At 32.5% G+C, this 72089-nt stretch overlaps 7 protein-coding genes and 1 long non-coding RNA gene across 20 annotated transcripts; 5 read left to right on the plus strand and 3 right to left on the minus strand.

Moving 5' to 3' along the window:
- The first annotated feature begins 6205 nt into the window (after positions 1 to 6205).
- On the plus strand, positions 6206 to 9310 carry LOC121117419 (uncharacterized). Of its 2 annotated transcripts, none has more exons than XM_071888833.1 (5): positions 6206 to 6501; positions 7439 to 7703; positions 7869 to 7972; positions 8190 to 8468; positions 8753 to 9310. In XM_071888833.1, the coding sequence occupies exons 1-5, from the start codon at positions 6425 to 6427 to the stop codon at positions 9060 to 9062; spliced, it is 1035 nt and encodes a 344-aa protein (XP_071744934.1). In that variant the 5' UTR covers positions 6206 to 6424; the 3' UTR covers positions 9063 to 9310. The 2 variants fall into 2 exon arrangements, with proteins under 2 accessions (XP_071744934.1, XP_071744933.1); XM_071888832.1 differs by having other exon boundaries at positions 6236 to 6540.
- LOC121117418 (uncharacterized) lies at positions 9004 to 11621 on the minus strand. Its single transcript, XM_040711841.2, has 4 exons — positions 11269 to 11621; positions 10891 to 11097; positions 10367 to 10835; positions 9004 to 10314 (listed from the first exon to the last, which is right to left on the minus strand). The coding sequence occupies exons 1-4, from the start codon at positions 11512 to 11514 to the stop codon at positions 9215 to 9217; spliced, it is 2022 nt and encodes a 673-aa protein (XP_040567775.1). The 5' UTR covers positions 11515 to 11621; the 3' UTR covers positions 9004 to 9214.
- Positions 11622 to 13142: 1521 nt separating this feature from the next.
- On the plus strand, positions 13143 to 17494 carry Sym (symplekin scaffold protein). Its single transcript, XM_040711464.2, has 2 exons — positions 13143 to 13709; positions 13768 to 17494. Exon 2 carries the CDS (start codon positions 13936 to 13938, stop codon positions 17305 to 17307), a length of 3372 nt encoding a protein of 1123 aa, XP_040567398.1. The 5' UTR covers positions 13143 to 13709; positions 13768 to 13935; the 3' UTR covers positions 17308 to 17494.
- Positions 17495 to 19366: 1872 nt separating this feature from the next.
- LOC121117139 (serine/threonine-protein kinase minibrain) lies at positions 19367 to 22251 on the minus strand. Its single transcript, XM_040711473.2, has one exon. It carries the CDS (start codon positions 21044 to 21046, stop codon positions 20189 to 20191), a length of 858 nt encoding a protein of 285 aa, XP_040567407.2. The 5' UTR covers positions 21047 to 22251; the 3' UTR covers positions 19367 to 20188.
- A 1478-nt stretch (positions 22252 to 23729) lies between these two features.
- hts (adducin 1-like protein hts) lies at positions 23730 to 39898 on the minus strand. Of its 12 annotated transcripts, none has more exons than XM_040711470.2 (13): positions 39543 to 39898; positions 39199 to 39403; positions 29230 to 29551; positions 28756 to 29135; positions 28453 to 28695; positions 28180 to 28392; positions 27989 to 28125; positions 27794 to 27932; positions 26912 to 27022; positions 26551 to 26845; positions 26396 to 26473; positions 25607 to 25672; positions 23730 to 25137 (listed from the first exon to the last, which is right to left on the minus strand). In XM_040711470.2, exons 3-13 carry the CDS (start codon positions 29507 to 29509, stop codon positions 24941 to 24943), a joined length of 2139 nt encoding a protein of 712 aa, XP_040567404.1. In that variant the 5' UTR covers positions 29510 to 29551; positions 39199 to 39403; positions 39543 to 39898; the 3' UTR covers positions 23730 to 24940. The 12 variants fall into 12 exon arrangements, with proteins under 12 accessions (XP_040567404.1, XP_071744927.1, XP_040567405.1 ...); XM_071888826.1 differs by having other exon boundaries at positions 26267 to 26473; XM_040711471.2 differs by lacking the exon at positions 25607 to 25672.
- A 1252-nt stretch (positions 39899 to 41150) lies between these two features.
- Positions 41151 to 42491, plus strand: LOC139905507 (uncharacterized). Its single transcript, XR_011780320.1, has 2 exons — positions 41151 to 41288; positions 41761 to 42491. It is a non-coding gene; the product is annotated as an uncharacterized lncRNA (long non-coding RNA).
- A 6377-nt stretch (positions 42492 to 48868) lies between these two features.
- On the plus strand, positions 48869 to 49856 carry LOC121117140 (uncharacterized). The gene has a single exon (XM_040711474.2). It carries the CDS (start codon positions 48869 to 48871, stop codon positions 49592 to 49594), a length of 726 nt encoding a protein of 241 aa, XP_040567408.1. The 3' UTR covers positions 49595 to 49856.
- c11.1 (maestro heat like repeat family protein c11.1) lies at positions 49856 to 55089 on the plus strand. Its single transcript, XM_071888113.1, has 3 exons — positions 49856 to 51624; positions 51669 to 51736; positions 51827 to 55089. The coding sequence occupies exons 1-3, from the start codon at positions 49856 to 49858 to the stop codon at positions 54715 to 54717; spliced, it is 4728 nt and encodes a 1575-aa protein (XP_071744214.1). The 3' UTR covers positions 54718 to 55089.
- Positions 55090 to 72089: the final 17000 nt, after the last annotated feature.

Genomic DNA, 72089 nt, shown 5'->3' on the forward strand with positions numbered 1-72089 from the left:
AAGTCACATCCTGGTTTGTAATACTCGTAGTTAAAGCTTTTTTCCTCTTTCGATATTACATAAGCTGGAATTTGTTGTAAACTAATTTACTTTCTCTCTACATAAATGGCAAGACTTGATCTACTACGTATGTTATTTACGATTCTTCCAGTTTTTTCCATACTTAATGACTGTAATTTACTATATAACAACAATCGTGAATTTTTATTGGAAGTCCAAAAACATTCATATCCTGTAGAACCTGATGATGCTAAATGTAGGTACTCTAAGAAGCAAATTGCAAAAACAATCAAATAAATCTACACACAAAATGAGAACAAATAACAAAAACGATGTGGGTATAAAATAGATTGCCACCCATATAATATATATAATGTACATGGATGAAGGATGCTTGAGGCTTTGATAAAATAGAAATAACTACGCTTTACTTTATAAAGAATAAATCATTGATTTCTACAATTTGAAGTTCCCTCGGGTTAAGAATATAACATAAACACAAATTGGACAAACAACCATGTAAATAATCATCATACTTCTATTAGCACTAATCGAGGGCGCTATTGTTGCACTTCACGTTGTCACCTTTATTGTAACTCGCAACCTCTTCATAAAAAAGAAACAGAAAAAAGGTTCCAAAATCAGAAATGATCTGTTTATTCAATAAATAGGGGAGCACTCGATATTGCCCGGAGTCATTAAGCGACGAAGAACATTCACATTTTGCTTTAATAATATAAAAGATAACTCCCCAAAATATATATATAAATAAAGTTGAGTGACATCATGAGGGACACAACTTTATAAGTTTTTAGGACTAAACTGAACCGGACAGCAGTCTTCAATCCTAGATAGGGACCGACACAATACTACCTGTGACTGTTTTCATACATTCATATTTCCGGATAAACTTTGCTTTGTTAATATAGATTTTTGAGAATTGATCACAGCTTAGCAAGAGCTAATTCAAACAATCACTGTTCAGGCCACTGATAAGGGAGGAAAAACAAGGGGAACAGCTGACAACAAAATAATGATTAAATTGATGTGACTATGAGGTATCACAGTGACTTATTTCACATATTAAATGAAATAAAAGCTGTTGTGTGTACGAGTATGAAAAAAGTGGGTTTAGTAACATATAATTTAAAAAACCATAAGTAAGCATTCTATTTAAGAATTTATTTATATTATTTTGTATCTAAATTCAATTATTTTCTACGTAATAATATCAAATTTTTGACAGTAATATGTAATGCCACCAAAGGCAGCTTACTAAAAATTCATTTTTTAGACGTGCTTTCACACCAATTGAGCATTATCAGCTATTTATGTTACACTGTTATCTATGGTTATGTAGAGTTGACATTTTTGTAAGGAAAAAAAGAGCAGGAGGAGAAGGCAAGAGCGAGGCATATGGCATTAGTGAATTACAGTTGTTCCACATTTTTGGTAGATAAGCTCCAAGACAACCATGTTCAGAAAACTCATAAAAGGCAAAAACAACTGCTTAAATAGTCACAACAACGGGGGTACTAGCTTTGGATGGTTCGCACCTAGTTTGTCTGACACTAGTTTCTTCACTTAAAGACTTGAGTATGATCATTAGGTTTTCCAATATTACATAGTCAATAAATATTACTTTTTTGTCATTTAAGTTCACTATGATTCATAAGCTCCAAGAAATGGTGTTCAGAAAACTCATAAAAGGCAAAAACAACTGCTTAAATGGTCACAACAACGGGGGTAGTTGCATTGGGTGTAGCATTATAATTAGTAATTGTGTGTATCCTTCATGATAATAGTATGTTGTTATACAAGCATAAATAACCGGGGGGAAATATATTTTTTATCCCCTTAATAAGGAGTCATATCGTCGGACATTACTACATAATTAGCTTTTACTCTAAATCTTTATGATGTCATGTTAGAAAACTACATTAAGTCAAGAATGGTTGCCTGAATTGTCTTATCAGTTATAAAGGAGTCTTATTTTTATATCTAAGATAAGTAATTAAGGTTTAAAATTTGACTGTATGGATTAACATTTCTTTTTTTTTTAGATAAACATGAAATAAATGAAAGTGGGATTCTAAAAGCTGTTCGTACTAAGATTGGAAGAAGATATGGATTTAAATCTGACATTATTTTATTATTTTGACATTTACTTTATTATTAATAATTATTAAGATCTCATCGGTAGAGATATATCTATCCTGTGCACAATTGTATATGCAACTTGCACATGAGGAAAAAAGGTTGATGATATTTTTGATTAAACTCCACGTCTGGCTTGTGTTTTGCACCCTAAAGTTATGACATATTGAACTGAATTCATATCAGAACAACAAAATATTATTTGGATCAATCTATTATTTCAATATTCTGTATTTATAATTTATTGTTATTATTAGTTATATGATTCTAATTGTTTAATTTTGTTTGATCGTTTATTTTTTATTTTTTAGTATGTAGATACTTTCGTTATACCTTAAAAATGATAATAAAGCAGGGAACTGATAAATACTGATGGGATTATCAGTAATAATCACATTTGTATTTTTAAACAATGATACCATATGTCTTTCTCCCCCCTCCCCTTCTCCTCGCACGCGTTTTTCTCTACAATATTATCAACTATAGTCATATCTAGAGTTGAGTTTATTATAAGTAAGGGTGATAATTTTGGTAAGAATAGAAAAGCGTGCGAGGAGAAAAGAAGAAATACTTATGGCATCATTGATTAAATAATATACATCTTCTTCTATCAATCATGAACGTTATCATTCCCGCCTTTATTATTCAATATTAATATAATAATATTAGATGGGGATAGTCGATAGAGAACTGAATAAAATGCAAAAAATAACGTCGCCTTCTGTCTGGATTTCTGAAAATGGAGGCCCAGGAATTTGGAAAATACTTACCGGATGAGAAACAGATGGTTTGTCGGATTTGTCGATATCAATGTGCCTTTAGTCCCCTGTCTAGAATTACACGCCACTCATTATCCTCATCTCATAATAAGAGTATCGATATTCATCTATAAAATCAATTTAACGATGAATACATCAAGTCAGACTTTAACTCTGATCTCACATCGATGCTTATTGCATGTAATATAACCTTATCCATTGCTAATCATCTACGTTCAAAAAATTTATGGAGAAATACAAGGGTAAACATATCCCTTCCCGAGAAACCATCATTATATTAATGGAGGATGTTGTTACTGATGTCATAAAAATGTTTTGAGTCATCCACAAGAATTATGATACACAACTCAGTAAAGGGCAAAAACAACTGCTTAAATGGTCACAACAACGGGGGTAGTAGCTTCGGATGGTTTGCAACTAGTTTGTCTGAGACTACTTACTTCGCTTTAAGACTTGGGTATGATAATTAGGTTTTCCAATATTACGTAGTCAATAAATATTACTTTTTTATCACTTAAGGCTTAGCTATGGTTGATGGGCTCCAAGAAGTGGTTTTCAGAAAACTCATAAAAGGCAAAAACAACTGTTTAAATGGTCACAACAACGAGGGTAGTTACATTGGGTGTTGCATTATAATTAACAATTGTGTATATCCTTCATGATAATAGTATGTTGTTATATAAGCATACCTAAATAACGGGGGGAAATCTTTTTGATGCTCTTAATAGAGAGTAATATCGCCGGACATTACTACATAATCAGCTTTGCTCTAAATCTTTACGATTAATTTATTTCTAACATTTTTTTATTAATATATTTATTGTCTAATTTTATGATTTTGACATTTACTTTATTATTAATAATTAGTTAGATCTCATCGGTAGAGATATATCTATCCTGTGCACAATTGTATATAGCAACTTCCACATGAAGAAGAGGGGTGATTATCTTTTTGATTAAAATCCACGTCTCGCTTGTGTATTGCAACCTAAAGTTAAGACATATTTAACTGAATTCCAATGTTAGAACAAGAAAAAATTATCAGGATCAATCTATTATTTCAATATTCTGTATTTATAATTTATTATTATTAATAGTTATATGATTTTAATTGTTTAATTTTGTATATTTAACTTAAATGTTTAATGGTTTATTTTTTAGTATGTAGATTATATTTAATTAAAGTCTTCTTTTTTAAACTTTGAGCTTCAAATATATTCCAAATACTCTACTTTGTCGTTTCATTAGCTATTATTCTGAGAATAAGGCTCATAATGAATTACAATTTCATGGAGTGTGACGTTTTCAAATCTACTGTAACGGATAAAAAACGTCTAAGTCAATTATACGTAGTATATCTTCATTAAAGATTTTGCTAATAAATACATTCATTATACCCTCAAAAATCATAATAAAGCAGGCAGATGATAATCACATCAGTATTTTAAACAATGATACCATATGTCTTTCCCCCCCCCCCTCCTCCTTGCACGCGTTTTTCTCTACAATATTATCAACTATGATTATAAGGAAAAAAAGAACACGAGAAGAAGGCGGGAGCGACACATACTACTGTTTGATTTCCATTTAAGACACAAGTGTCTTTAAAAAATCATAATGTATATTTAGCATTCGAAATAATGGCCAACTATCGGGCACAATGAATTCTGACAAATCAGTCGTATTTTCTATACGTACTAATGTAAATTTTAGTTGTCCAAAACCAGTTTTATGTATGTTTAACCATTTCAATAGGATTTATATTTCAAAATTTTGCTCGTAATGTTCATTGTTGTTGCTTCATCGATTGATTCACTTAACAATGCTACAGGAACCAATTTTTATGTCAAATACCATATACCTAACCCCATTCCTTTAATAGCGACTCCTGACAAAGTTATAATAAATCCTGCCGTTCTACATGTCATGGCCTATTAAAAAGAAGCAAACTAAAAAAGATATAGTTCCATCAATCATCGTACCCGAAACACACTCCTTAATCTTGCAAAAAGGTGAAATACAAATTGGGCAATTTCTGAACCAAGACGCAGTAAATAATCGGAATTATTAAATGAACATAGAGACATATTTCACTGGTCGAATCAACTCAACATTTTATCAGACATCCAATTAAGGTTGTTTTTAGAGCAAGAGCTTAGTTTTTATCCAAATCATAAGAAGCTTCCAGTGTCAAAGTTTATATATATTTTGAGGTCTAATAAAGTTAAGATTGCGGATACGATTCATAACGTCATAGCTTATTTGAACGTTATTCTTGGGTAGGAAGACTATAATGTGGAACTAAAAGAGAAGATTATGAAAATTGAGGAATTGATTTCTTTTTATTCAATAAGAGACAAATTTGCGAATTTTGCTCTCTTCACCATCAATAAGGATAGAGGTAAAGTAATATAGATATCGGACCTTGTTTTTAAGTACTATTTGCGTAGTAAAATAATATGATGATTTTTAAATTGATTTAATTAATAGCTTAGAAAATGTTTCACTTCATAATTAAAAGCTATGGTTTTTTGTTTTTTTTTAATCTGGAGTTTTGAAAGTAGTATTATTGGTTTTCATTGGGTTAGATAATAATAATAAATTATCCAAATCATCTCAAATATCAAAGATTATTTATTGAAGGTTTCACCAAAGCAAAAACGAAGTTGTGTGATTTCAATCTCCGTGTTTCATCCCTCTTTATTAAATCCCAGGCTAAGCCTACACATGCTCGTTGCTAATCCTCATTTAAAGTCACAATCTTTTTTATTATTTATTTTTTATATGCACTTCCTTTTATTTTTTAATATGACGAACTGAGCTTAAGCTACAAACGCTTGTTGTTAAAAATGAGTCCTCCCAGAGAAATAAACTTTGCTTCATTAATATATATGTAGATTGTAATGGGAATGTATAATATATCCACTAAAATGGAAGAAAAATAATATCATAATAGTTAGTATGAGTATGAAGTCATGCAAAATGATCTCTAGCTATGACTTATAAGAGTCCCTTTTGTATTTTTAGACCTTTAGTATTCTTCTACTCACATACTTTGGAGCATCATCATTAAAAAGCCATTATCAAAGGAGTCTTCTCTCAGTTCTCTCCTTTTATGCTATTAATAATAATCACTGGAGAGGTAAAGAGATAGACGATAATGATATAATATGTATTGTACATATATCACGAGTAACGAATAGAAAAAAATAACAAATTGATACGCTAATATAGGAAGTAAGCACATATGTGGAATTTGAAAAGCACCTGAGTTCTCTTTCCTCTCCTATGAGTGACTTAGTAGCATGTACAAAGTCTGCACTACATATATTCTAGTCAACTCAGGATCAAATTTTCCTATTTACTTATTGTAAAATGTGTCTATAAAAGTGATTTTTTACAATTCCAAGTGTGTGATTGAACTTTTGGTTTGAAGATACAAAATACATACTTACATCAAAATAGCTTCAATAATATTGTAAATCAAAATGGGGTTAGGAAAATGGACTGCTCTCTCAATTACATTAGTCATCTTATCTATATCCTCTACTCTGGCGGATTCTAGGTATGACGACAAGGAACAACAAGATTTTGATAACAATATGTAAATATCAGAGATTTTCAAGTTATGAAAATATGTCCTGGATACATCTCTTACAATTTAATTAGGGTCTAACATTTTAAATTAATTATAAATATACTAAGGTTCATCCCTATCAATAGTTCATATGACTCATTTAACCCATGTCTTTTGGAGAATAAAAGGCTCAGCCATTCCCATTTATTTGTAATAAGGAAGTCATCAATTTGAGTATGACGTGTGCCTTGTAATTTGGCCACATGAATTTATAAATGTAGAAAAGTACATAACAAAAATCAAAGAGTATGTTGCCTCATATTTTTATTTTTTTTCGAAAATTCATATTTGTTTTTTCTGAGTTAATTTACTACTGTATAAGATTTCATGTCAGTAAATAATTATAAGTGGTTTCTAGAAATTATTCATTTCTAGTGTAGGATTTACCAATCATGAAAGGAAGAAAAAAAGATTATAGCTCAAGTCAAACAATTGGATTGGAATATAAAAAAAAAAATAGATTCCACTCTATTGTGTTTGACTCAATAGAAATAAGAATTTGTACGTAGCTTCATTAGTTGGTTAATAATTTTATTCTTTGATCATGTAAGCAAAAAGAACAATGGATAGGAGTGGATTATTAGATATCATCTATTTAAAACTTCTTGTATAAAATTGCAAAAGTCCTACTTAAATATTTTTTAAATGGATAATAATTAGAACGGGTTTTGCTTAAGTAGGGCTTTTTTAAGGCTATTTCAATCAAATCTACCTATCATAATAGCAATGACAGTTTCAAACAGTCCAATATATTCGCAGAACCAATTTAGCCAAATTGTAAGCATCTCTATCTCTCTCTCTTCCCGTATATTCATTCAAAATTTTACCATAGACTAATCAAATAATGAGAAAAATTTCGTTTCAGAAAACAAGACAAAGTAACTTTAACCATTGCTGTCTATCGGGATCAAGCTTATGTTGATTACTTTAATAGTGTAAACAACTTAGACGACCTGGAGGCTTTAAAAATTCATTCGTCCGCCATGAAGTATTTTCTAGGTAGTGACTCTTTAGAACCACAAATTGATGTGCAATTCATAATTCGAGACACTCTTTTCACATTCGAAGAGTATGGAATATCCACAGACACATTTTTGACTATTTTTAATGATTTTCATAATACGGAAATGGTAAGCCACGTATCATAATTTCAAAGAATCTTCACATTTGGTCTAAATCTAATAAATATACCCTTTATATAAATCATTTAAATATTCTCTCATCGATATATTTTAAAATATGTTGTAGCTTTATTTAACCGGTCATAAAAGTATTTACATAACATTCCTTTTTAGAAGTCTAGCTCTGCAAAGTGGGATCATGCCATTTTACTGACTGGAAATGGATCCAAACCTGAAGGATTAACGAATTTTGGAGGTTTCTGCAATGTCAACACAAGGTAATTTTGTTTTATACATAACTATAAACACGTTGCTTCCAATTCAATGTATGCTTAAAAGTTGGTTGACTAACCAGAGTTGAAATTCTAAGATTAAGGCTTTACAAGGGGGGAATAGATATGTTAAGTAAAATATTTTACCTTTATTTTTACTAAAAATTTAAAGTATTTTAAATTTTAATACAATAAATAAGTCATTATTGTATCTGTTCCATAGTGGAACCGTAGTTAAAGCAGAAAGTCTTCATATAACGCCTCTCATGGGTGTTCGTTACATTGCAAGAAACATGGGAATGGAATGGGACGTCCAAAGCACAGATAATTACATTATGAAACAAGAACTCGGTCCTGGTATTAGTGGATGGTCAAAGAAGAGCCAAACGTTTTGGGATAAATTATCAAACAATAAAGAGTGCTTCAAAAGAGACTTAACAGTTGAATTTAACTTATTAAATTATCTACCGGGCTTTCGAACAGACCTTAATCAACAATGTCAAGGAAAGAGAAAATATCATTCGCAAATTATATTTGTTTTTATTCTAATGTTCATTTACAAAAAAAGAAAATATTATGCTATGTATGTATATATATTAATTGAAATTTATCAAAAACTTCCTTTCCTTTTTAGTTTAATTTTTAATTGTTAATGCCTTATATGTAAACAAAAAGATAACTATGGCTATTTTGAATTTAATAATATTGATCCTCATTTTTTACAATTTATAAAACGATGATAATATGTTTGACTCATATATAATTTGTGAAATGATTTATAAGTACAGCTGCTCTCGGGACTGCGTTCACCTACAGAACTAACGAATCAAGCTCACCATGCCAAGAATTAATATGTGGGAATTCTACGACGAAAGAGACAACGACAGTGGCATCCCTACCAGGAATTCGATGCGACAAATTTAAATATTGCTGGAGAGGAGACTGTCGTTCATTGACAAATATTTTGCACGAAATCAATGAAAAATTAGTCGACACAACTACTCAACCATTGCCAGGACCAACACTGATTCAAGCTATTTTAAAAATATTCATCAAGATCACAAGATTTATTAACTTTTTCTATAACAGATCATGACATTTATGAAATTAGAAAATCAGTATTTTGTATTTTTAATATACATCCTTTCTAAGTAACTAAATCAAAAAATTATAATCACTAATACCATGTTTTTATTTTTTTTTAAATAAAAAGACACTTATTGATAAAGGAACAAAATTGTTAAATTGTTAGTTAAATTTGGCTCTGATATTAACCAAGTGTTGAGCATGTTTTTTTGTAACATCGATAGCAAATATATTTTTACCTACTGTGGAATCGAAGAACTCTTGTAAAAACTTTTCTTTTTTCATAACTTCATATTCATGAGCCTGAATAATCATATCCAGTTTATCAATCTCTTTGGTCAATTTAGCTTCTGCATCTTTTTGAAACTCATATCTTTCGAAATTAGTGAAAATGTCCAATCCTAGGTCTCCACGAAGGGGTTTCGTAATGTCACCAATAGCTTTCATTTCACGAGCATGTTTATCTTCATTTGAAACACCATCAACAGGAGTAATGTCTCCAACAATACATTCAGCTACATCATGGAGTAACGAAACGATAACAGAAGATCCATTTCTGATGTCTTTAGATGTACAATCAGAAAATATAAGACTCATTAAACCCATTCTAAACATGTGACTGGCAACAGTTTCGGGGTTATTGACACCAAATCGAACCCAACCAGTTCTTTTTAATTTGGTGAGAGATGATACTTGCTGTATAAATTTTATAATAGATCGGAATTCCGAATCATCCCCAAACTTTTCGTATTTTTCATAGCCCATGAATTTCGCTTTGTCCATCCGATTGATAAGAATCCTCATTACTTCTTCATGGGAAAGCTCTTCCTCCTTAGCTAATTCTTCCGTTTGAAGTAAAGCCTCTTCCACCTCTAAGATGCCACGATATGCTGTACTAAGATTAGAATTACAGTTTTGCCCCATTCTCGTGGCAACATGGAAAGAGTACATATCATACAGCTCAACGGCCTTTGAAAAGGGTAAGAGTCGAAAAAGTTCTTTTTTCACTTCACTTAACTTGCTCGACCATTGTGAATTTTGATCTGTTTTGGTTCCAAAACAAGTGAAGGCTGAAGTCAAAGATATTTTGCATAATCGAACACGATCTACTGAGGAAGGAAGACACATTGACAGTATAGCCATACGCCAAGCAGATTCCCCAAATGTCATTAGCCAGTGCTCTCCACAAGGCTCATGTTTTGCTTGTCCAAGGTATTTAAAAAAAGTGAGTAGATTATCATGATTAGCTTCAGGATTCGGTGCTATAAAAAAAAAGAATGATTAAAAATATTACATAATTCCTATGCAACAAACCTAATTCAAAATTATATCCTGCATCCTTATAATACTGATACAGACGATCACTTTCCTTTAACCCAAAGGAAATGGAAGCTTCTTCATAAAAATTTGGATAATTTTCAATGTTGTCGATAATATCTTGCAATAGATGAGCTTTTTCTACATGTATCCCACCCTTTTGATTGAGCAGAGGAACAAAATGAACGTGGAGATGATAAAAGGAGGGTTGATAATGTAAGTACACTCTCATTTGGGATGGACGAATACCGTGCTTATCAAAAATGGCTTTTGTGCCATCCTTATAAATATTCTTCAGTATGGGTAAATGTTCAGAACGCAATGATCTTAATGATGATATGTTTCGACTATGAACGATGGCTAAGTAATGCATATCTTCAATATTTTTACCATCCCAATTATAATCTTTGGCCACGATATATCCCGACTCAGGATCCGAGTTTTCAAATAAAATGTGTTCTTGTTCCTTGGAATAAATAGATATTATGACATGTATCGAAACTCGAATAGAATTGCCTTACTTTTTTATGATCAAGTATATTATAGACCCAATCTAAAGAAAATGTATTTTCTTTCAAGTAATCTTGAGTCAAGGTGCAATAGAGTGCACTTGACTCTTGAATGATATGGAATGGGCTATGTGTGTACTTATTAATATGTTTTTGAGTGGCAGGATAAATGAGTTTAGCCAGTAAAGGATTTAATGTCGGACTCACGAGTGCATTGTACTACAAAGGGAAGAGTTTAAAATGCAATTTTCGATTCAATATGTATTTTATATATATATATGAGTGCGTGTTTAGCTCTGGAGAGAATGAAACTCCAAGGATTGTAACATTCCCCACAGAATAGTTAATAAAAATCTAATCGTCATGAACGAAAATTACATTTTAGCATTCCTGTCTATAAATGTCATTGTGCATGATATTTTTAAGCTCTGTCTCTTGGGAGTCCAAGATACTCTTGACGCTATCCATGGAAAGAATGGACTTTTCCAAGAGAAGGAGTGCAGGCCGATCCTTGTCCCAAGTAAAATAGCCCTCAATGGCCACTAATTTATGTTCAGGATCATGATTTAGCTTTCGCTTGATTTTGAAATCTCGCAAATGAGTCAAGGACATTTCTTCCGCCTCCTGTACGTCCATGGTTTCAAATTTGATGGATCTCTGACTAGTGATTGTTGAGAATGAGGGATTCGTTCTTGCTCCGTATGTAAATGTTTGTTGATTGAGGATTTGAACTTGAGAATCGGCATACTTTACTTGAATTTAGGCAAGACCAGATAAGTTTCGTATAAACAATAGAGCGTTTTCAATGACCTCATAAATTGTATTCTCCATCATCAGGGAAGAAAATTAATATTTTTACTACATTAAAGGGACAAATTTCCAATAAATATTGACTAAACTCCTACAAATGACTTTAAGAATATAAAAAGACTTAGCCTCTGCAAATCAAAGTAATATGCACTGAAAATTCCTATTTAGTATCAAAATTTGTACCATTTTTTGTTGTTGATAGATTAGGTAGAAGAAAAGTAGGTCAATTAGAGACAAACATCTCATTCTTTCCATTGTAATAGTTCATTTATATCTATACTATGGTACATTGATTGTATAACGATGTATTAAGATATTTGTAATACATTTTAGGGTCAGATAAATAATAAAACTAGGCATACATTTTTGATAGAAGTTAAAGTTTAAGTCCGTTTATTTGATCCCATTTTTACATCCAATAGTTGCAATGTACACAGATGTATTAAAGTAAAATCAAGAGTATATTATTAAAATCATAAAATGAATCTATTCTCAAAGTAATCTATCTAGTTGTTATAACTACTATAACTACTCCAGTCTTCCCTACTATATTCAAATAAATTCGATATTATATTCTAGATATGGAAGCACGCAATCTCGTTCAATACTCTCATTTGAATCCTTTCGAGAGCACAATAAGGCATACATATTGAGGAAGATTAAAAATATTTACATGTTTAATATATCATAAATGTGATCATTTATATTGAGCAACTCCAACAACATTAGCTACATTTGAATGTATGAGCTTTAGAAGTCTTGAGAATAGGTTGGGGATAATATGGGATTTTTTTTTGGAAATTTAAAGAAAAAATGACGTCATATCTTTAAAATTGGTACATGGCTTATCTGGCTCCCTTGTCTTATTAGTGTAGATTTGATTTTTCTGTTCCTCTATATTAAAGTTTTGAAACAAAGTAGCAAAACCCGCCGATTGAAGAGAGACATGGCTGTCGAGTTACATTTTTCCACACCAAGATGTCGCTTTTTATGATACCACAAATGACGTCATTTTTAGTGTTGAGACTCGCTCCAAGACCTGTTTCGGTTCGGAGCAGCGATTGCTAACATATGGGATGCAACCCCAGCTGGGTTCGCCTCACAGTTTGATTTGGCTCGTCTAAGGCCTTCTAAAAAGTTTTAGTACGATACCGAATGTCCGTGTGTTGTATTCTCATGTTAATTTCGATAGTCTCTAATTATAATAGTCAACTAAACTTAAATGCATTTTGTAAAATTTCGGATATTTAAAAGTCAAATTAAATGTATAGCCTAGTACCATTTAGATACAAAAATGCATTAATGGTGGATCGATCCACAAAAAAATTTATCCTTTGGGATATGGCAACTTGACAATTGCTACACAAGAAAAGTTGTGAATCGCTGATGTAAAAAATCTGTCTAAAACGAATTTTAAATGAGACCGATTTTTTTCTAAGACCGAATTTTTCTTTGACCCCCGATGCGTATACAGAACTTGTTTAAAGAACTGAATTACTTCGGTGCACTAAAAACCATAACCAGCCATGATTTTCAAACCGAAAACCAACACTAATCACTATATCATTTTCATCTAGCCTTAACGTCGACAATTTGTTCATCCCTTCGCAGAATTTGTCTTTCTATTTGGGCTAGTTTTAAGGGTCAATTCATGGAAGCTGCGTGGTTAGTTATTATCTTTTAATATTCAAGACTCCTAGCGTAGAAAAAAGTGTCGCTACGATCACTAGGTTGTGGAAATATGGATCACGTGATCTTCGTTACGCTACTTAGTTTAAAAGCCGCGAGATGTATTGCTAGCTGCGCGTGCGCAATTCCTATCTTGAATGAAGGAAATTGTTCACTCCATTCTTGGTTCTTCCTTTGATATCAAGTTGATCGATTTTGGGTTTTTGGTCTTGATTCCCTGATCAGTGGAGAAGAAGTGTCTAAAGTTGTGAAGTCTTGTGCATGGAATGATGTGTTTGTTGGAGTAGGGCGGAATGTGTAAGGGATGTGTAATTGAGGCCTATCCTGATCGTGTAAGTTCCCCGTGTCCGTCCTTTTCCCAAATGAATTAATTGTTTGCTTTAATTTCAGGAGAGTTTCTGCGCAGACTCTGGGGCGTACGTGTTGAACCTGAAGGAGTGTTGTGGGTGCCGTGAGTTAGAGTTGGGAGAGAGGAGCGAGGAAGAGGGGACGAGGGATCAAGAGGAAATCAGTCGTTTTGAACGTAAGTACATGACGGGCTTTTAATTGGCTTTAAGAATGGACTCTTGTTCGTCATCGTCATCGGGCGTGGACGCCAAACTTGTGGATCTCCTCAACGAAGCCTCCATTGAGACGAACGGAAATGTGAAACTGGAAAAGTTGATGTCCGTGCAAGAGCTACTTGTGCGCAAAGAGCCGAATCTCTTAGATAACTTCTTGGATGAAGTCATGGGCTTTCAAAATGATCGCTCCCAGGACATACGTCGATTTGTTGTGGGCTTCATTGAAGAGGCCTGTAAAGTGGATCCGGAACTCCTTCCCAAAGTGATCAAAAATGTACAAATCCTTATGATGGAGTCCGGGGTTGCCGTTCAAAAACGCGTGATCCAAGCCATGACTCATTTATATAAAATTTCACTCATGTGGATTGCAAGGGCTAAAACGGTATCTGAGGACATGGAAGCTGTCTGGAATGAAATCATAGCTATCAAAACCGTCATTTTGATGCTTTTGGATTCTGATAATGATGGGATTAGAACTCATACAGTCAAGTTTATGGAAATGCTGGTCATTACACAAACCCATGAAGAGCCGGAATCTGTTATTCCTAGTAGAGGAAATGATTTTAATCTTGATGATGTTCCCCTAACATTAAAGATTGCTCGGCCTCGTAAACTAGAGGATGAAGCCAGAGAAGTTCTTGAGAAGATGATCAATTATCATGGTTCAGCTCACATTAGTAGTGCTAATTTAATGACTTGTATGTCTGGCCTTTCAAACATTGCAAAACAAAGGCCCACATTTTTGCCCAAAGTTATAACTGCACTCGAAATGCTACAGGCAAACCTTCCTCCTACTCTTGCCAAATCACAAGTTAGCTCTGTTAGGAAACATTTGAAGAATCAATTATTGGGTTTGCTAAAACATCCTGTGGCTGCAGAAAAACATTTAACAAACATCACAACTCTCCTTACTGATTTAGGAGCATCTCGGGATGAAGTCAGTAGAGCAATGCCGAAATTAGAAGAAATGAAGAGAAAAGCCCATAAGCACAAAAGAGAACAAGAAGCTCTTGCGAAAGCAAAAGCTCATGCCTCAATGAAGGAAAAGAAGAGTTTATCTGAGCCTTCATCGAAAAGAAGTAAGTTCTCTGAGGAAAGTATTGAAGATGAGGATCCAGATGATGATGATGATGATGATGAAGATGATGACGATGAACCAGATTCGTCTAAAGATAAAGGAGGGAATAATAAGTTTATTTCAGCTGTTGACATCACGGAGAAGTTTATTCTTGAACGTCTGGATCCCATATTGGCAACTGAAATAGTGTTGAGATCCATGGCTCGACTTCCTAGAGAAATTCCTCCTCAATTTTATAACACTTATACTCCCATTGCTTCTGCTGGAACTGAAGGTCAAATTAAACATGTTGCTAGACTCCTAGCTACACAGTTTACGGCAAAAAACCTTGGACCTGGAGTTGAAGCTGAGGTTGTTAAGAATACCAAGAGGAGAATCGAGAGTGTGATTGAAGAAGAATATGTTAGTAAGATTAGTAAGCCTGGCAAGATAACTACTGTAATCGGAGGTAGAGAAACTTCTGTCAAACCCCCATCCAGTAAAATTGGGAAAACAAAAGTTACACTTCAACCCTCTGGTATGTCCAAGAAATCCTCCAGAACATTGAAACTCTATGAAATAACACAACCTCTTAAAGGACGCGATAAAGAAACAATGTTGATTTCAGCTTTAGTGCGAATGTTCAAGTCTGAGAGACATGCTGAATTAGGAGGTGCAGGTAGGGAAAGAATTAAGATTATCACTACAGTGGTCACGCATGGCTCTACAGATCTAAAGAATATTTTAGCTGATTACATTTTGCAAGATTTTGTTGTACTCTCAGAGATTGCATTTTCTTGGCTCTATGAGGAATATTGCCTTTTTCAAGGGTTTAATAGAAGTTCATCCTTGCTTTCACGCAGAATTGATAACTACAACTACGTCTTATGTTATTTAATTAAAGGAATTATCTCTAATGTACCCGAAGGGAAAGAGAAGAAAAGTTTATTCAGACGAATTTACCTTGAGAGTCCTCTCATCTCAGAAGAGGCAATCACTCTCTTAAAACAATATGTTCAACTAGAAGACAACGCATTGTCTGGAGTTGAGCTTATGAAAGACTTAGTGATGATCCGCCCTACGAAACAATTGAACTTCCTCTATTCACTTTTGGAATTTTGTTCCCACGATAATCCTCAAGTTATGAACACTGCTACTGAAACTGTTATACAGCTTCACTCAAAGCCCGATCTTGCCATTATTATCGAGGAGTATTCTGTTATGTATTTACAATTTTTGCAGGAATCAAGTCCTCCTTCTATGATATTCAGTGAAGAGAGGGGACGCCCAATTGTTCAAGAAACATGGGATGAACATTTGATTAAAGTGTGTCTACATTTATATTTATCTCTTCTTTCCATTAGTCTACAAATGTTTCATCATTTGGCAACAGTTTATGTGGAGACTTCAGGTGATGTTAAAAGAACGATTCTTCGAGTTTTGGATGCCCCATTACAAAATGTAGCCATGGATAGTCCTGAACTACTTGAATTAATTGATAAGTGTCCTCAAGGCTCCGAAACATTAGTCACTCGTATAATACATATTTTGACGGAAAAAGCTTCTCCACCGCCAGTTTTGGTTGATAAAGTTAGAAACCTGTATAATTCCCGTGTATCAGATGTTCGCTTTCTTATACCTATACTGAATGGCTTAGCCAAGAATGAAGTCATTGCTGCTTTACCAAAGCTAATCCGTTTAAATCAAATTGTTGTTAAAGAAGTATTTAGTCGCCTACTTTCTTCGAATGGCCCGTTATCTGCATCTGATCTGTTAATTGCCCTTCACACCATTGATTGTGATATGAAGATTGTTATTAAAGCCACTGCTCTTTGTTTCGCTGAAAAAAGTATTTACACCCAGGAAGTTCTAGTTATAGTGCTCCAACAATTGATGGAATTACCAACTATTCCCTTACTTCTAATGCGCACAGTAATCCAATCCTTGACTGCATATCCCAAGCTTATAGGGTTCGTGATGAATATTTTGCAACGCTTAATTGTAAAGCAAGTATGGAGACAAAAAACACTTTGGGATGGTTTCGTCAAATGCTGTGAGAGAACAGTTCCTCAATCATATACCGTACTTCTTCAATTACCTCCTACTAATTTAAAGGATTTCTTCAAAAATTCCCCTAATATGAGAGAACCTCTATTAGAACATGTTCAATCGTTTACAGAATCCCAAAGAGCACATGTATCGGCTGCCATAATGGAAGTTTTATACAAAGAAGATTTAGATTCAGTTATTAAAGTAGAGGCCAGCTCTGAAAATGATTCCCTTCTCGAACCTGCACCTCCTGGAGAATAATAGTGTCGCGACCATCAATGTATCTGTTTATGTTTTGTAATATAGATTTAGTGTATAACTACTTTTGTTTCTAAATAAAATAGTTCTCTGTGATTGAATATTTCTTTTTAATAATAAAAAAAGTTATTTTTGTTTTTTAAGTATCTACATTTTTAAGTTAAATATTTTAAAGAGATTCCTAATTTCAGATGTCTGTGTTTCCTGTGAACATGTTGTAGCCGAGCATATTCATCGATTCTGGATACAAAACGAATATCAGGAATATCGTATGGAATGCTTGTTGTGTGGAATAGGTGACGATAGTCGGTATTGCTTACCATACAATCCTCTCTGTAACTGATAATAAAATGACGCTTCTGACGAGAATACGTGTAGATTTATCTGATTTCTTAGAAGATATTTATAAATATCAATGGATTTCCCTTTCTAAGAATATCTTTAAGACCATTCAGAACTTAATTGACCACTTTGTACAAAAGTATGGTTTACCTAAAGAAATAGTATTTTATTTGAATGAAATTCCCTTTACACTACCTCCCTATGAGTTAATTGATATCATACAAAATGGAGATTTAATTATCATTAAGAGTAATAATTCTTGTTGTACTAAGCAAATCTTCAAACCCTTAGAGAAGCGACCTTCAATACCATCTATTTCTAATGATCCTAAAATTGTCAAAACGTTGAGTAAAAAAGAATCGTCAAGTGAGTCTTCTTCTTCTGATCGTTCAAGTGATTCTTCTGAGGAAAATAATGTTCCAACAATTAACAATGAGAAGAAAAGCATCCCTAATAAGAAGAATGTTGTTACTTCCTCTTCCAGTGAGGTGGATTCTTCAGATGAAAGTGATGTTGATTTGAAATCCAGACCAAAAGATTTGAAAAACAATCATTCCCATTCAGTTAGTGTAAAGTCAGAGGACCCTGTGACTATTAATGTCAATGAAGCATCTTCTAGTGATGACTCATCAAGTTCCGATGATAAAATTATCAAGAAGAAAAAGATGGATCATCATGACATCCAAGAAAAGGCGAATATTTCTTCTGTAACCAAGACAGTTGATATTCAAATAACTAACTTTCCAACTTACACCGCAAAACTTAATAAGAAGAAACGGAAAAGAGTTCGAAAAAATAGAAATAGAAATGCCCTTTCCAACTCTGAGAAGTCGCTGATAGTATTTTCTGAAAATAACTTGAGCGCATCGACTCCACAAACAAATTTAAGTAAAGTAAGTGGATCTCTTGGCAAAAATGGACCCAATGTTTCCTGTGAATCTGCTATGCTAGTGGAACATGAGGATGAAGAAGCTGTTTCGAAATTAGGACTCAGTCAACTTGTTAATGGTGGATATACTGTTGTAGGCAGGAGGAAAAACGGGATTAACTCTGATCCCCCAATCAACAACAACGATGAAAATGTTGAAGATCTTCAATCTTTAACAGTTCCTCCTAAGACTGGAGATATAATTGCTTTTAAAGTTCTTGAACTATCCGATTCATACAACCCGACTATCTCTAATTATAAGAAAGGGAAGGTAATACATTTTGATGGAGACCAAATTATACTGGATATAGAGAAGGGGAAAAATCATAATGGATCTAAGCTGGGAAAATTTGATCTCTGTGAGGAAGCAGTCGATTTCCAAGAGGATAAGCCCTCCAAGTATCTCTGGAAAGAATTAATTGATGTTAAAGCTTATTCTATTAAGTAAATACATAATAAAATGATTGAATATATTGTTGTTGTTTTTTCTCTTCTTTTCGACTTCAAAGTTAAATATTGTTTAAGAAATGTATGAATACGAATAGTTTTCTCTTTCTCTATGTGGTTAATTACAGGAAGTTATAGGTCATGGCAACTACTTTTTAGAAATAACAATCTTGAATTACTAAATTTAAGTCAATCCAGACGAAGAAAAAACAAAGAATATACTTGTGGAGAGAACATATTATTGCCAAAAAAGTAATGACGATTCTATTTTTAATTTATATTTGAGTGTGATCAAACTACCCTTGAATTTGGATGTCAACTGCATCTACAGAGGCGACTATTATGTATATGGTCATTTAGTATATTTTCAAATAAAACAATCCGGACAAGTAACATTTTACACAATTTGTATGTAATAAATGAGAATATGGGAAATTCGACGGAATAAACAAATTTTGAGTGGTGTAAAATATTATTATTTTTTTTTTTTTCATTAAAAACTGCATAATGACATAAAAAAACTATTGAGTGTAGTCGTCTTAGACGTGAAGTAATAACAAATTTAGCCAATACAAAAATATTTTTATCTTCCACAATTTAGTCAAAATCAGAATAACAAAAAATAAAGATGTTCTTTCTGATTAAGATCCGTGGGCTCAAAAAGTCTTCTTTAAAAATAAAACGTATGTAATGACAATAAAGTTGATTCCGTGCCTAGTAGAATATTTATTCAGCCGATATCTTTATACAGTAGTTGGATTGAATAATTATTTTTTCCTTTTTTTCGCACGTCTACACAATCATGGGAAAGAAAAGGATGATTTTTTTTCGATGTGGTAAAGAGTCAGTTCTCTTTTCGGGAGTTAATTGCTTAATTTTCTTTAAGATGGCGAAGAAAAAATTGGAGGACCATTATGAAACGAAGGCGAGCGTAGAAATGAAGGAAAACAGCAAGGGTTCTCTTCATCGAGGATTTTTTACAGTAATAAAATGTCTATAATGGTTTTTCTTCGATAAGTATATCACAACTGGTTATAGCGCGTTCCCTACAATTTTCTATATTTAGGTATATGTATATAAAATAGGTAATAATTCTAGTATAAAAAAGGAGTAATAATATTTGCGAGATTTGTAGATGCATACGAAGTCATTTTTATATCATTACTTTTACTGAGGAGGAAGCCAGGAACTCGTATTGCTTTCTTCAGGAGAGCGTTTGAAGAAATTATGTTGAAGAGCATAGTATGGCGTAATTCGAGTCTTGGGATCAAAGTCTAGCATTCGCAAAATTAAGTCCTTAAATTTAAGATAATCTGATACAGAATGTCCGGGTTCACAGGCTCGACGCCCTCCCGGGCCTCCTGTCTCCACTCCGATGATATCATGAATTTTTCTAGAATTGGATGATTTATACTTCCTCCCATCCTTGGGAGGATTCAAAGCGTAAGTTCCATCGGTAAGCTTGTGAAAGTACTTTTTAGCCTTAGGCGCTTGATCTAACAAGTGTTTGGGAGGCATACCTAGAACCTCCACGATTTTATTCATCTGATCCACTTCGTTAGCTCCTGAGAAAAGAGGTTCTCCTGTATGCATTTCCACAAGAATGCATCCTAGAGACCACATGTCAATAGCGAGATCGTAAGGAATTCCAAGTAAAACTTCAGGCGAGCGATAAAAACGAGACTGAATATATAAGTAGATACGTTGTCCGAGCTGACAAGAAGAACCAAAGTCAACAATTTTAATAGCTGATCTTTTGGGATTACAGAGGAGGATATTCTCTGGTTTTAAGTCACAGTGTATTATTCTGAGTTCTGACCAACTTAAAAATAAGAGGGCCGTGGCAATTTGCTGAGCGAATTTTCGAGTGAGATTAAGAGAAACGCCTCGGAAGTTGGTGTTGCGTAGGAGGTCATAGAGGTTATAGGAAAGTAATTCAAAGACTAAACAGAGATGATTTTTCCACGTGAAATGGTGTTTGAGTTTAACGACATGATATTTATCTCCTGAATCGGTTGAGTTCATGAGTTCAAGGAGTCGAACCTCAATCTGAGCCTGCAGAAGGAAAGGCTTTTTGTTTTTGATGATTTTAATAGCAACATAAGTGGATTCTTGAGTATCGTAGGCCTTGACCACTTGTCCAAAGGAACCTTTCCCTATTAAAGAGTCTATTTCATAGCGATCCAAAAACTTTTCTCCTCGTACAATGACGTAGTCGTAGTTTTCATCGTCGAAGCCTTCATTGTTGGCGTTGGCAACTGTAGTCGTAGTCGCGTGGCTGTTGCTGTTGGTGCCTTGGGTAGCGGGGGGGTTGCTGCTGTTGTTGGCAGTTGTGTTTGCGTTGCTGGAATTCGTGGTGATGGCGCTGGTGGTGGCGGTGGCGGCCGTGGAAGGGACACTCTTTCCGCACACAACGCCGCTCGTCCCACAATTACTGCTCACATTATTCGTGACAATGGGAGGCCCCGCGGGGTTACGTCCGTTATTCACTTTCCTCTCCTTCTTCCGTAGGCCCGAAGAGGAGGAAGAGGCGGAGGAGGCCTCTTCCAGAGCCGCTCGCCGCTTCTTCTTGGCGTAGTACACCTCATTGATCCGCTTATAAGTCTTTATCAAATCCACACTCAACTTGCGCAGAGGGCCGCCGTTGGGGTCCCGGAACTCCTGACTCTTCACTAGAGGCCCAGACAGACCCGTTGTCACACTACTCACACTTCCACTTAGCGCCTGCCCCACACAAGATCCCCCGCTCCTCCAGGAACATGAATGCCGGCTGACGAGGATAAGCTGGACCCAGACCACAGGTTAGGCACGAACCCAGAGGCAGGAGGAGGAGGAGGAGGCAACAAAACCCCGCTGCTGGATTTCTCCATTTAAAAATACATCTAGGGATACTAATATTATTATTCTTGATATCAACAGCCTTTATCCTCGAACCCACTCAAGTCTTTTTTTAAGTCTCTTTTTCTTCCTCTTTTTTTCTTTTCTTTTCTTTTCCACTTCTTCCTCCTCCTTCTCACTCCACTGCTGCTGCTGCTGCTGCTGCTACATAACATACTTCTTTTCTTTCTCTTACCTTTCTTTCTCCTCTATCCCTCTCTTTGATTGGATAGTACACTTCTTTGGCCCGGCTGAATCGGCAACTCTACCCTTTTTAACTATGTGTGACCCTCATGCTCAGAATTGTAGAAAATATCACACCAGACCAGCGCCAGGCTTTTTGTAGTTGCTACCCCAACAAGTTTTTTCCTTATAGAATTAAAGAGAATATATAGGTTGTAAGTCATTACAATTGCCTGTGCACAGGAATGATAAAGAAAGAGCAATACTGAGGGCTTGTTGCGAATATATCCGTGTAAGTCCTTGTTGGGCTCAAAGTAGAATTGAGGATCCACATCCGTCATTTCTGCCTAAGTACCTTGCTATATTTATGTTTATTTCCTTCATCTCATATTTGCTCGCATCCTATTTAATTAAATGTCCTGACGTCTAAGTTGCTTTCCTCCAAAACATTGTTCAAATTGTCGGGACCATCACATTCTTTTTTGGTTTCTTGCATTTTTAGATACAAGCATGTCACATTTTAAAAAACTCTACTCATCAAACCAAAATTCTTATTTTCGACTCACTGACCCTTCTAGTAATAACGCTCTCATATTCTGTCTATTACCTTCTACTTATGGACCTATGTCCTTCCTCGACAAAATAACAAAGTTACCTTCATCATACCCAGTATTATAATACATAAACTGAATTCAAATAAAAAAGATGGCGCAGCAAGATACTTTCATAAGTAATGTAAATAACAAGATAGGACAACAGCAACTACTGAATATTATTACTCTATGTCAAGGTTATTAATATAGTCTTCAAAGCAAATGCAGCTACTAAAAGTCCCAAAAAGCTTTATAAAACTAAAGAAAGTTGTGAAAGCTTCTTATACTATTTGGTCAAAGTAACTACACTGACCGGATTATTTATAAGTTATGAATCATACAATATAATTATTTATCTGAGGTCAACATTATATGCAAAATAATAAAGTAGAATTCTATCAGAGAAACGCGTAAATTAATGAACATCCGTTCGAGAATATGAACCGTATGTTAGGGAACCCCTAAATAAATGAAATGACAATCATCTTCCCTCCTTCCCAGGTAAGTCAATATAAAATTTGACCTTCTTCAACGATACATTAACTTGAAGTTAGTAGTACATAGAATGCAGCATTCGTCACAGTTTAAGGTTAAAAAGAGTTAGTTCATGAGGAATGTCAAACATTTAAAAAAAGAGAAGTAAAGATAACTATTGCAACACGAATAAAAAAAATCAAACTGAAGCGCGATCTATATATAAATATAAATCATGAGAAGTTTTTCATGCAGTTGAATAATAAATGATTAATTAACTTGAAAAAAGATTATATGACCCTTCCTCAAAAGATTATGTACATATAATTTCCTAATTATAATTATAAGTATATATATTAAAGTATCTTCCATTATCCTAAAAATATGTTAGACATAATATTATTTGAAGACCTTTTGAAAAATAAATAACTTAAGTATTTAAGGAATTTTACGGTGCTAAAAAATGGAAAAGTATTACAGTAGTAAATTCTTAGTTCTATACATATATTTAATGTACTTTCAAAGGGAAATCACTTTAAATTCAGGAAAATGAAAATAAATTCATAAGGCAAAGTGTATAATAGATTCAATTATTTTTGTATTATATATAATTTGACTATGCTAATAACGGCATTAGTAAATGTGATTTTAACTGCAATTAAATAAATAAAGAGGGGGGAGGGGGAAGAAAAATAGCATCAACCACAAAATATTTCATTTCAATAAAATAGTTGGTAAGAAAGAAAGAAAGAGTAACTTAAAAAAGCTGCTTTTTTTGGGTGGGGGCTAAAAGCTTAATTCTAAACAAACAAAAATGGCTAATAAGGATAATAATAGTAATATATTGCGTGACCATTGAATTTCTTTCTTTTTGTAGAAATATTTTTGAGGGAACAACATTACTGTATATATTTATGAGGTTGGTTGTATTACTAAGGAAGAATTTTGAGTTATATTGTTAGTAGTAGGGGCGCTATTGTTTTTTTATTATTATGATAGGCAGTTGATATTGATAGAGTAATAAAATAATAATAAAAAAAAGAAGGTAGATATAACGAAGGACACATCACTATTGTGTATTAGTACGCAAATTAACATAAAAAAACACCTTAAAATAAAGATGCAAAACTTCTAAGAAGGGTTGATGTTAAAATATATATATATATATGTATATGAAATGATAATTATGATACACTAGATAAATGTCATTAGAGCAACTTGGGTATGGGCGTGGCAGTGTAAAACAGAAACAACTAAAAGATGAATAGATGATTATGATATTCAGAAGAAGAAAAAAAAAGAGTTCATCTTCACTTAGTAACTAAATTTTTTGCGCACACAACATATGTTTTAAGTGGTTGAATTGCTTGAATAAACTTAAATCAAGAATTGTATAATTAAAAAAAAAAAATTAAATGAAAAACAAAAGAAAAAACTAAGATGTGTTGAAACATAATTTTTTAAGGGGTTTTAATTTGTATGTTAAAACCATTAAATACATAAAGCCAATATAATACATAGCGCAGCAGCTTCTTCACACATACTTAGTGTTTATAATAATGTTTGACTTTGAAAACTTCGGGGAAAATGAGTTTCTGTGCAACCAAGTGCTCACTTTAGAAGAAGTAAAGTAATTTTTCTCAATAAAAAAAAAATACTACCCACTTGTTCAAGACTCAATGGGCTTATAAATATAAATTTTATCTATATATATATATATAAATATTTATCTTGAATTTATTCGTTAGGTCATAATTATTTCTCCGAATGCAAAATGATGAGGGGGAATTAATTAGGCTTTTTCTTTGTCCTTCTTCTTGCCCTTGTTCTTCTTTTTTAAGAAAGATGGAGTCCTTAATCCGGATCTCTTTTTCTTTTCTTTCTTCGGTGATAGCACGGATTCAGGATCGGTTGCCCTAGATGTGTCGGCCTCTCCTTCAGAAAATGTTCGGTTACCATCAGTTTCATCACCGTTGAATGTGTGATCACCTTCATAAAAACATTTTTTTTAAATTAGTAAATGATTCAACAACATTACACAAATTTGAAATAGACGAATGACAAAAATTAATGATAAAACAACCCCGAAAATGGCAAAATATGGACTATAAAACTATGAAAAATAATATATTATTAAAGATCTAATTATGCTGAATTAAAATATGTATAAATAATGACTCAAATGATATTAGTGCAAACAAAGATACGATACAAAACTATCTGATAACTTAATGATGTATGCAAGTAGTTAGTACCAGACCACGCACTTATACCTTTTTATAATATTTTGTATAACCTTGTTCTATAACGATATTATGGAATTAAATAAAACACTAAAATACTTGAATTGATTATTGTTAAGTATTTGCACAAATTAAATTAAGTTAATGTACCACTCATACAAGTCAACTGTTAGACATTTCAACTAAAACTCTGGAAAAAAATTGTCTAATGTTACCCTTTTTCTGCGCTATAAGTTTCGCAGTATTGATGGTTGGCTTTGGTGGTAACGCTGGTTTTTCCCCTTAAAAAATAGGAATCAAATATTACTCTTTAAATATTTATAGACTACATTAGTTAAACAAAAAATATGTTATGATCTAGAAAAATGGTAAGTAAATTATTTTGGGATATTATCTGCATATATATATATGGAATTTAATTCCAGATAAAGCGAAATATATCATCGATAACGCCATGCAATTTCTTTTAAAACAAACATTAAAAGGATTTTTTTTTTAAAGCTCATAGTAATGTTAAAATATTTTAGCAAGTTGATCATAATGGACCTGATAATCAATATATCATCATCGTCATAATAATGATAATTATTTTAACGTATAAAACAACAAAATCAATATTTGGATTTAAAATTAGTTATTAAAATCGGGATTGTTATAAGATTAGGTAGGGGTTTTCGAACTCTGAAGCAGTATCCACTCAAATAGTAGGTATATAAGTTGCTATTAATTACTTTGGAAAGTTCTAAATAATTAATTTAAGGATATTAAGAAAACAGTAAATTATTGTGTCTTCCCTCCTACTGAACATGACACTTTAGTTTGAAAACCCCCGTTAGTAATGCATCGAAATTAATGTTAGTAATGTTAGTATATACCATCATGCTCGGTATCGGAAGGAGAAATTGGAGACAAAACTGGTGACAAAACACTAGGATCAGTAGCTTGCGAAGAAGCTACAGGTTGATCAGACGAGGAAGGATGAGCTGATGAACTCAAAATTTCACCTGCGTTAGCTGCGGCGGTAGAAGCTGCTGTAGAATCGATAGTTGAATATTCATTCATTGCAGGACTTGGAGAATAGGCTGGAAGGGTTTTAGAAAAATGAATTAATTTTAAATAAAATATCTATAAATATTAAGTGACTAAGAGGGGAACTTACGATTTTCTCCTCTACTTTTGCAATCAACAACACGTTGGTATTCGGCTAATTCTTCGTGCGTTACATTATCGAATGGATTTTTCGCATAAGCAGAACCATAGACTGTCGCATGATGTTGAAAGTCCCTTTGAATAATACCCTTAGAAGCAGCTCCAACTTTAAAATCGACATGTTCGCCCGAATGAACAGCATACGACTTATCCTGCATGTCTCTTGCCTCTTCCCATGTTTGACCTTCCAAAACCTTAGACTCAGGACCAGCAGTAATACCTCCCGCTCTTCTACCTTCTTTCATCTTAGGATGTAATTAATAAACTGTTAATAAAAGAAGAGTTCATCTATCTTTTGTTCAAATACTCACAGCTTTCTGGATTTTTTTGAATTCTCTTTTGGTGGTACCCAAAGGAACGAATTGATTAGGACTTTCTACTTTTATTGGAGTTGAATGAGATGGAGAAGCGTCTGCCACCCACTGGAACAAAAAAAGAGACAACAACAATTTAGTGTGAAGTCATTTAAAAATTAGCGATTAAAGACAGTAAAATGAATAATTCTAGCAAATCTAAGAGATATAAACGTAAAGACTATTAATTTCATATAAATTGAAGCTGTCTCTTTTGATGTGGGCTCAACAGGGAGGATAATAGGTAAATAAACACTTTAAAAAGAGGAAATCGCGAAGATTTGCACAAGAATTAATCATTTTACAAAGATATATTACTATTATACTTTTTATTGGTAATTAATTTATAATCGGAAAGCGATTTACACACATAAATAAACAAATATTTAATAAAAATAAATTTATATTCTAATGAGCTCTAAATATGGATTTTATATCATTCAATATAAAGGTGATCAAAATAGTAAGAAAATAAAATAATTATTCATCTAATTAAATTCATTCTCAATCGAATATCATTTTTGGATTTCGTTTGTGCAAGATTTTAATTCACGTGAATGCCCAAGCTAAATGTTACAAATAAAAACTGCAGAACTTGTAAGCTTCTAATGAAAAAAAACGAAAAAAAGTCAAATGAGAAATAATTTTAGAAATTATTCTCTAGCAAGAATATATGTAGAGTATTCCTTAAAAAAATTATGAAAACACCTAACTAATTACACTTTAATGAAAATAATTATGAATACATTATTCCAATACAATATAAACTGAGTTCACACATTCACAACAAATTACTGTGAGGCAGTGTTAATATTTGTCTTGAATAACAGCAACTTCTACCTTTGTAATTTTCTTAGGATCTGGAGTACCAGTTTCAATTACTTCGACTCTTTGGTAAACATTAGGAGAATTCATCCATTTTGATCTCTCTGCTCCTTTCTGCGCCTTGGTCAATGTTCCTAATATAGCTCTTAAAGGTCTAAAAAGCATATGTTAGGCTATGAAGAAAAAGCAAAGAAGCAAATGACAGCTTACCCATCTTTATATAGATTTTCTTCTTCTAAAAGATAGCCAAGAGATGAAACAGCCGGTGGAACTTCGACATCACTTTTCGGTCTAGATGGTTCTTCTTTAATTAATGGATATCGGTATAGGTATCCGGTGCGATACCCCTAAAATAAATTAACAAATTAATAAGTTTCAACTCTTGATAGAAATACACATACAGCGTTATCTAGCATCCTCATCAAAGCCTCGAATTCCATTTCACCGACACCCCACTTCCTACTTTCGATTGTTTTTTCTCTATTTCCATCAGGGTCAGTTTCAGACTTGCTATCTACTCCTCCACCGCCCCTTTGACTCACTTCAAAAGCTGCTGTACGTGACTCTTCGTCAATAACTACCAGATTATCAAGACCATAAGGCATCATTTTAACCTAATGAACACATTAATGCATTGTGCCCTTAAACTTTATAAATGTATGTATTAATATTACCTGGGTGTCACAGGCAAGAACTAGATTTTGAAGATAGAAGAAAGCTTCTTCTACTGTTTTTCCACAGCAAACTGCACCGTGATTCCTCAAGAGCATAACCTTATTATGAATTCCGAGATCCTTGGCAATGGAATCTTTTACACTGGCGTCAACCATGATACCCGTGTAATTATGATAAGAAACATCACCCAGTAGACAAGCTTCCTGACATAGAGGTAGCAATCCACATTTCAAAGCAGATATCTATTTTTTTTTAAAGTAAGTATGTAAAATAATATTTCAAAAAATGAACAAAAAACTTACAGCAATAATGTTAGGCATATGAACGTGAATTATGCATTTTATGTCTGGCCGCGCAGCATGAATGGCAGAGTGTAAAACAAATCCTGCTATACTGACTCCAAAATTTGTAGTTCCCGGCTCAACTACATTTCCCTGCATGTCAACTTTCACCAATGAAGATGCTGTTACTTCATTGTAAAGCATTCCATAGGGCTGAAGCAAAAAATGTTCCGTATCCTGACTGATTCGAACCGTAATGTGATTATAGATCCCTTGTGCCCAGCCTTGGAGATCAATGAGGCGATAAACAGCTGCTAATTTACATCTAAGTAATTTCTCTTGTTTAGTATAGACCATGCCTTCCAGGCCCCGAATATCATTAACAGGCAGTGCAGAATACGCTATAAATAAGTTAGTGTAGAATAAATTATGATGTATAATAATTAAAACAACGACAAAACTGCAAGTACAAAAATGATTTAAAAAATTTATTACATCGAAGTCCTGAGGAACATCCGCGAACGTTCATGACGTTTGAAAGAATACTGGAGAGTCCTTCACCTCCATTATCTCTCAGTGAGTCTGTTACAACACGTTCCAACTCTTCTCGAAATAGTTTAGAATGCATGATGGCTTCAACACGCTTTCGCCGCTCCATTTCACGAACATCCTGTTCGATATCAACCGGTCTCAAATTTGACATGTCCTCTTCTTCATCATCGCTTTCATGATGGCCATTTGTAGTGACCACACGATCCGCTTCCGTGTCTGTCATCTTGGAATGTGTTGCTTAGATTTAGTCTTTATAACGGACCTCCTAAACAAGGAAACAAAAAAAAAGACATTACGAACATTGTTAAATTAATCTACTTTTTTTATTGATATGTATGTTAAGAATATAATATGTGGAGGGTAATGGGATTTAAGTATCACCACGACTCGAAAGTGGAAAATGATCCAATATTAGATGAGAAAAAGCTAAATATACGTAGGCTTTTAAGGAACTTACTCCACCCTAAATACTTAGATATACAATTTCTTTTTCATAGTTACTATAAAGGGAATCTATAGTAAACAGAAAGCACGAAAAAGCGTATTTTTGAAATATTTTAGAAAGGGACTCCTCTTCTACCGTTCATTCCTCTCTTCTCCTAACCCTACCCTTCTTCCCTCTCTACAAGAGCAGCTGTGCTTCTTTTTCTGAACGCTAACCTTAAACAGGAGAAGAGAGAAATTTTATAATAAAAGTATGTCAAGCAAAATGTTAATAGTCATTATTATGACTATTGGGCGTACTGACAAAAACTTATCAATTCAATTAGACTTGCAAATATATGAAGGATCAAAGTATAGCTTACAAATATGATTACAATTTCATTACAACATTCAATGACGAAAAGAAGGAGGAAGAATTAGGGATAAAGAAATGACATGAAATTTAATACTCTTATAATCAGTTTATAGTTTGAGAATGATTTTATACATAAACGTACTACACTAAACGAAGGAAATATTATTTCAAGAATTTAATGAAAACTGATCCTCACTAAGAATCAAATAAACATGTTTTAATCAGAGCAACGGAATACACTTAAAATGTCGTGAATTTAATGCTTATATGTATTCGGCGAATGATTGCTTTGTACTATGTATGCACATAGTACAGAAATAAATCCCCTCCACAGTTCAGAAACTATAAATCATACGAGGGAAAATGAATGAATGAAAATTCAGGAACGCATATTAGCACTTAAGTCTACCATACTTTTTAAAGATATGTTAAGCTTCTGTCAATAAAGAAGAGTTAAGGCTTCTAAATGATTCTCATGATGATGATAAATGTGTCCTTGAGTGAGACACGAGGACAAAGAAGTAGTAGTACTCTTGATTCATTCATATAAATTGTGGAAATTGAAGATGACTACTCAAATGCATATATACATGATACAAATATTTAAAATGACTCATTCACAAGAAAACGGCATTGTAGTAGTTTAGGTTGGACTACACTCACAACGCTGTTATTGATTGATTAATCTTTCAAGATGGCGAGAGGAAGTGATGGAAGCAGAGGGGATGAATGAAACTAGTTTGCAAATATTAATCTACATACTTATCATCGAAACTTGAAAGATTTATTGATTTTCAAGATCAATATCACTCGTATTATATTATCATGTCATATTATATCCTACTCAACCCAACCTAGTATGTATTATTAGGGGAAATACTATTAACTATAATTGTAAAAAGTATAAAATGCTTTAATTCTACGTAATTTACAGTCATCATTTTTTCATGTATCTATATACAATACCTACATACATAATAAACTAAAAGGAGGGAAATAATGACACAGGTGGAGGAAAAATGTTCAATAGAAACAACTAAAATATACACACACAGTCATTATATCTATAGATATAATACTACTACTAAGGACAATAACGAATGTTTAGAAAAATATAATAATATAAAAGAATGAGCACGCAATAATATTAGAGGGTTTTTAGAATCAGCAATTTGTTTATTATTGATTTGAAGTACATCACCACTACTCATGACTTGATTCCCTCACCAAACCACCTTCCGAAGTTATGGGGTTGCTGCTTTATATAGGTATCTACTATATATTATCATGTACCTACACTAATAACTGAGAGGGTTCAACACCCGGAGAGCGTATTATTTTATGGAGGTGAGCATATAGAATATATATATACTTCAAGGATATAATGATACACAAGTAAGAAATGATGAATCATCCCTACTTATGAATATTACTACAACCAACGATAAACCAACCAAGGTTATTATTGACGAAAACAATTGACTGATGAATAAAAAAAAAAAGAGGAGGAAACCTCCTTAAAAAGAGCAGGTATGGGAAGAATCTCTATAAATACCATGTTAAAGGCAAATGGGCTTTCCTTTTCGTTACTACTTACTACCTGAAAATGTATGTGTGTCATGAACACATTACCGGGTGGTCCATAGAAATCATAACACTTACTAATTCTATAATTAATGAAGGCTGAGTGATAGAAATTAATTCATATTTCGATTGATTAAAACAAACAATTAGTTACAAAAATAAACAAACCCGAGCTCTCTAACTTACGTAAAAGTCGAGAGAATGACACTTGAACGTGATCGACGAATTTCCATTTGGTCACTCCAAGCAGTTGGGCGTCCTCTGCAAGTCTGAAACGTAGGAGAAGAAGAAAGGCTCTGTCAAAAGAGCCAAACTGGACCAGAAAATAAAGAATAATAAAGAAAACAGCTCATGGAAATCCCCTATAGTCCATAAGGGTCATGAAAGAGAACACTGGGTTCCACACCAGACTGTCCAGAAAGCTATCAAAAAGTGGGTTGAAAGAGCCTTGTAAGGGTGGAGAGGCCACTTTTGACACCAGCAATGAAAGAACCCCATATCCTGCATTGTAAGAATCTCATGAATTCTTTTTTTACACTTTTGGCCTCCCTATAGCCCTGATCCCAAACCACTTTACTACACCTTTTGGGTTTATGTCGAGGGGAAGGCCTACAGTATCAGTCATCCAAACACAGAGACCCAAATCAATTTAATAATTATTGAAGTAATAATTAACTTAGTTGTGTAGAAAATTATAAAATGTAACAACTATTGCTGGAGAAAAAATAAAAGTGACCTTCATCTCTCTTCAATACAAGTAAGTATATTTCCCATATAGGACGACTCTTCAGACAATACATAAACCTTCTAATTAGGATGGTCTACTTAATAGAACAATTAATCCTTTGTACAAATGGAATATTATTTGCAGATAACACATGCTAATTGTGAAATAATAAAACATGTATTATTGTTATAATATTATTGCAGTCATGAAAAACCACAGCGTATAACACACAGATAAAATAGTTAGGAAGTTACAAAAAAAAAAAAAAAAAAAAAAAAAAAAAAATACATAACTTCTAATTTGAAATTGGATGTAATTAAATTAATATCCTTACATCAAAGCTACATCTCATATTTAAATGAAATTATCACGAATGGTGGGGATCTACCTATAACAGCTGTAGTATTTTAAATTACTCAATTATGTATGTGTCAACTACCGACCTATTTAAAAGCTATTATATAAGTCGGTGGTAAAGACAATCTTTAACAAAAATCAAGAAAAGTAGAAAATCCAAATTTATTTTTTTACTTCATATATTGATACAGCCCAATATTTCATAGACATATTTGAGTCGATTATAGAGTTTGTCTTCAAATTTGTGGAATGAGTTAGGATAACCAAGAATTTTAGCTATAGTTAAGAACCTTCGTTTTAAGATTTAGTATGGCCCCGATATGGCAGCTTCCAAATGACATCAGTCAATTATTTTTTTTTGTGACTTAATATTGGCTACTTTATTTGCAATTTAGGGCACTTTTAAAGAATCAATAAGAACGATTTGTTGATAGAAATTGAGGATAATTCGCTGAAGAGTACAAATATTATCCAACCTCAATTTTGAGAAAAATCATTCTAGTTTGACTTTTTGACTGTTGACGCGCTACATGTACAGATTCAAAAATTTGTAAATAATCAATACAAGACCTTAATAACTGGAGAAACACTTATATGTATACATAACAAATCTAAAGTTTCTCACTCTTCCCTTTGAATAAATTGCTCCGTGTAAAAAAAACACGAAAACATTTTATATTATTTTTCCTAGTAGTAGATGATTATATTATTATGATTGATTGGGAGCACAAGTATTGAGGACAATGAGTGTATATAAATCAAAAGCGATGACGAATGAATTGCATATAATATTGTACACTCAGATAATATTGAAATATACAATCAACTATCTTGCAGCTTTCCTCATTCACTATAAAGGGGTATAATCGACTGATAAATCAAGTCATTTATGGTTAAAATAGAGGTAAATGATGTTCTTATATGAATTTAAACCTTAAAACCTCAAATAGCGATATTCTTTCAAATTAAATTGTTTATTCTTATTATTTCTAATAAGGGAGCTGAGTTATGAAGTAATATGATGAGTCATATAAATATAACTTAGGATATTTAAAAGATATAATATGTATGACTCTTTAGTAGTGTCGACGAAAAGCATTCATCAAAATAAACAATTTTTTCAAAAATACATTATGTGTTTAGTGTATAAACAAATTTATGTGTGCTCTCACTGAATACATCTTATTGTTATTATTAGAAAGATCGTTTTAAATCGCTTATTCATGAAGTCATAGGCACTTCATTCCATCTACTCAGAGTGTAAATGACATTATTTGATTATTAAAATAGGCTATTAATACATATTATATAGATATAATTTCTCAAAATATTTTCAACTTTAGAACTTTTACCACAATTTTTAAATGCCAATCATATATGCAGTATTTTTATACATAAAATGAAGTTATGTATACAATATATATATATATATCCCACAACGCTTAGCATAACATAATAAACCCTAGCCTTCTCGAAGAAGAAAAATATCCCAGATAAGAGATTTTCTCCCCATGTTAACATGTGCTGTAGTGCGTGTTACATACAAACAATCTAGTTAGTCGTTCTCATTAAATAAAATAACTTGTTCAGTAACAGTTAGTTATTAATATTGTCATATATTAATCATATGTATATGATTTAAAACTAAGAAAACCAGTTTATTTATAGTGTTTATAGTATTTTTTTTTTTGAAATAGAACTTCACCCCCTCACCCTCTACTAAATGAGGTATTCATAAACGTGAAGTTGTTTTTTTTTAAAAGAAATATGACAAAGAAAATACTCTAATAACGACTTGGGTTGTAAATTGCAAGCATTTGTAGTATGTAAATTTTTTTCAAAAAAAAACAAAAAGACATTGTGATGCAGACAATATTTTAGAAATGTTTGAGAGGAGACCTGCTTAGCTGGCATGGCGATTCATTAAATTACCTGCTAGCAGCTGTGAGATGATGGGAAATTAACCCAATTCCCGCTTTGTATCTAACAAGGGAAAATGCAGAAATTACTCCTTTATCGATCCTCAATTATACTCTCAGTCCAATACCGACTAATACTTGAAAATGGTGTAAATCCTCATAAGTATAAAATGAAAAGAAAATTATATGTTGGCTACTTTAATAGACAACATATCCACTGACAGATAACACACAAGTGCTCCTGGCTCGCTAATCTATATATCTCTAAAGCTTATCATCTCTTTTAAAAGAAGTATGTGAAGATACAAGCCAACATGCAGTGAGAATAATTCTGATTATTTTAAGGTCTTTATTTTTTGTTTTATATAAAGAAGAAGAGAAATTAATATTAATTTCTTTATGTCCCGGGCAACGCCGGTAAAACTCTATTATGTTTTAATTTTTAAAATAGAAAGATATACTTGATAAGAGCAATTTTATCTTGCAGGTTACCAGCATATACTTTATTTAAATGTATGCTCATGAATATCAACAATTTTCACATCCCTACCTTAAACTCTCAGCGTTACTCTCGGCTATTCATGAGCACACACATACTCGTGGTGTCATGAAGAATAAGACAAATGATAATAGCTTTAGAAAATAAGAAACACTCTTCAGGTTACCAACAACCAAAAAAAAACTCGTACGAACAAATAACTTCATTATTCCAAGATGCCATCTTAAGGTCGCACACATCGATTAAAGTTAGAAAAGGAGAAAAAAATCTATGTTTAGTCAATAAAGATTAAAAATTTTAAAGCACAAAATCATTATTTTTAACCTATAAATAATATTAATAGTTATTTTTCAATAGTTGCGCTATGGAGCAAAAAGGGAGACTACCAAATTTGAATTTTTATTTTGATCCTTCATTTTCGAAAATGTAAAAAAATGAAGCACACAATACGCAAAACCAAGGTTTTTTTCAAACTTTGACGGATATGTCAGACCTATAGATGACATTGTAGAACAATCACATTTTACAGTAGTTATTTTCTTACTACATGCCTACTTTCTCGAACCATCCGTAATCAAAATTCATTTAAGTTGACAAACAACCCGCCTTAATGATTAAATCTAATATATTAAAATAATTTCTAGATGAAATATTTCAATAGATTCAATTAAGCAGTTGTTAACCATATCTCTATTGTTATTGACAAAAAAACTATACTTTGTGAAGCGCATACGAGAGAATCGTTAAGCAGGTTTTTATTGCATTTTTTAATACTAAATACTTAGTAAAAGTAGTATAACTCGTTTTCACAAGTATTTTGGTTACAAGGGAAAATATTAATATGTACATAGGTATATCAATGTATCTGACCAAAATACATCCAAATACTTTCTATCAATATTAAAAGAAAATTTCAAGTATTTGAATTGAGTGTTCGTCATTATTTGATATGAACAGATGAAAAGCTTTATATACCTATGCAAAAAGAAAAAAAAGATGGAAACCTTTCTACTTGTATGATAATAATGTAATATCCTGTGCCAATTTTCTTACAAATGGGCGTGCTCAATTTCTTGTAAACAGGCAACATTCAAATGAATGTATAAATCGTCAAAGTAAGTTGTAGTGAATTGGGCCACGTTTTGTTTATTTGAGGGAGGGGGGGGGAGGGTATAATAAGAATCTCACCTTTCTAGGTGTAAAACTCTTTATTAACTATTTTTAAATAGTTAGCCGGTGAAAAAATAAATACCAGACTCCATAGGAAAAACATCAACTCACTTGATCTTTAAATATTACTTAAAATGTGTAATAACAATCCAGTTGCACCTCTAATTTGAATTCATATCTTTTATAAAGAATAGAATTCATTTTTTTTAAATGAGTGTTTGGAGTGAGTTTGCCTCAAATAATTGATGTACAATAATGCTTTAGTAGTTACATGCTTATATAGTACATATACACACACATCCCTCTCCATACAAATCAAGTAATACATAATTTTAAGTGAATTAAGCAACAAATTGCGCTACAAGTCTCTTTTTTTTTTCAATTGATTATTAAAATGTTATCTCTATGCTCTTCTAACGCAGCAATGTGAATGATAGCTACAGTACATATATGTCTATGCAATCGCCTATTTTTAACTTTAAAAAATGGGAATTGATGAGGTCATCATGTAGATAAGTGCAAGACCAAAGTCCTGATTAGAGAAGAAGAATGATCCAACTTCTTCGAATCTGGATTTCGTAGTACTGAAACTTTAAGACTGCTCACGTCGTAACCTTTGATAAGAAAATAAACCCCAAAAAGGACCCAAAATCAGTTAGTGGTTAGGCAATTCTTCGGTTAAACAAGAGTTAGTTCTACTTCAACCAATCAACGTTCAGAACACTGATTAAAAAAAAAAGAAGCAGAAGCTGACAACGAATTACACTGTTCTGTAATTTATGTGTTCTGATGTGCTGGATACGGACCCCAAATGACAATTAAGAAATGAATCACCTCAAGTAAGCTGGGGAGAAGAATGAGCGACTATCCAAGGATCTTTGATGTAGGTGATGATGATGTAAAGCTGGTCATTCAAACATGAAACACTACTTAGGCAGTCACTGATCACTTAACGTAATGACTTATTATTTTAACTGTGGAAGGCGGAAGCTATGAACAATAAAAAACAATACTGGAATGACTCAAGTCTTCACAACACAATTTGAAGAAGCCGATACGGTGACAGAAGTAACGAACTCACTCCACAAACTAAAAACTTAGAACTCTCAACTAAGTCTCTTACAAGCTTTTCTGGGAGCGGCTCAAAGGGAGCACATTCAATATACAAACAGCCACTAGAGAGGGAGGGAGGGAGGTAAAGAGAGAGGGAGGGAGAGAGAGAGAGAGAGAGAAAGAAATACATTCAGCTGCTGTAAAAGGAATGGAAAAGAGGAAGAAAACGACGCTCGCCCTCAAATACCGAGTGTTATCAGAAATTAAAATCCTTTTCTTTACCCTACAACAAAACTTCATTCCAACCCCGTCCACTCCTTCACCATCTGGTCAAACCAGGCATTTCATGTCCCTAATATATCACTACTTTACAAAGGAATACAGTGGACCTCATATCATCATAGATCAATGTAATCTAGTAGAACAAAGATAATTTACTACCTTAAATATGAAAGATGGGCTCTTCCGAGCTGATAACTCCATTGTTTAAGAGCACTGGTTCCCAAAATAGTCTATAATGACCCTTAAAGATGCGATAGAGAGTTATTAAAGGTCTCAAAGAAAGATAATAATTTGGGGGTAATAAATGAATTTTGATGTACGCCCTTAATACAGTTTTTAAAACCCGGTTTGGTGATGTTTTGACTATGGATATACTATCATACGATGAAATTGAAGAATCAAGTGACGCTACAATAAGAACTGATCGGAATACGCTGTAACGAAGAACTTAAGGTGCAGTTCAGTAAGAGGTATCAACATTTTAGGCTTCAAAAAGAAATCCCTTTCTCTTATCCTACTTTATGGTCTATTGCAAGAAAGTTATTGATAGTTTTTCCATCTTCATACCTCGGTGAAAGGGGATTTGGTGCGGTTGCCAATCTTCTTATGAAAAACTAAATCGATTACAAATTTGTTATTTGTAACATAAAGAGACTTGAGATTAAAATCTACTAATTTAAAGCCAAATTGTTATCAAATCAACCTTCCAATTAGTGATTAATTCATTATCTTCTTGTAATGTTATGTTTCGAATTTTTATCATTCTTCCTTAATATGTACTGGATTTTATGTTTTTTAAATGACTTGTATTTTTTTTTTAATGGAATTGTCCAATTTAAAAAGACCTCTATCAAAGTGTGAGCAGTCAAAAACATTTGAAGTTATAAGGGTATTCGTAAAATAAACGGATTAGTGGTCTATGTGCTTAAAAAAATCGGAAGCTCTCTCTAAACAATCACTATTTTATCAAAGTAACGCAATGGGCCTCATGTCATCTAGTAGAATATCGAGAACTCACTGCCTTAGAAATGAAGGATGGGCCATTCTGAGCCGGTAACTCACTTTTGAGAGAAATAAACAATTTCGTCCCTTCTTCCCCTTCCTATTTCTGACAAGAGCGATATGCTTCAAGATTGTACCTGAATGAGCAATTAGAATGAATGAGGTAACGTGAAGAAGGACAAAAGAGGGATTGTGTTGAGCGAGAGGAAGTGGATTTAAAGGAGAATTAAGAGCGAGTCCGGACTCACTCAGGGACAGAAACGAGCAGGGGGAGAGAGAGAGAGAGAGAGAGAGAGGGAGAAAAAAGAATGAGAAGAAAAGAAGCGACTCACTGATCTCATAACGAGTAGTAAAAAAAGTGGAAAAGAAGAAGAGCAGAAGAAAAAGAAGGAAAAAAGAAGAACCGCGCCCCAAAAATAGATTTCATCACCAAGTGATTCTATGTAATTCTAAGAATGAACCACTTCTAATACCATTCCATAAATCAAGGGAAATGACTAACAACAAAACTATTTCTTACCTTGTATCGAGAAACTTCTTTCCCTCCTCGTTGGAAGTGACTTCGGAGACCGGAGTTTAGATTTGCACCAAGGGAATCTTAGCAGCTCCAGCAAAACATAAAAAAATAAATAAATATAGAGGGGAAGTGTAAAAAAAGTATAAATGTAATGTAACGAGTCTCTTCTTTTTTTTTTTTTTTTTCTTGTTTCCTTCTCTCAGCAATCCTGGAAAGAAGAAAGAGGAAGACAAATATAAGACCCGATAGTACAGCCTAAATAGCCTTGCTCCGCTTTCTCGATAAGAAAACAAAAATCAAAATGGCGTACGCGTTACAAAAAAGCTCTATTTCTCTTACTAACTTACTGTAAGGCTTTAAAACAAAGTTGCTTGGGGATACATGGTAGTGGAGTTATCTTTTTTTCCACCAAGATGTCGCTCTTTATGATGCCACATATGACGTTACTATATCATTCTTTGTAATTTTCTCTTATGCCGAGTGTAACTTTTTCTTTCCTTCGAAAAGTTTATCTTGCTAGTTCACTTAATAAAAAGGGTAAATTCATGGAGGTTGTAAGTTATATACAGTCATATTCGCGCTCCTAGCGGAATAAATAGTATCGCTACGACCACTTTCTTGTACAAATATTGATCACGTTATGTTCGTTTCGCTACTTTATTTTAAAGTATTAGTGAACTCACTCTCTCTTTCCTTTTCATTTATTTTTTTATTTTTCTTCCACTCTCTTTCCTGTTTCGTGTTTTTTTTCTCAATGTGTAACACCGGCCTTTAGGTTGTATGTGTTTTACGCACTGACAATAACGTAGGGAATTGTATTTTATAATAGGCCTAGCTTTGCACGATTTTAAATAAACTCAGCTATTGACTTGAAACTAGTATGTTCCAAAATTTGCAATTCATCATTATACACTCTTTTTAATGTAGAGTCCTAAATTAAAATAGGATAATAAAATTAAAAGCAGTCATTTCAACTATTTTGCTACATTTGACTCGAAACAAGAATCCGATTTAAGAAGTTATTCTGTTGTATCATCATCATATTGAGTAAAGTCTTTAAGACCTGACCTTCAAATATGGTCTTTATATTTTTTTATAGTAGTAACTTTTAAGATGTGGGCTGTGTAGTGTTAGCTGAAAAAATACATGATGTAAAATTGAGTAATTTTAATAAAGACAAAAAGTAAAGTAGAAAATAGACAACAAAGCCAACACGTGATTTAAAATATTTTACATTGACAAGTGGGAGGTTAGAACACATGAAAAGTGAGTAATTTTGTGGGGAATGGTCGGCATTTCGAGGTGTGTACAACCATAAATAGTTACAGAATTTATATTCTAAGACATATAATGTGTAAACTATAATGTATGTTTGCAAAAGACATACTGTTCATTTCAGGGGCGTCTGCAGTGGGTAGGCTAGAGGGGCTCTTGCCCCCCCCCCACTGATGAAGGATTTTTTGCCTTTTACTAGAAAATTTAATATTTGAAATTTAATTTAATTTTTCTACTTTTTTCCCAAAAATTTAATTTTTGAGAAAAGCTACGGATTTTTTCAATTTTTTCCCCAAAATTTAATGTTTAATTTTTTTTTCAAAAAATTTGAAATTTAACTTAATTTTTTTTTAAAAGTTTGAAGAAATGTAATATTTGAATTTGAATTTTTTAAATTTTTTGTCAACTAATGTGGTTTTTTATTTTTTTGATAATAGTTATGAAGTTTTTAATTTTTTTCTAAAAAATTTAATATTTAAACTTTTATTTTGTCCAAAAAAATTAACTTTTTGTCGGTTTTTTTATATTTTTCCAAAAACAATTATTTTTTGGGAATAAGTAAGGATTTTTGAATTTAAAAAAAAAATGAATATCTGATTTTTTTTCTCCTTCATAACAAAGTATATTAGAGGATTTAAACGTTACCTACGTATCATCATATAAGTTATAATATACAGTTTGGATCTAGAACTATTTTAGAGAGTCGTGTGTCAACAGCTTTCCTACAAATGTATAACACATCCTACTCCTAAAGTGACTAGAATTGTTTGATACCTCATGGGTTTATTAGCTTATGCTTTCTGTTTTATAAGTTACAGGTAAGAAAATATATATATATATATATTTTTTTTTTTGGGGGGGGTGTCATGGGTTTTAAACTTTTTAAAAATAAAATTTCAAATATTTTTTTTTTGAAAAAAATCCACAAATTTATAATTTTTTTTTTTTTTTTTAATTTCAAAAATCCATTGATGCTTACATAAAATCAATTTAAAAAAATGAATTTCAAATATTTAATCTTTTGTAAAAAAATAAATCTAGTATAAATTTTCTATTAAAAAGAAAACGTTCCTTAATTAACATAAGTAAATGCTATTAATAACTTGGAAACGAAAATGGATTTTATTTCAGCTGCCAGTCTATCTATTAGTTAGATATTAAATATACAAAAATCTTAATTTAGCTTTTTAAAAAGTCCACATTTAGTTTGCAATCATTTCGGGATATATTACATTCTTATCTGTCACCCAAAATATTTTAATGACACTAAATAATATAATTTGGTTAAAGTTTTTAAAGAAGCCGGAACAAATAATTGAAGGACAAAATTGGCTTCTTTTTTTGGTGAAGAGAATCATGAGGAAGTCTTACAAGCTAAGCCTGGTATCCATGGGCTTAAGTGACTGGGATTAATTATATTTTTTATGTTCTATTAAATATATCTTTAATGTATTCCCATTAAATCTTCTATCCTATTTTTTTCTTAGTTAAGAAAATGAGATAAATTAATTCCTTTCATTTTTAATAACATTTGAATCAAACTCATTTTTATTCAAACAAAATTCAATAATTCCATGATGTATAATTATGAAGCTAATTTAAAGTATGTTAAATATGTGGCCCGTCAATTTAAAAGCAAGTTAGAATAATTTTTCTCAATATTGAGTGTAGATATAACATTTGTATTCTTCGGCGAATTACCGTCAATTTCTATCAAAAACGTATTTTTATAAATATTAACCATTTGGATACATTGCAAATTGCACTTAAAGTAGCCACAATTGATCGTTACAATAAAAGAATGAGAAAGTGATATATTTTATCTGAAAAGCCATATCGGAGTCAATATAAATCTCATAAATCAAATAAAGATTTTGAACTATAGCTAAAGTTTTTGGGTATATAAACTAATTTCACAAATTTTAATAAAACCATATTATTGGTTCATATATGTCTATAAAACATTGGATGTATGTATATATTATGTAAAAAAATAAAATCGGATTTTCCCCTTTAATTTATTTTTTGTTGAAAGTTGTTTTTATGGTAACGCATCAAATATGTAGAAATAAATATTAAAAAATTATCTGTGAAATTGTTTTTCCACATAAATGTATTAGGAAAATAATAATGTCAGTCATTATTTATGCCTAAAAAAATCCATATTCGCGTTTTTATATTTATAATCACTCAAAATATTTAAAGAAGAAATAATTGCAAAATTATTCCTGAAATAGAACATTCTCATGTTTAATTGAATTATTACCAGTGTAAACAATATACTCGTATATATTAAATATAGATTATAAAAATTGACCGCGAATTTATGTTAGTTCACTAATTATGATCAATTATCATGAGGACCTCATCTTATGAGTAAAATTTATTTTTATTAATACAGGCACTCCCTACATAACAACTAAAATTTATGTGAAAAAAGTTTTTGACTAGAAAAAAGCAACTACGAGCAAAATTCATTTAATTTGGTTGTTGTAAAATGGATAAACTAATAAAAAAGTGAAAATTGATAAATATCACTTATCTTTGTTGCTCCTCAACACATCTGGCATTGCTGGTTCTAGGAGACACTTGTCCAAGCCACGTGTTCAAATATAAAAAATATGAACCTTTAAGATATGGGACCCATCAACACAAAAGCAAGCTGGTATGATTGTTCTCAAAATGGAGTCTGGACTACATTTGTATTCTTCAACAAATTATCGTTAATTTATCTCTACAAACTATTCTGATTAATACATTGTAGGTGCCGCAAATTGTACTTAAATAGCAAAAATGCACAGTGACATAGTCTCAATTAAATATTTATAAATTTTATATATTTGAAAGGCCATATTGAGACTAAATTAAACCAGATGTTTGTAAACTTTTTTAGCCCATAGACTACTTGTCCATTATTTTGTTTTTCGTAGACTCCTATTGAATTGTCTTAAACTTGATAATTTCAAATGTTTTTGACACCTTGCACAGCGATTTTCACTTTGCTGAGGTTCTTTTTACATTGAACATCTGTTTTAAAAAAAGGAAGGATACATTTTTATAACGAAAAAACATAAAATCAATGCACATATTAAGATTGGAAGGAAACAAATTAAAAAATGGAAATGTAATTATTTACATAAAATTAAAATAGAACAATGATTTAATCATAAATGGAAACGATGAGTTTGACGCTTTGACAGCAATTTGTCAACATTAGGCTTCAAATGAGTCAGATTTAATCTCAAATCTCCAAATCAATGATTTGTATTTGATTTTGTTTTTCCAAAGAAAATTTTAATGTCGTCGTATGGGTTGATCATACATAGACAAGACATCACCGTGGTTTTAAAATCTGTATGTAGGACATTTAAATGTTGGACGTTGACCAATACGTCGTCAGCCTGGAAGTTTATCCACATGTTGGGAAACTGGAAAAATTTACGCCATCCCATTTTCTGATTTCCACGTAATACATCACAAATAAGATAGACATTTAAATTATTTTATTAAACGTTGTTAATATATATTCATATATATATACAGAAATTAATGTATAGTTAGAATTATGTACGAAACAAAATTGCGTTTTGTTTAATTTCGTGACCTCTTAAAAAATATTTAAAACCCTAAATTTTAAAATACACTCCTTACTAAAGCTTTATATCAGCCCTAGAGATCCATATAATATATCACTTGGGAATCGGTGATATAAACAATAGTTAACATCTTTTGAAGATCAAATTCATCCCAGAAATTTGAATACAATGCCTATAATTGACCGAAAATATCTATGACATATTGTCATTGGTATATAGTGTTGTGGCAGTCTTTATTAAGGACTGAAGACTACTTTCCCGTCCAGTTCAGTCCTGTATACCAGTCCTAAAACGTATAAAATTTGGTTCTTTATCACGTCACTCAACTTTATTTCTTTCTTTTTTTGATCATTTCTAGTACTGACAGTCCGAAGGATTATTAAGATAATTTCTAATACATTCTTGAAATTGATTTTTACAAGTCTCTTAATAAATTTAAATTTTTATGTCACAATTAAATTTTTTTAAAGTATTATACCATCATAAATCCTATCATTGGATACAACTCAAACAAAAAAATTTACTGATATCAATTTCAAAACTGAAGTTACAGGCTACGTTCCATTTTTTTTGATTATATTAATTGACATTGTTTATTAAAATGGTAAAAATAACTGCATATTTAAAATGTATTCAAATTATAACATTTAATCATTTAATTTGTCTCTTAAGTAAGTTGTACATCACTCCGAATAAACATATTATCCACGAAAAAACATCTTTAATCCTACATGATTAAATTTATGTTTTCTTTCTTCATATAATGACCCTACTGACATGAAGGAGAGCTTTTTATCATATAATTAATTAAATGTAGTGGAAGTGTCATACTCTATCTAATTCAATTTACCAAGAGGGATTACATATTATCAGTGTTGGGTAGTAACACGTTAGTAATTAATATATTTAATAATATTACTTTTCTATTAACTAGTGTTATAGAAGTCATTAACGAAATTAATTTTTAATTGAGTAATATGTAATACCTTATTTGTATATTATTCTATTAAATCTGGTATTACTGAAGTTATTAATAAAATGCCTTAATTCGTCGATCCGAAGGCGAGCAACAAAATACTCACAGTAAATCATCGTTTGATTGTAAGTACGCAAGAATATTAGAGAACATCTATAAATGATGTAGTAGAAATTAGTTTTTGAACGACATAACTATATTAATTTACAGAATATTCACCTGATCAATATTCAATCTAAGAAATTCAACTAATTGATTGTAGAATTGTTTATCTCTTAAGGGGATATCGGAGAAATAGTAATATAAAGTGAAATTACTTTTGATTCCAAGTAATAAGTAATATAACTAAAATACTTTTTCTGGGAGTAATATATAGCAAATAGCTTATTATTCAACTAAGTAATATTACCTAACATTGCATATTTATTATTCAATTGAAGTAACCAGAAAAATAGGGTATCTAGTACCTTCACCTTAAACGATTTTGCTTCAAGGATATTTCACCTTAATATATAAATAAATTAGATTTATACGTCGTTATGGTTAATTTTAAAATGAAACTGATGTTTCTTTTGGTTTTTTTAAATTAAAATATGTCATGTTTATTACTTTAAAAAATAGTAAATGGTTATTTTCTGTTAGAATAATTATGGTAACTATTGTCCCCTAAAATTTAAAAATAACACATAATTTTGATAGTATAATATAAAAATTTCACTATTTAATGAGTTTGAATCATAGACAAAATAGGTAATATAATTAATAATACAAATCAAATTTAACAAACACGACAGCGATTCGAATGGAAAAAGTGTTAATCCTTTCTACAGTCTCCTTTATCAATTATCATTCGATATTGTTGATTATTATTACGAAGAAGCATAATATGAGGCAAGAACAGTAATTTACACTTCGTTATGATCCAGGATGTGTCATAAGAAAATCCTGTTAGTCATGACCAAACATTTGGGTATATCGCCGAATTCAGTGATTTAACTCACTTCAGCCACCCGCCTCCTCTTCTGACACATTCTGGATCATAAAGAATTGATAATCACTGCTCTTTCCTCATCACAACAATTCAATGTTTTTTTAAATTAATAAATATTATATACTTTGATTTAAAAATTCAAAGGGAACATCAATTCCAACCAAAAATAAAAATAACGACGTATAAATCTAATTTATTTGTATATTATGGCGAAATTTCCTTGACGCCAAATGTCCTGAGGCAAAATATTGTAAGGCGAAAGAAGCTAGCACCAAAAAATAGAGCCTGAGTTTTTTTTAGATTTACGGTGATTTGTGTGGATAGCATCGATGTAGTTTTAAATATTCATTACTACGTCTTGGTATATTCTGGCAATGTTTTAAGTAATTTTTACAAAAAAAATAATGTCCTTTTTTTTATTATTTGTCATCAATAAAAATATTTATTTTTAAAATAAAGATCCTCAAGAAAATATTTTGTGAAAAAAGGTCATCAAGAAATATCTTCGCTAAAAAAGAAACGCCCTCCCTCTGAAATGTTGTCAAAAATATTTGCAAAAAAAATGTGGAAAAAAAAAACTACTGACAGATACCTATAGTGGATAGTAAATACATAATTGATATTTCTATTTGCTCAAAATCCAGGATTATTAAGAAACCAATTAATATCAATAATTCATAAATAATAAATGAATAATGTAAATTTAATTAGAATAGTCATTTCATTTACATCTTTCTTAAATTATGATTAACATATAAAATCAAAAATCTTTGTCCCTATTACCTAAAATATTTTGTTGACTGGAAAACATTCATCATAAAAAAGGATGACAATCGACTTAATATGGATAATAACTTAAAGATAAACAATTTTAAATAAACTATATAATTCAATGGTCTAATACATTTTTTAATGGACGTTCGGACATGATAAAATGAATAAAAATAAAATATCCTATTCCATAGATATTAGAGATGAACATTCATAATTATAATTCATGAACGATCTCAGGAAATCTGACTCACTCGAATTTAAAGTGAGTTACTTCTTTACTCTTCATTGTACAAAAATAATGAACCATACATAGTAATTAAATGCTTAATCTCTACTTATAATTAAAGTTAATATTTCATTGGAGTAGATAAAGATTTAGTAGATAAAGTGTTGTTCCTTTTTTTAAATCTTGATTTGTTGCACAAGCGAGCTTGAGTTTGAAATATAATAACCAGAAGTGATTGAAGTAATATCCTGAATGGTTGCTTATACCCATAGAATTCTAAACACAATTAAGGAAACACCGTGGGGGGAAAAGTAAATAAAAAGGAGCAGGAGGCTTAACAATAAATATGGTATGTTTTAAAGAACCTCTATAAATACTAGAGGTGGAAATAAGTGCTTATACTGCAAGTCCAAGTTGAGTCTCAAGTCTTTGCTCTCAAGTCAAAAGTCCTTGAATATTTTCATCTAGTCCAGTTTCATTTGAGTTCATTTTAAATTAAAAAAATATATCTCTTGAATTGATTTTTTCCCCTATAAAAGATACTTTAAAGATTATCTACTTTATATCCAATGAAAAAGTTGAAATAAGAGAAAATGAAAAATTTACTAAAACATATTCAAAATAGAGTCTTAGCTTCCGAGTCTAAGTCAAGTTTCAATTAAGTTTCGAGCCCAAGTCCCCACATCTGATAAGTGATGATACAAAAAAATACAAATGTTACCAATTGAAGGGTTACCAAAGAATAAAACTATGGCAAAGTACCCAATACAATATAGTAACGCATTAAGACCGGGTGGAGTATGACTGTATGACTGATGAGTAATGATCATTGAACAATTAATGAAACAGTAATAATAAAATACTCGTTAAGAGAGTTTTGACTGTTATACTCCAACGATGATCTAGTTAATAATTTAAATGATATGTAGATCTGGAATGGACTATTGATTATTTCTTTTTCATATAATATTGTATATGCAATACCACAAGTGTATGTAGTCTTTTTTTATAATCCTGAGGGCTTTTTGTTTCTATTAATAAAAACTACAACAATAATATATTCTTTTTTACTTGCATGAGCTAAGTTTTGTTCTATGCGGAAATGGTTATTTAATGATAATATTAAAAACGGGAATATCTAGAATAGAATAGCCATTCAGTGTTGCATGTTACACTCATGACATCAACACATTATAGTTCTTAATTAAGCTGATTTTGTGTATAATCATCAATGTATAAAATGGGAGTATATACCTAAATAGTAAACTACAAAAGGTTACAAATATATGATGAACGACGCATTAGTGTTATTTAGCGACCCCCATCATTTTAGAGAAAGAGAAGTGACGTCAAATAGAGATAATTTTTTTAAAGTTCAACTCATGGCTAGAGCTAGAAATAAATATATCGAGATGACAAGATATGGAAAAAACTGTTCTATTGCTTTCTGCTGTTAACTTTGGTATGCTTAACGGATAGTATTTAGCCGAAACAGCCATCAATTTTTCCGCTCCTGAGTTTAATAAAATATTATCACCAAGAAGACAACACACAACAGCTCCATTAAACTTCTCAAGATCAGAATATTTATTCTCTGTCTGTCTAGATAAGCCAAGCAGCCAACTCAAAATCCTTGTCAGCTCTATATTATTCATTCACTAGCTATGTAATGTTTCTCTACTCAATTATCTTGCAATCAAATGATAGAAATAAGAACTAAAGAAATATGAAATACGTGCACGATACACTACGTAGTAGCGTTTAAGTAGCAGTAGGCTACTTATTCGCAAGTTTGACAGGAGGAGTTGATATCGGGTTTGCCATTAGGGATTCCGATGAATTCTCGGGTGAATATGAGTGTGCCCTGGAAGGATGGGACTAAAAATGATTTTGAAGAGATGAAAGAAGCAGCAAGACAAGGTTTACTTGAAAAGAATGAAGCTGGAGATTCTGATGATGATTTCGATTCGGACTCTCCCACTCCTGATGTACGGGAGGGTCCCAATCCCTTTGATTCATCGGACGGGATCGAAGAGAAAGACGAAGAACCTCCTGAAAAGTTGGGAGAACGCTTCCTTTGGTTTGCTCAACGTGGAAATATGGATGAAGTGTCCCAGATCCTGGATGATGAGCCTCACCTGATCTCCTTCAAGGATGAGGACGGATACACGGCCCTCCACCGCTCAGCATACACGAACCATTCAAAGCTGGCTAAGTACCTTCTCCTCAAAGAAGGGGATCTCAGCGCTGTGACAGTGGATGGATGGACACCGCTTCATTCTGCTTGTCGATGGAATGCTTTCGAATGCGTTGAACTATTTTTGGCTTGGGGTGCGGACCCTAATTTGACCACGCCCGGAGGTCAAACTCCTCTTCATCTTGCAGCCACACATGGAGAAGCTTTAGAACTCCTTCTTCTCCTTAGACCTAAATGTAATACTCAAATGAAGAATGGTCAAGGGGACACGCCCAAAGATATTGCATTTCGTAAATCTGTTGATGTTTTTCAAACTCTTAATGTTTTCGGATGTAAAGCATTATTTGATCTGAGCGATGATTAATTTTCCTTTGTTTTCTTGCCTCCAAACTTCAGCTATGAATGAACTCTATCCCTAATCATCTAAAATGTACATATCTACAATCTTCATTCTCAAAGTATTCTAAATAAAGGAAGATCGGATAGATATTTCTCTCTGCTAGTGTTCATATATACTCTAACTACTAACATGAATAAATACACACTTGAACAATAATGATTACATTATGCTATTATGTGATATTCGTCTATAATTATTTTGTAACTTATTTTGTTTATTTTTCAGATGGATGAAAAAACTATAACTATAAACAATAACGGAGATAAAGATGCCCTATCCATGGTATTTTATTCTCTCATCACAAATGTATCTTCAAATTCAGTACTTGAAACTGTGAAAAAGGCTTCAATCACGTCACTTTCCACCATGGGACATATTTATCCTGTTCGGGTAATTTCTGCTTTACTTGATGCCTTTGAACGCTGTGGGTCTGGACAAAATTTTTCCATTAAGGAATATATCTACCCGAATCGTGTTAATATATTGAAGGCCATTGACTCTCTTATGAAAGATGGACATGTTTCTTTAATGTCGGACGAAATATCTCATAGACCTCTTATTGGACGTTTAATTTCTTTAATGATATTAGAAATTACACGATGTAGTGATATTGTTCACGAGGTTCAGGGTCCATGCTCTTCCATTCTGACGGCTCTGTCAAAAAGTGAAAAAAATGTTGATAGAGTAATTGATAATCTAACGACCAAACTCGAACAATCTCCTCATTATTATATCATTTATACTGTTGGATCAGTGGCCTCTACAAATCCGAATGGAATCGTTCCATATCTTACTAATATTCTTCCTATCTTCGTTTCTAATTTGAAAAATAAATTGAAGGACCATTATAAATATTCATATTCTGTTGCGCTTTTAAAATGTTGTGAAGCAATCCAGGACGTTATGGCCAATTCTACCATTGATATCGGTAATAAAAGAATTGACAAAAAAGATTATGTGAAGGATATGGATGCGGCACATGATGTACTGTTTTTTAATTGGTTGACTGCTGGTAGTCTATCTCGAGATTTGAAGATGCGTTATTCAATCCTTGAGGCTATCTCCTCAATGTATCCTCTTCTCTCTGATGATCGTGTGGAAAAGGGCTCAATCTCCATACTCACCGTTTTATTAACGTTGTACAAAAAACTTCCTGAACCATATTATGTATCATTATGTATTTCACAACTACTTATAGTTATTGAAGGAAAAGAAACGGATTTGCTCGAAAATACTATTGACACCTTACTTAGTTCTTTATTTCAACAAGTCATTCAAAATATAGATCACTCCAAACCCACGAGTACCAAAAATCAAAACGAGGTATTCAGATGCTATGACGTTCTTGCTACATCTCCAAACTATAATGGAAAACTTATTGACATGCTTCTAATTCGTCTAAATGCAAAGGAAGAAAGCTCTTGCATAAAAGCGATGCTCATTTTAAAGCATTTACTGAATTCTAACATTAATAAGTTATTAGATAGACTGGATGACATTATATCTGCATTGTATTTGAAGTTGCATGATCCTTCTATTCAAATTCGAAAAGTATTAGCACAATTAACTGTTCTACTTGGCAATTCGGGATACTTGAGGAATGAAATTGGCAAGGAGTTTATTCAGTTTATTGTACATCAAACTGCAATCAATGGAGAAGAAACAGAATTGGTGGATATGTGTGATAGTATTCTAAAACTTCTTGTGAATGGACAAAGTAATTCTCTTTTATGGCCATATCTTTTAGATTATTTATTTATTCCCGAATATTTAAATTCTGTTCCATCGCTCATAAGAGCCTTATCCTTGGTTGTTGAATTGAAGCTTAAGAACGAGGCTTCTAATTTAAAAATTGAATATGATAAATTGGCTCACATCGATGGCTCGTATACCCTATTTTCTAGGTTGATAGTTTTATCTGCGTTTCCATTTGATAAATCTGGGGGGATTTGCATCATTAGAACTTACCAAAAACTTGGTTCCTTTGATTCATAGCAAATTACCTGCTATTTGGGACAAAAAAGTACCTCTCCTTCAGCATTATGCTGAAGCTATTAACTCTAAAAAAGACTGTATTGTCTGGGATCAAACACAATGGGAAAATTGGCTCTTGGGTCTACTTGAAGACAGTGTTACAGAAATTGATCATGATGATTGGACAACACCATTGATTGAAGCATTTTTGCATCAACTGAGCTTTTTTTTACAATCAGTCTGAAGTACAACGAAGCTTTATTATTAAATGTTTAGGAATTTCCATTAAAATGTCTAAAGTGAGGTTGATTATTTTGGAAAATTTGTCTGAAATTTTTATGTTAACTAATCACTTAAACTTAGATGAATCATGTTCCTGTGCCCAGGCATTTGGCCAAGTATCAATGAGTCATCCCGATCTAGCCCTGAACAAACTTGAAAATCTCGTTAAAAATATTCTACCTAAAAGTCGAAGTGGAGGTATACTGAATTATTTTCTTCGTGGAGAAAGTAGGGTTGTAGATGAAAATCGATTTACAAAATGTACTATTTACTCCTGTTTAACAGAAATTGCTTCAGTTGGGGGCATTCAAACTGATAAATCAAACTTTGTTGTTGATAAATTTATTGTACCTGCAATTAAGTCAAATGATTATTCCATAAAACTTGAAGGGATTCGTGCGCTATCATCATTAGCCAGCTCCCCAGATATTGTTGAGCTTCAACAATCAACAGTACTTCTTAATGCATCTATTTGTTGTATAAAAGACAAGGATTTTCCAGACCGCCGTGTTGCTCTCAAATGTGCTTTCTGTATGCTACAAATCTCTAAGGAACTTCCCGATAATTATAAGAAAGAGTTATTAGATGCTTGTTTCAAGTATGCCATGCCTATGTTGTTCAAGTATTTATCAGAAAAAAAGGACGAATTTGAGGAGTACACTAATTTGTTCAAAGATATTATTATTATTACAATGAAATTTGATATGGAGCAATCAACTTTGGATGAACTATTTACCCGGCTTGAGGATTACCTAAAAAGAGAAAATGATTTGGCACGCGATTTAGGATCTTCCCTTTTATATTCAGCTGTCAATACATATCTGGACAATGTAACATTTAGAATAGGCGCCCCATCAACTTTTGCACCAGGCCCTTATATGATTGGAAGCCTCGTACCAAGGTGCTTTGATTTGTCATCATTTACTCGAAAAAATTCAATTTCTTCCTTAGACGTGGTCTTGAAAATACTGTGTCTGTATGAAGGAAGAAAATTACCAAACAAAGAAGAATGTTTTTTGAAAACATCCCTTGTTCATGATGCCAAACAATGTGGTTCGGATATTATTTCTGTTTTATCTAGTAAGATATCGTATGATCATATGTTTCCATTTTGTCATTCAATTATCGAGGGTGTTTTGGATAAGATTGAACCATCTGCACAAGGAACTTCTTGTGTCTTACTTGGGTTAATGGAGGAAAGGGGAAGGGAAATGTTTAATCACGCACCTTCTCTGGCTCTCAAAATACTTGAGAAGTTAGTCGACGTACATAGCCATGAGGTTCGAAACAGACTTATAACATCAATACTTGTACTTATGAAGTACAACACGCGAGGAGTAATTGAGGCTTTGCTTACTGTCAGACGCCAAGATGATGAAATGCTGTCCATGATTTGGAAACAATTGCCAATATTTGATTCAGTATTAACAACGACCGTTATTGATTATTTGATTGACGCTATAAATGTGGATGAAATGGTGAAGGAAAATATAAATCCTTTAACAGAAGTGAAAGTCAAAAATGTTGATATACTGGCATTAGCAGCGATAAATTCTCTTGCACAAATGTTCAAGGTTTCTGCCACTGAAAATTCGCTCGGAAATTATTTTGCAGAAATACTTGTGCCTCTTACACTTGCATTAGGATCCACTGTGGGGTCAATTATTCCGAAAAATGCAATAACTTTCTCGGATTTACCCTATAATATAACTCAGTCAGCAATAACGTTATTTCTTTCGTGTAAAAATCACAATGTAATTGATTCTATTATATCAACTTGCCAAAATATGACAGACATTGATCCTGATCTAAGTTTTAATGATATGTCCTTTATCACTTTTTTGAGTCAGTTTACATCTGTTCTAGTTGAGGATTTCGCTCATCAAATCTCAAAATTAATTACTATGTTCGAGCCCTTTTTAAATCACAAAGATCTAGGAAAAAGTCTTACTGCAGTTATATTTTATTCAACATTACTCTCTGAAAATGGCATTGAAACAGTTCCATTAGCTGAAAAACTAATGCTACGTCTTACATCGAACAAAGAAGATAAAAACGACAATCCAATCAAAATTGTGATTATGAAGGGATTTTCAAATTATAAATGCCCTGATAGCTTAGTCCTTAAATTAATCGGAATTCTTTTGGATTTGATTGATCATGATGAATCCCCAGTTGTTTTTTATGCATTAAATACCGTAAGAGATGTAATTAATAATTGCAAAATTCTTGTTCCGCTTCATGTCCTCTCCACTCTTGGTTTGAAAGTGAGACCATTTTTTGATAGCGGAGGGATTCGTTTAGGTGAGGCTGCAATCAGACTATTCGGAAGCATTGTCGACTTTTATCATAAAGAAGGAAACGAAGACTACAAAAGTGAGGTGATTGATCAAATTCGTGGTGTATTAATATCTGTTTTATTGCATACTAATGATACAGCGGAAGGTGTCAAATCAGCTAGTACAGACGTTGCTTCAAGAATTGAGCGTATTATTAATCCCAAAGTCAGTTTTGATCAGTCTGAATACGCAAATTATTTAAATAGTTTTATTAAAGTATTATCTACCCATGAAGACTTCAAAGACATTCTGCCTATATTTGCTTCCAATTGCTTGAGTTACTTTTCTTCTCCTCATCCTCAACTAAGGCAAAATGCCGTTTTACTTTTATTGCCTTTGGCTGAACACTCCGCAAGACTTGCAGAACTGGCTGATCCTATCTGTAAGAGTTTGGATAAGTTATTAAATGATAAGGATGATGATGTTCGAATTACAGCCTCTCATCACCTGGGTTCTATCTGTCTAAATATTTTTAAGAACCAAGAACTGTGATAGTTGATAATTATATTTCATTTAAAAAAGAAAGATGGAAATTTAGATATATACATAAATATTATATTATTGACTATACAAAAAACCAAATAATTGACAAAAGATTTATTGCTAATAATTTTATATGAATACGTGATTATACAAAAGTTTTTTTTTTAAAATGATTTTGTCTGTTGCCTCTTCATCTTTTCATTTTTCTTTATTTACTAATTCTTCAAAAAATTTATTTCAGTTTATATTTTTTAATAGTTTATAGTAAAAACAACTGTATTTAATATTTATGTAAAGTCTACTTCTTGTTAAATTCATAAGGTGTTTGCATTTGATTTATATTGTTTCAAAAGTTCAAATAAAATGAGTTAATTAAATCAACAATGACACAATAATGGGCATGGAAGCCTGTCATGGTTGGTAGGGGATGTGCAACCAAAGAATGTGGAGTTAAAGAAGGTACAGATAAGGGGGGTATCATGCTCCTCTAGTGATCAGACACCCGACTTGTACAGAAAGGCACTTTATTCAAAAGTAGACATAAAGGGGCTAGAGTCAAGTCAACAAGGACATCCAAACTTCTCTTTCTTGCTGACACGACATATGAATGTTTCAGACAAAGAATTTGCCCCTGCTGTTCAAATAGTGACCGGGTCCGTCAGCACTAAAGCAAAGCAGTCCGGATTCAGGACACTGGAAGGGGGGGGGGGCAATAAATGCAACTTATGACCGGAAAAAGTTAAAGACCTGGCTCCTCTAGATATGTCCAAAATTAAAAAAATGCGCGGACAGAAAGACACAATCTGATTCAGAGAATAACTATGAGCGCCCTGAGCCAGATGGGAATAAAAGCCTAGGAAGTTAACGTTGTGCCGCATGAGGGATCGTGCTTGAAGCCAGATATTATAATTTTGAAGGGTGACTAGGCTTACGTGGCGGATCCGACCATTGTATTGGATGCGTGTGAACTTGCGGATCGAGAAAAAGAGATAAGTACGGGACGGACGAGTTTAAAAAATCAATAATTGCGCACCTTGAACTTGGTGACAAGTATGAAATAAATGATATAATTGTAATACCTGAAGTAATAAATTGGAGAGGGGTAATGTCTAAGCAGGCCTATACTAACCTAAATAAGGCTCTGGGCATCCCTCCAATGATCATTAAATGGATCAAACTAAAAGTCCTAACAACCTCGCATGCTCTAAATAGAGACCAGGGTTTTAGAATAACTGATTTACCTACATTTAGTTCCCCTCCCTTTTCCCCCAATTTACAAACGGGTAAAGAAGGGAGTTAGGTGAACAAGTAACAAATATTTCAAATTAAGTTATATTAAAGTTACAAAATATTTCTTTCCTTCTTTTTCAATTTTATTTCTTTATGTTCTGTTTTTAAAATGAAGTTATGTATTCCCAAGCGTGGGTTTTATTCATTTTAGCTCTCAGCCAGCACACTAGTGTAGATGTGATGGGGGGGAAGAGAAATAACAGTAAATTTTAGCACAGTTTTGTAAATCAAATTTTATAGCTAGGGGCGAGAGCCAATTATCTATACATATTTTAACACACACGTGCCATAGCCAAACGTGGGATTTTATATTATTTTAGCCTCCTTATGACCGAATCAGTGTGAATTCTCATTAACGGTCATAGGGTGAATGGTTAAGTTTAATTAATTCATTTCACAAAAAAAAAAAAAAATACTTGTTCTAAATTTTATATTTAATAAATAATTACCCAATATCTTTAACCTCTAATTAAATACTGGGTGGCAATTGGTTTATGGAATTGCAATATGGACAAGTTTTTAAAAACTTTAAACAATATAGAAATTATACGTTTTCAAACATTCTCCAAGGGTTTTAATCGGATGGCCATCTGACGCTTAAGAACATGATGGACATGTCGGAGCCAATGCCGTTTTAAACTATTATTTTCAATATTAAACTATTTTTAAAAAAATTTCTGATTATTCCTTTGATATATTTTACTTTAATGTACATTGTTTTTATTTTATTTTACATGTACAGGGGTTTTCAGTAACAGCGCTCACATTTTTTTAAGTTAATTTATGAATAAAATTCGATATTGTTTGAATGACCACCACGTGCACGTTTTTTGAAGTCCAATCGTTGAACCCAATTTTCGACTACTTTTCCGCATAAATTGGCTGAAACTGCAGCAATTTCGCGTTGAATATTTGTTCTGATCTCTTCTAACGTCGACGAATTATTGGTGTACAGCAAGGCTTTCAAGTGACCCCAAAGAAAATAGTCTAGAGGCATTAAATCGCACGAACGGGGCAGCCAATTGACTGGTCCATTTCTGGAGATAAGACACTCACCAAACTTACTCTTCAATAAATCGATTGTAACATTTGCTGTGTGTGAAGTGGCACCGTCTTGTTGAAACCACATATCGTCCAAGTCCATATCTTCCAATTCAAGGCAAAAAAAAAAAAAAAAATCGGTTATTATGGCGTGGTAACGATTTCCATTCACAGTAACGTGGTGATTGTCATCGTCGACGAAAAAGTACGACCCAATGACACCGCCAGCATGCAATCCACACCAAACCGTAATTTTTTTGGGGATGTAATGGCGCCTCATGAATCACGTGTGGGGTTTTTCCGGCCCAATAGCGCGTATTTTGCTTTTTAACAAACACATTGAGCCAAAAATGTGCCTCATCGATGAAGATGATTTTACGTTGAAAATCAGGATCATTTTTGAATTTTCCTTTAGCCCATTTTACGAATTCCCGACGTTTGAAGTGGTCAAGCGGCTTCGGGTCTTGTGTCAACTTGATCTTATACGGGTGTAGGCCAAGATTTTTTTCGCAAAACTCGCCACAACGATGTCACAGAGATGCCCAACGATTGAGAACAGCGCATAAGAGACAAATTTGGGTAATCTTGAATTGATGCGCTTGCGGCAGCAATATTTGTTACACTTCGTGCATTTCTTTGTCTCACTGGCACAGGAACATTATATAGCATGTATGTGGACTCAAATTTTTTCACCAAACGTTGAATTGTTTATTTTGCAGGTCGATTACGTTGACCATAAATTGATGTTAACGCTCTTAAAGTTTGGATCAAAGACTCACCACTTTCGTAATAAATTTTAATAATTTGCAAGCGTTGCTCGATTGTGTACTGTTCCATTATGAAACTACAATTATTTTTGAGCACAACTGTCAAAGAAACAATAACAAATATGACGTCGTTTTCAAAACCTATCAACGTAAAATGTGAGTGTCCCTATTGAAAAACCCTTTATATGTCTCAACTTTTTAAATTTTCATATATGAATGTAAATATTTTTACTGGAATAGAATATACAAAGGGAAGCAGAGAGCAAATAACTGAGAAAAATGGTCCACAAAGGATCCCTGTTTAGGGAACCAAAAAATGGTTAAAATACCAATATAAGTCTCCGTCCCGAAAAGGACAAAAAACTCCAAAGCAGAAACCCCCTAGCAGGCCAGGGTGGCTCATTCTCAATAGTCTAATAGAACAGAGGGCCGTGTTTCTGCAAGTTTCAAGTCTCTGCCTTCCACTTCTGACTTTCTAATTCAATAATAAGGTTTTATAGCCTTTATATATACACAAATGGAATATGCACTTATCAATGAATGATCATTTTTCCGATAAGTCAAACAAAATAGCTTTCTAATCCTGAGTAAAAGTTTTTTAGAGAGTATTATGATTTAGATGAAGTGAAGTGATGGAAAGGTTTTGTGAATATATAGTAATGAATGTTTCGTATTTTCTTATTCCTGGGATATAATGAAGAGGGATGAAGCACGGAGATTGAAATCACACAGCCTCGTTTTTGCTGAAGTTGATATACATGGAGATTATGTCTTTAAAACAAGAATAGACTTCAATATAACAACATCTATAATGTAGAAAATAATTTATTAGCATTATACAAACCAATGAAAACCAATAATAATACATTCACTCCAGTTTAAATAATAATGTCCCTATGATTCTTTTAAATGGCCTTAAAGAAAAAAAATTACAGCAGTATAAATAATATTTTACCCTGAATACAGAATTAAAATACACATTTACTTGCTACAATATTATAGATACAATTATAATATTAAATACATTAACTTTTGTATTTAGACACATATAATGAATTTAAGATACATTTGAGAGTTTATTCATTCTTCTACTGGCTCCAGAATCACTATGTCTCTTGCGTTTCCTATTTTCTAACACATTAACAGATGGACCATAGCTTTTAACTATGAAATTAAACGTTTCTAAGCTATTAATTCAGACAATTAAGAAATCATTATATAATTTTACTACGTATATAGCACTTATAAACTGATCCATTGTATATATTGGTCTTCTTGTATCCTTATTGATGATGAAGGGAGCTAAATCCGCAAATTTCACCTTATTGGTATAAGAGACATTAGAAGAGATCAATTTCTCAATTTTCGTAATAATCTGTTTTGGTTCCAGATGTTAATAGCTTTACTGTAGAAAGGATAGTTTTATTTGATTTATATTGTTTCAAAAGTTCAAATAAAATGAGTTAATTAAATCAACAATGACATAATAATAGGCATGGAAGCCTATTATGGTTGGTAGGGGATGTGCAACCAAGTATATACGATCACTTTCTACCTTAGTAGGTAGTAGGTCTTCCTACCCAAGAATAACTTTCAAATAAGCTATGACGTTATGTATTGCATCAACAATCTGTTGATAGGAGGAGTGAAACGCGTCTATTTTTTCATTTAATAACTCTAATTATTTACTACGTCATGCTTCTGAAGATGCCCAATTCGTATTTCACCTTTCGCAAGATTAAGGATTGTGTTTCGGGTACAAGGATTGATGGAAATATATCTTTTTTAGTTTGCTTCTTTTTATTTGTCCATGACATGTAAAAAGGCAGGATTTGTTATCCTATAGGTCGTTTTCAATGTCCTTATTTAAAAAATTAATGATTCCACATTTGAGTTATAGTATCCTTTCTACATATATCTTTAATCTATAGCCTCTAAAGGTTTCGGAGTGTAGGTTCCACTCCTGCAGCTTACAACACAACAATTATCTGAGTAGGGAAAACGTCTTTATACTGAAAGTCCACATCGAATATCACGTCATGTCAAAGTTCTTAAATATTTTCATCCAGTCCTCAGATTTCATTCTAGCTCATTTAAAGTCCATAACTATAATATAGGGTTTATAGTGTTAAGGCTTTTCTTGAGTCCACAATAAACTAGCTTGGGTTCCATGTCGAGTCGCAAGACTTAGCTATGGAGTCAAGTATCGAGTCTTTGATTGGGATCATTAGAACTTGAGTTATCCTTGTTTAAAGTTGAAGATAATAGCTCCAAAAATGTTAAATCCAGAAAGTGTAAAAATATCTGATTTGATATCTAAAAGTCTGAACTATAATTTAATGAAGCTCCCATTCAGAACCCCCCTCTCTATCTTTTTTTTGTACAGCTCATTTTTGAATTATCTTTTAAGATCTATTTATTTAATTATTAAAGGGCCATATAGGAAGACAAGAAGATATGAAAGACTAGGAAATGGAGAGAAGAAAAGGCTGGGAAAAAAAGGTGGGGGATCTCAAACATTTTGTTAAAATAATTAATTAATTAAATGTGGGCCTTCGTCAAAGGGGGAATATACGGATTAAACAATTGTCTTCAATTTAGATGAACTTTCCCAATTTACCATCGGAATCAGATCAGGAATCTGAACTACTGATCCTCTAAAATCATCGTTTCTATTATATGATTGGAGATACTCAATCAGAAGTAATTTTCCCCCAAGAGTCCTAGCACCTCGTTTGACGAGTTCTTGCTTGAGTTCATTTATTGTCCAACCAAAATAATTTTGATCCATAATATATCAAATTATAGATAACTTCTGTTTTATTTCTAATGGTAATACTTATTTAAGTGATTACTATTACTTCTCCCGTAGGTAGAATAGTAGAGTTGCTCATTTATGGTTATGTTTTTGAAAAAAGTTGAAAATGAATATTGCCTAGATAAGAAAACTTGATGTAACTCTGAACCGGCCGCAGGCTCTTCTGACCATCTCATTGTCCATGTTGCTGAATACCTCCTTGATGGAGTCCATCAGGCTGGCCTTGGTGCTATGGGGATGTCTGTTGGTATGCCTCTCGTCATAGCCCCAGACAAAATAGTCCAAAGGATAAAGGTCGGGAGAGTTAGAAGGCCACAAATCCTTGGTTACGACGTCATAACAGTTCTCGGTTAACCACTGCATGGAGATTTTGGACACATGGCAAGGTGCTGAGTCCTGTTTCCACACCCAGGACCTGTCTCCGGCCACCCCTTGGATCCAGGGCAGAACCACCTTCTCCATAACATCCAGGCAGACCTCTGTATTGACCTTTAGACCCGTTTCAAACATGTGGGGAGGCATAACATGACCTTCACTGCCGACCACCCCGAACACCATGACCGTTGCAGGGAACTTGGTCTTCATTACCTTCCTCACATGGCTGGTGCAGGTGGCTATCCACCTGTTGTTCTGCATGTTGACCTTCTGATCTTGACAGAAATTCTTTTCATCAGAGAAAAACCAACCACAGCATCCCGGGCTGCTTTGGGTGCTTGAGCTTGTTGAGCAATTTTGTTGCCTTCATCAGCCTGTTGTCCTTTGTCTTTTGTGTCAAGATCTGGCCCACCTGCATCTTGTAGCTCCTGCAACTTAAATCCTAAGATACACTGTGCCTTATTGTTTTCTCATGGCAGTCCAGATCCCTCGCCATGACCTTCATGGACCTGGTAGGGTCATCCTCAACCATCTTCTTCACCTTGTCAACAGAGTCGGTGTCCCTGACCTTCCTGTCAGCGCCCTCCTCCTTGGGTGCCCTCTTTATGGTGGCATCAACATCCCAGGTGTCCTCTAGCTTCTTACAGATACGCTGAACAGTCCGTAAATTCACTCCTAAAGTTGAAGCAATCGTTGAATTGGAGATTTCACCTCCATTATTAACCAATGCCATGACTACGGCGGACCTCGAAAGCTCCTCGTTCCACTTATAGTTTTTTATCTCCTCATATGATGACGGCATGATGCTAACTGAACTACGTATCATCAGCTGACGAGAATAGCTTTCCTATTTGGTAACCGGTTTTTTATTTGATAATGTCGTCTTCAAGTTATCAAGGTTTTAAGTAGGCGACAATTTGATCCCCCAATTAAATCATATTATTATAATTCAATTTTGCTAACAATATGTGGTCACAAAATTATGCAGGTATTCATCCTGGGTGGGAAATACCGGGTGAATTAACAGAAAAACATTCAAAAAGTAATAATAACCAATACGTTATTTGTTCATTATATAAACATATGTTTGAGCAACTGGAAAACTTGTTTACTCCACCAATTGAATGGGCACTTTAAAAACAAAAACTCATAACTTTTTTTTTCTAACCTCATCAGCATTCATTGAAAACAAATCAAATTAGAATTCATTTCCAATTAAGATCAGATCTTAGGTACTTTTTATTCCTTCTTTTAAATATAGGTACATTCTAGTGTTGGGATTCGGTCTGAAAATCTGAAACCAGTTTAAGCCCGTTATGATATTTTATCAGGAGCATCCGCAGAGGGTAGGCTGGAGGGCTTTAGCCTCCCCAAATTAGGGAATTTTTGCTTTTTACAAGAAAATGTAATATTTGAAATTTAGTTTAAACTTAAAGTTATCCCTATGGTCTGAGATTGCGGCCTGGAAAAAAATTTCGGTTCAAATTGGTATAGAACAAAATCATTTAAGCCCGGATTGGGGGAAATTCGGCCTCGATCTGAGTATCACCACTAGTACATACGTGTATATTCATTAAAATGATTTTTTTTTTGCATTTAATTGATCCGCTTAGATTTTAAAACAAAACTAAAATAATTTAAATGAGATCTTTTAGGCTATTTCATGCATGAACATATGGTCAATAGTTTTTGTTGCTTTTTAAGAATCCTATCATGTACATTTTTTGTCCATGGATTTTAGAATTACTATGGAAAAGCTTAAACGCCATCAACGAACTAAAAAAAAATTATGCAACATACTTTTTCATTATAATATTTAGTCATAGTAGAACGATCCATATATGCATACATTGTTTAGTCCTTCATTGACCTTGACTTCAAATGACTTCGGAGGTCATTTCTTTCTAAAAGTGAATCTTAATAAATACTCTTATTTTATATCAACTTATGGTTTATTATATAAAATTTGGTAATAAAGAGTGGTGATCCAAACTTGCAATATTATTTAATTACGATTTAATTATGAGTTTTCGTTACACAGCTAACTATGGCTGAATAAAAATAAACAAGTCTTGTTTTATCTCATGTTTCTAAATGTAATTATTTCGGAGAAACAATAAAAAAGTTAACACGTGGGCTATCTCCTCTGCGACGGTGTCAGTGCCCAGAAGGCTGAAGAAACTGTTAGTTTCTACATTCGGACTGTCTATACCATCAGGAAGTTCATTAAAGCCCTAAATAGTCAAGAAGAAACAAAATTTCTCCAGCATCAATATCGCAGACTTCTGGCCTGCCTCTAACCTTGACCTCCACCCATGGAAATTCCAGTTAAGGGTGTCTTGGAGAAGGATGTCGGCCTCACCTCTCCTCCAAATTTGGATTTGCTCCGAGCTGTCATCATGACAATGTGGTACGCCATTGACATCGCCTATATCGTCAAGAGCTGCCAATCTGTTCGCCAGTATGGGCAGTTCATATTGTTTGTAATGAAGGGAAATTGAATAAAAAATATAGCTAAATATAGTATTTTAACACACTTTGAGTTACCGTTGAGTTACATCTGAATAATTTTCAAAACCTTGAGACCTTAAAGATACAACTGAGGTTTAGTGATAAAAATCACAAAGTCTACACAGTTTTTTTCCAATTTGAAAAGCGACTCACCATCACGAACAAAGAAATGTACATTGGATGTAGTTGTCAGTTGTCGTTATTTATGCTTATTTTCCTCTAATCCGTGTTCTAAACATTGATTTGTTGAATTATAATGATCTCCGGTTAAGCTGTTAACACTTTTCAACAAATATTGAACAATAATTCCATATTTGGGAAGAATTTACCCGTAATTTGGCCTTTTTCAGTTTTCGTTTTGTATGAAAAGTTGCTTGACGCTATAATGGTAACGACGTGTCACATGAGTTCCGTTCAATAATCATCGACTTCAGTCGAGTTGAATCAATCGAATAATTGTCTGAGTCGACACATCACTACAAATTTTCAGAGAACAAAATATGAAATAATGCATCAAAACTTAGTGAGTAGCGACCTTCTAACAAGTATAATAAATGCATAAAACTCAAATTGTCCTGTTGACGAATGGATTTTGCATGTACAAATACTTATCTTAATGGTGAATCAGCTGCTGGCGGTGATTTAACTAATCTATTATACAATTAAATTTAATTATAATGCACATTTAATGGAAATAAATTATTCATTACTTTGAAAATATGGTAGTCGGAATCCTTTTCTTTTTTAATATGCTGAAATGGAAGAGCTAAAATGAAAGCTTTAAGAGGAAAATACATTCTTGTTGCTTGCAAAACGATTTAATTGATTAAAAACATTATAACTTAATTACAGAGGTGGGAAGAAGTCCCTATATTGCAAGTCCAAGTAGAGTGTCGAGTCTTTGCTCATAAGTCCAAGTCCTTGATTTTTTTTATATAGGCCGTTTATAGTCCTCTGATTTCTTTTGAGCTCTTGTCAAGTCCATAGGTATAAGTAAGGGTACATAGTGTTAAGTCTTTTGTTGATTTTAGTATAAATTAGCTTTTGATTCCAAATCAAGTATCGAGTCTTTGATTGTAAGATTAAATCTATTCACAAGTCTTCAAGTATGACGTAAAGCCTAAGTCGCAATTTTAGAGTCCAATTCCCCACCTCTCTATAATAATAAAATCATTTTTATGATAAAAATACTGAAATTTATACATAGAAGAAGTCTGGTATATATTCGTATATCCTAGAACAATGGCTATCTATCTCTACTTTATAGGACAGAGAACATAGTAGGTCTTCCTGTAGAAAAATTTGTATTACAAAGATAGTTGCATATATTTATTTTTAACTAGCTGTAGTACCAGACAAACCCCGTAGTAATTAGGTGTCGACTAACAGACACACTTTGCTGAATAGAAATCTCCAACAAATACTCACTGTAACTTTTTCACACGTAGCTACACAATACTTAGATGTTCTCTCCTCAGGAATGAAAGAATAATAATAACTGCTTAATATTTTTTTAAATACGATGCCAGGAGCCAAATACACTTTTGTCTCTAGAGCGCTCACTGGCTCTCAATTACCTACACATACTCGTCTCTAAATCTCAGCTAAAGTCATATTAATTATCTTATATATGTATGTACTTCTCTCTTCTTTTCTTTTACTAATGAGGTCATTATTAAAAATGGGTCCTCATCCAACACACAGAGAGACATATAGACTTTGCTTTATTTATTTAAAAATAACCTTAATATGATGAGCTAAAAATTGAGTTTGAATATATTATGTACATACATTAGAAAGATATATTATAAAATATTACAAAATTAAATCTATAGTATGGAATTAATTAATTTTAGTAAAAAAATCCACGTAATACAAAACTAATATTTCTCTACAGTTAAAATGAGGGATGTACTGATTTCATCGATAACCGATAGATCAGCAGATTATTTATTAATTTTATTGTAAATACTAAATTCAGTTAAAACAATCCCTTTAAATGGCAGTAATACTTATAAAATTGTGAAATATCACAAACAACACTTCTTTAGCCTTGCACAGTCTCGCATTTCATTAACTTCTAGTGGTCGGAAGAGAAGGATACTGGATGCATGCCAGTGTTGGGTAGTAACGCGTTAGTTAATAGTATATCATTTTAATAATATACTTTTCTGGTAACTAATAGTATAACGATATTACTTTGCTAAAGATATAATATGTAATATAAGGAAATTACTTCTTAATTGATTGATGTGTAATATATAATTATATGTATATATCTTCATTGACACTGTCATTACTTAAGTTATTAATCAAATTGACTTCTACCGAGGGAAAACACTTTATTCGTATCCAACTAAATTTGTACAAAAGTTGATCCTGCGGTCGTCGTTCCCTTAAAAAAATAGAACGAATAAACGAAAAAAAAAAAAAAAATATACGGGAAGATATGACCGAATGATGGCCTTAACGGAAATTTTTCAAAAATGAATGGATGAACGAGAAAATAGACAGCTGTTCAATTCTATTGATAAGTTTAGATGTTACAGTTTTTTTTATCCCCAAAAGTCAATTCAGTCTTAATTTTGGGATTGAACAGTAATTTTTTTTTTTTCAAATGACTACAGTTGTAAAAAACAAGTACATTGAACGAGAGCAAGATTGTGTTGTTGTTTTTTTATTTTTATTTTCCAAAGTTGATATTCTTTTTTCTCGAACAGACAACATCAAAGTATAAAGTTATTACTAGTGGATAGACAAAGAGAAACAATGATAATTTCTTGATTAGTTATAAGTGACAGACCTTGTTGGTAATGGTAGGACGATCAATTGTAATCGGAATCAGGATCCACATTGAGAAAATAATGTTTAATTTGGGATTCCGATTCTAATTTATTATTATTTAATTCAGGTATATTCTTTCACAAAAAAATAATTTTTTGAGAACAACAGTGGAGTTTTGAAATTTTTTTCGAAAAATTTAATATTTTAAATTATTTTCCAAAAATTATTATTTTTCGTCAACTGCTATTGATTTTTGAATATTATTCCCAAAAAATGTAACTTTTTTGTATAAAATTGTGGGTTTCTGAACCTTTTTGTGAACAACTGTTGGTTTTTGAAATTTTTTTCTAAAAAATTTAATTTTTGTGGACCATTGTGGATTTTTGAAAAAAAATTAGACATCAAATTGTATATCTGAAATTTAATTTTCAATTTTTATTTTTTTTTCCAAAAACCAAGCCGCCCTCTCCCCAACTATAATAATGGGGACGCCCTTGATAGCAAAATGGTATTTTTTAACTATTATTTAAAACATTAAAGAATAAGAATCGGTATTTGAAGCGGTATTGGGAATTTTTACTAGAATCACATTTAAATCGCCATTGTTTTGTTTTTTTGGAAATAATCCCATCGGTACTTCTTGGACTCGGAGTAGAATTGTGGATGAATATATTAATAATCCCTGGCTATATCATTGCTTGATAGGGATTTGGATTTGTGTTTATTTCCTTCACATCATAGCTGCTCTCATCTAATTTAATGAAACGTCATGACAGCTAAGCTGCTACCCTCTAAAACATTCTTCAAATTGTTAGAGGCACACCTTTAATTTTTGTTTTACGTTTCTCAACATAACGGAAGGTCATATTTATTACAACTATAGGTACAGAGATCCTTTTATCCCAAAAATTAATTCCATTCTCACTTTTGTGATTGAACTACATATACATTATTTTGAGCAATGACTATAAGTAACTAAGACCCTCTATCTTCATCTCCATTCATCATCTTCAAATTTTCAATTTTTTTCCTTGAGGATACAGGATTGGATGGATAAAAAAGTCATTAAATGACATTTTTATGACCTCTTTTTTCTTCTTCTTAATTAAAAAAATATATATCAATTATATATTTCAAATATCAATGAATTAAACTGCATCAAAAAAGTTTATGACTAAACACACATAAATGCCAATTAACTGATTTGCAATGATTAAATTATTATTATTATTTAAATAAATATATATTGTAAAATAGACAAATACAAAATTTATGAGGAGCCCTTGGAATCGATCCTTATCTCACACTCTTTTAAAGAAAATTTATAATTTAAACCATTTGATTAAGAAATCAAATTAATTAAAGGTTCTTTGTTAGGTAGTCCTATGTTAAATAAAGATTTTAATTGGAAACAAATGAATTTGCATAGGGCGAGTTTGTTCCCAATTGTGTGCGTGAAAAAAGTAATTATTATTTAGAATATCTATGTTAGTATCAAGAAATAATAAGCGAATAACAATATCAAATATATAGAATGACTTTGTAGCCCTTGGAAATGCCATTAAATTTTATCAATAAATAATTAACATTTAGTATTAACATTTTGGATTTTTGTTAAACCGCGTTTGATTTTTTAATTTTTCAAGAATTTCAATTTTTCCCCTTTAATTTATTAAAGGAACACTGGATAATCAATAAACTTTCTTCTTCAATGTATTTTTCATTTAAAAATGACACATTTTCTATCTGATAATTTTTGTATGTGACGTGCCAATCTAAAAACAGGGTTGGATACTTATAAAAAACGGAGAAAAAATTATTTTTCTATTATTTTTGCTATTTTACATGGAAAAGAAAGGATCATATAATTTTTACAAGGCATTATGTACACTTATAACAAACAACTGGGGCGTCCTGAAGAGAAGAACTGAACCCCATTAAAGAACTTTTCCTTTTTACTACAAAATTTAATATTCGAATTTGATTTAATTTTTCAAATTTTTTGAGAATTGTTATGGATTTTTGAATTTTTTTTTACAAATAGCAATGGATTTTGAAATTTTTTACCAAAAATTTTTATTATTAATATTTTTTTTGAACAGCTGTTGATTTTTGAATTTTTGCTCCAAAAAGATTAATATTCAAATTTTTTTCTATAATTTTTTTTTTTGTAAATAGCTGTAGAATTCTGAATTTTTTTTTGTGAATATGTTTATTTTTACACATGATTTCCCATTAAAATTCATGATTTTTGTAGGAATAGTAATCTAAATATGATTAATTATCATGAATTCTACCCAAACCATTGTCAATTCAGTACTTTTGTGCCAATTTTCCCTCCATGAAACTATGCCACAATCAGTACGGTTTTTGAAAGGGAGCATTGGAAGCACTCAGCCACGAACATCCAAAGAATGTCCTTTTTAAAAAGGCCTGTTAAAACTAAAAATAGTAATTCAAAAATAAAATATAAATGTCAACTCGACAATTAAAAAAATAACTTCCCATTTTGTATTTGCCTTAAGCCACCGACTTGGCCTTTTAATTAGAATATATCAGTTTTTGTCATTGGGACTATAAATTTGGGCTACCTCAAATGTAATTTGGAGCACTTCCAAAGGGTTGATGAGAATAATTTGGTCATAGAAATTGAAAATAATTCGTCCTCCAAGAATACAAATGTAAATTTCTCTCCATTTTGATAAACATCGTTTTAGCTTATTTTTTTGTTGACGGGCCACATATGTGAAGTGTTTATCATTTTAAGTCTTCATGCTGTATCTAGTAATAAATTAAATTTTATTAAGTATAGTCTTTAAGTTAATTTGAAAGAATAGATTTGACTGCAATTTTATTTCTCTTGTTGTAAGTCATTGTGGGAGTTAGAGTAGAATTAGGGATCGACATCTAAGTAATTCTTGCCAATATCCTTGTTAAATTCCTCCCCCCTCCTTCCTTTCTCAGAGTTGATTGTGATAAATATTGTGATTGTCCCGTTTGTTATTTATTATATACATATATAATGTTACCTGGATACAAGATGAGTTCTAAACATCAAGAAACCATGTGCTAGATATGGAGTAGAGGTTGTACATATTCATTAAAAATTCCGTTTGTTTGTAGTTATTATTAATATCATTAAATTATTATAGATTGTAGATATAGTTGAATAAAGTCTAAATTCTGTTACAATAATGATTGTAGCTGATCTCTCCTAAAACATTCAAATTGTCAGGGATACCATATTAATTTTCAGTTTTTTTTTAGACATGTTTATTATGCATACGATTTTCCTCAATAGTATTGACCATAGTTGGAAAGAATTTGATCTCCGAATATGCTAAAAAAAGAAAATGAAAATTATCTCTTGTGTTTTAATCTGCTTATTTTGTCCATCCATCCACTTCGAGATACATAATTTTCACTTCTTAATAACCCCCTAAGTAGTTGTATGGTATGTTTGTTTTTCAAGCATTTGTTCCAGCAAAGAATAGAAAGAGATTTAGAGCTTAATTACTCCACTAATATTTACTCCAATTTTATATGTACCTACAAGAAACAAAAAATCTCTCTTTTATTTAATGAGATCATAAAAACAGTTCTCATCATCTTTTCTTCAAGAGGATCAACATATGTGAGTTTATTATTGAGCATGGAAAATTGAAGCATGTTTTTTTATAAGAATATTAAACTCTTCTTTTAAATAAGAAAACAATAACAGTGGATTTATATTACGTTGAGTATAATGCATCTATGCGATTAATACATGGATGTGCAGGTAAATTAGGACATTGCTTAAAGCGCCGAAACTTAAAATATTTTAATTTTACAGGATTTTTTTATGAAGAAATATGAGGTTGGAAACCTAGTTTAAGCACAAAGTTTCATTCAAATGGGTAAACAAACAAACATGGAGAAATGGGAAAGGTTGGCCATTGTCTAAATGATTTGCGTGGCACACAAGCCTCCAGCAATCACCAAGGACCTATCGTACCCCATGTTGACGGGCTACATAATCTACGACAAGTAGAAGCTAACCGACCACTTCGAACGGAAGTCCCACAAGGTATGAAGTAACAAGAAGAGGAATCCCAGGTTTCTGGCGGACCTCAAACGATGACTGTACTCGCCAAAAACCGTAAAGTCAGCACGTAGACAGTCCATAGGACGGTCCAAACTGAAGTTAATCTTCTACAAGGTCTCAAAGAGACACTTTTTGACATCGGAGATGAAGGAAGTTGGGTTGACTAGAAGTCCCAAATAATTGAATCTACTGAAGGATAAATATTGTCCTGCAACTTTCTTCAGGGACGAGAAGAAGTGGACCGTAAACATGGTATACAACAGCCAAAAAAAACCCGCTTCATAGCTGACAAGAAGGAGAAGGCCCCCATGTTCTACATAACCAAGTTTCCGGTCTTGGTCATGACGTTGGCGATCCTCAGGTCCAACGGGACGCTGATGCCGCTAATCTTCGTCTACCAAAAATGAGGGTCGACACTGACAAGTACAAGGTGCTTAAGGACAAATTGATCACGTGAATTAAAACTAACGATAAAGAAATGGGTTTACCTTCTAGCAGGACTAAATCCTCGCTCATAAGGGCAAGAAGACCTTCGACGACTTGCTCAAGGAGGAAAACATCAACTTCTGGTGCGGAAAGACTTGCCCCTCTAACTCTCCCGATTTGATCCCCATGGACTACTTCGTTTGGGGGAACTAAAGAAGCAAGTATGCTTGAGGCCCCACAACAGTTTGGACGATCTCAAGAAATTGATCGTGAAGTACTGGGCAAAGGTATATACTGCACACGTCGTATCGATCTGCTTCTCCTTCCGGATCTACCTCGACAAAGTCATCGTCGCCAACGGCGGACACATCAAATAATCCTTTTCTCTTCCATCGATGAATGATCAACTTTTGCACAAAAATATTAAAATTTCAGGAGTTATATCCCATTAAAAAATATTCCAATTTACCTTCACATCCATGTAAATAAACAAATATTGTGCTCTTGACACAAGAAAAAGGAACAAAAACAAACAATAAAAATCCCATTGACAATTATGTTAAGGACATATGTACTATGTACTAGATAATAAAATATAATATTTTCCGACGATGTAACCTCTTGTGGTCGGTGAAAAAAGTATCGAGTCTATAAAAAAAAAAATTGTATATCATGTATTTATTCATTTTAAAAACTAATAAGCATGATTTAACAACGCGTTATCTCACTAAAAGTAACACAAAAGATATACGGTATACAGCTGTTCTCAGCTGTCAATGTTTCTGCTTATTTTCTCCTAATCAGTGTACTGAACGATAGTTAATTGAATTATCTCTTGATAAGCTGTGAAAAGTCATAGGGACTGTTTAACATGTCTGTGTTTGGTTTATGGATTTTTTTTGAAAAAAAAAAAAATCAAAAAATTAAATTTTAATTTAAAAAAAAGAAATTCAATAACCCACAGCTATTCACAAAAAAATAATTTTTTTGAAAATAAAACTTTCAAAAATTTTATTCCTAGGTTTAATTTTTTTTTGACGAAAATTTCAAAAATCCACCACTATTTAAAAGAAATTATTTTTTTTTGAAAAAAAAAAGAATCCAAAATTAAACTTTTTGGAAAGAAAATTCACAGCTATTTATAAAAAATTTAATTTTTTGGAAAACTGTTTCAAAAATTTAATTTTAAATATTAAATTTTTCGAAAAAAAATTATAATATTAAATTTACTAGTAAAAAGCAAAAATTCCTTAATTTGGGGAGGGCTAGAGCCCCTCCTGCCAAC

Source organism: Lepeophtheirus salmonis, chromosome 5 (genome assembly GCF_016086655.4).
Source record: "Lepeophtheirus salmonis chromosome 5, UVic_Lsal_1.4, whole genome shotgun sequence".
NCBI lineage: Eukaryota > Metazoa > Arthropoda > Copepoda > Siphonostomatoida > Caligidae > Lepeophtheirus > Lepeophtheirus salmonis.

Excerpts from the sequence above, each read along its gene's own strand:
- LOC121117419 (XM_071888832.1), top strand. The coding sequence starts at position 6,425 with ATGGGGTTAGGAAAATGGACTGCTCTCTCAATTACATTAGTCATCTTA. Across the intron at positions 6,541-7,438 it reads CAAGATTTTGATAACAATAT|AAAACAAGACAAAGTAACTT; the intron begins GTAAATATCAGA and ends ATTTCGTTTCAG. Across the intron at positions 7,704-7,868 it reads ATTTTCATAATACGGAAATG|AAGTCTAGCTCTGCAAAGTG; the intron begins GTAAGCCACGTA and ends ATTCCTTTTTAG.
- LOC121117418 (XM_040711841.2), bottom strand. The coding sequence starts at position 11,514 with ATGGACGTACAGGAGGCGGAAGAAATGTCCTTGACTCATTTGCGAGAT. Across the intron at positions 10,836-10,890 it reads ATATACTTGATCATAAAAAA|GAACAAGAACACATTTTATT; the intron begins GTAAGGCAATTC and ends ATTTATTCCAAG. Across the intron at positions 10,315-10,366 it reads AGGATATAATTTTGAATTAG|CACCGAATCCTGAAGCTAAT; the intron begins GTTTGTTGCATA and ends TTTTTTTTATAG.
- Sym (XM_040711464.2), top strand. The coding sequence starts at position 13,936 with ATGGACTCTTGTTCGTCATCGTCATCGGGCGTGGACGCCAAACTTGTG.
- LOC121117139 (XM_040711473.2), bottom strand. The coding sequence starts at position 21,046 with ATGAACTCAACCGATTCAGGAGATAAATATCATGTCGTTAAACTCAAA.
- hts (XM_071888826.1), bottom strand. The coding sequence starts at position 29,509 with ATGACAGACACGGAAGCGGATCGTGTGGTCACTACAAATGGCCATCAT. Across the intron at positions 28,393-28,452 it reads TTCTTGCCTGTGACACCCAG|GTTAAAATGATGCCTTATGG; the intron begins GTAATATTAATA and ends TGTGTTCATTAG. Across the intron at positions 25,138-25,606 it reads ACTTATAGCGCAGAAAAAGG|GTGATCACACATTCAACGGT; the intron begins GTAACATTAGAC and ends GTTTTTATGAAG.
- LOC121117140 (XM_040711474.2), top strand. The coding sequence starts at position 48,869 with ATGAATTCTCGGGTGAATATGAGTGTGCCCTGGAAGGATGGGACTAAA.
- c11.1 (XM_071888113.1), top strand. The coding sequence starts at position 49,856 with ATGGATGAAAAAACTATAACTATAAACAATAACGGAGATAAAGATGCC. Across the intron at positions 51,625-51,668 it reads CTTGGTTCCTTTGATTCATA|CATTATGCTGAAGCTATTAA; the intron begins GCAAATTACCTG and ends CCTCTCCTTCAG. Across the intron at positions 51,737-51,826 it reads CAAACACAATGGGAAAATTG|CTTTTTTTTACAATCAGTCT; the intron begins GCTCTTGGGTCT and ends GCATCAACTGAG.